Source organism: Rhinoraja longicauda, chromosome 15 (assembly GCF_053455715.1).
Source record: "Rhinoraja longicauda isolate Sanriku21f chromosome 15, sRhiLon1.1, whole genome shotgun sequence".
NCBI classification, from domain to species: Eukaryota; Metazoa; Chordata; class Chondrichthyes; order Rajiformes; family Arhynchobatidae; genus Rhinoraja; species Rhinoraja longicauda.
Window position 1 is genome coordinate 22,730,673 of NC_135967.1, and position 72,089 is coordinate 22,802,761.

Consider the following 72,089-nt stretch of genomic DNA (forward strand, 5'->3'; position numbering starts at 1 on the left):
TGTTGTTCTAAATGCAATATTGATTTCAAAATGAATCACCAAATATTAAGATAATTTTAACACAAAACCATTATCGAACTGTGTACAGTTTTGCTGTATCAATTGTGGCAACTTGAGCGAAAGGGTTAATAGATCCTGTGTGTGCACTGACAGATTTCCTTTCACACGATGCCCCAATGCACACCAAAATAGAAGATTATGTTAAACTGCATAGTTTCCAACCTTTTCAGGACTACATTTGCACTCTGATCCTCCTGGAGATTCAGACTACCCCTTTGAAACATCATGACTCCACTGCTGGGTTCAATGTTGAGTCCAGCAATGTAACTAACGGTCAGATGAGTTGGCATCTGATCTCCCATCTGTCTAGGACTTCCATATTGCACTAAAGCCTGAAATATACTGAACGCTGAACCTCAGACAGCCTGAAGATACTTACAGAACCGTTGCCTTTACACAATCTAACTAACACGAGGATAGATCTCTCCTGGTCCTTAACTTTCACCCCACCACCTCCACATCCAACAGTATTGAGGTGCACCTGTGTTGATGGTTAGTGAGAGGAAGATGTTGTTACTGATCCACACTAATTAAGGTCTGCTGAAGAGGAAGTCAAGGTTCTGTTGCAAAATGAGGTACAGAGTTGATTTATGTTATGCCCAGCCTCTCAAAGCACTTCGTTATGGTGGATGTAAATGCTACCGGGCAGTTGTCATTGAGGCAGGTCACCATGGTCTTCTTGAACCCTGATATAATAGTTGCTCCTTTGAAGCAGATGGGAAACTCAGACGGTAGAAGCGAGAGTTTGAAGATGTCTGTAAATACTCCAGCCAGTTGGTCTGCACAGATATTCGGCACTTGGCCAGGTCTGTTTTCTGGTCAAGAAAACAGACATATTTGTGTGGATTCACCCTCTTGAAAGATGCTTCAACACCGGCCTCAGAGACTGAAATCACAGAGTCACCAGGGGCTTTGGATGCTCTTATGGATGTGTCATTGTTTGCCCTTTCAAAGCATGCTTGAAAGGCATTAAACTAATCTATAAGTGATGCATCTTTGGCACTTACTCTACTCAGACAGTGATTGACTTCAGGAAGCGAAGCGGTACACATACCCCAGTTTGCATTGACGGTGCCGAAGTAGAGATGCCCAGACCATCACATAAAACAACCCCCCTTCTATTGATTCCATTTATACCTCATGCTGCCTCGGCAAGGCCAGCAGCTTAATCAAGGATGAGTCACACACTGACCACTCCCTCTTCTCCCCTCACCCATCAGGCAACAGGTGTAGAAGGGTGAAAACGCACACCACCAGATTCAGGTACAGTTTCTTCCCAGCTGTTATCAGGCAACTGAATCATCCTACCACAACCAGAGAGCAGTGCTGAACTACTAACTCCCTCTTTGGTGACCCTCGGACTATCCTTGATCAGACTTTACTGGCTTTGCCTTGCACTAAATATTATTCCATTATCATGTATCTATACACTGTAGATGGCTCGATTGTAATCATGTATTGTTTTTCTGCTGACTGGATGGCGCGCAACTAATGTTTTTCACTGTACCTGTTCAGGTGACAATAAACTATACTGAAACTGAAACTGGAACAGTTGTGAGTTGTCATGGGTGATGGTGTGCCAACTCTGCCACGGTTATTGAGCATCTGTCTGTGGCTCCAGCTTATCATAGAATTGGTTCTTTGCCTTATGGCAGCCTTCAGGAGATTGTACCTGGACTTCATGGGTGTCTCTGGATCCCCAGTCCTAAATGCCAGAGATCTAGCCCTCAGCAGATTATGAATTTTTCTTTTTCTAAAAAATGTTCCTAATCTAAGGGGCTGAGAATGCATCTGTGTGGACCACCAGTGTTGACAATTATCATGGAGAATGTTTTGTTGCCTAACCTTACTGATTGTGGTCTAAGCTTCAAAGTATATATGCCAAAGTGCGATTTGTTGGATCTCAAGAAGATATTCTCTCGCAAAGAAACCTCTCCAATGTTTCTAGTAGCTCAGATGCTTGAGGAGGTTTGACATGTCACTGAATGCTCTTTTGAAGGTCCACAAGTGTACACCAGAGATCAAACTGATTGGTTGCATCGTGGCCTTATTTAGAAATGAGAACACTCAAGAACAAAGGGGGCTGCAGAAAGTGGGGGATATTACCCATTCCATCCTAGTATAGACCTCCACACTATTGAAAAGATCAATAAGAAGCGCTGCCTCAAGAAGGCAACTAATAACATTAAAAACCCATACCACCCTGATCACGTTCTCATCCCACTGTTGCCATTGGTTAAAAAGGTACAAGAGCCTCAGAACTGTTATCTCCAGCTTCTTGAAAGCTTCTTCCCATTAACAATCATGTTCTTATACCACCATGCACAACCGTAACCATAACCCGACCTCAGCAGTGAACCACTCTGAACTTTGCACTATTGTGGTTGCTCTAAAGACTTTGGTTTGTGCACTATCATGGTCCAGTTACTTTAGAATAACTGATAATTTATTGTATATTGTATGTATTGTTGCAACCCAAGTCTCAGTAAAGCTGCAGTGAGAATGTCATTGCTTGACCCAAATCCGGTGTACATAACAAACATTCTTGACTCGAGACTCATCCACTGCAACTCTGGGAAGGCTTCTCTCTGCTGGTGAGTACGTTCTTAAATGGAAAGCGATCAGGATCCTCCTGCATGGAGATTCTTGTTGCAGTCAATCCTGCTCCCTTTCTGTATAATGGTAGACAGAGCATGCCCTGGAATCCCCAAGGACTAATTTAATTTTAATAAAGCTCTATTTTAATTTTGAACATAAATATGACTGAAAACCCAAGCCCAATTTTTACGGAGCCAGAGGTTATAATCATTATGCTACCCAAAATCACATAATAATTTATGTGCTAATTAGTCCTAATTTACATATACAAAATAGGTTAAGTAGAAAGTAATCTTGTTTCAGTGAAGCAAACCCCACAAGTCTGACTTTTGCAGCTATATTTATGATACTTTTGGGGATAAGACATAAATGACTTACACTAATTAAACATAATTTGCATGTGCAAATTAGACCGGAAAATGGGACTTTTAAATGATAAGAGACTGTTAGGCATTCTGGAATTTATCTAATGGCTTTGATATTTCAGATCTTGAAAATTTGATTATTTTCATGACAGATTTTTAATGACACAGATATTTGAAAAGACTAATAACTAGTACAACGATCAAATTGGCCTGGAATGTGACTGGTAAAGAGCATTACAAGAAAAGTAAATTTTGCTGTGCATTTAATGGAGCTGTGTAAATTCAATGTATAAATGCAATTGAGATGCTACAGCCAGCACAACACCTAATAGAACCTCAGGCCATGTGTAGGATGCTTGCACACACCAAGAGATGTGGGCAGCGGCAGTGACTTCAGTCATCATGCATTATTGATGGTAATTCTGTAAAATAGCTTCATGAATACCAATTTTAAAAAACAGCATCATCCGGAAAAGCAATCCCTAACAGGACGAAGGAGACCAGTGTTGCTTCTCAGTAATCAGGTGAGGCCTTTGGCTTTCAAAATTGATGGGTGGGGGTATACCCTGTGCACTGATTCTCTCTCTGGGTGTCTACCTCTGCCAATATAATCTTCAATCCAATGTTGAGGAGGCAGGATTATCTGTTACCATGTCTGTTGAAGTACCCCTCACAATATTCCACCGCAAACCTTCTTCCTGCTTCCAGATGAAATCAATGGAACTGATATTCAGTAGGGGATTGTTCAGAGTGAACACACTTCCACATCGCACATTTGGTGTGCATAACGGAAGATGAACTTCTACGCTAATCTATTTTCCTTGTGGTAAGTAATCTTGTTTCTAGGATAGAAAGGAAAAAAAAAACATTAGAAAGGAGAAGAGGAGGAATTTCTTTAGTCAGAGGGTGGTGAATCTGTGGAATTCATTGCCAGGACAAGTCAATGGATATTGTTAAGATGGTGATTAACAGATTCTTGATTGGTAAGAGTGTTAGGAGTTATGGGGAGAAGATAGGACAATGGGTTTGAGAGAGAAAGATAGATCTACCATGATTGAATGGCAGAGTAGACATGATGCGCTAAATGGCCTAATTCTGCTCCTAGAACATGAACATGAATTATGAAAACAGATTGCATTGATGGCTGGGCATAGGATATTAAAATATTGCCATATATTATCATCAAATTAATATGTTGCATTGCTCACAATCACATACTGGAAGGTGTGATAATGTTTTAACAACTTATAATGCACAGTACTGCATTTGTAAAATCAATTTCATAATGTATTTAGTCCCTTTAGTTGAGAACATTATCTTAATGGGGCCTTAAAGGTTGTTATTAATGCCAATGTTTTCCAATTACAGATTTGCACACGGGGAGAAAAAAATCCAAAACCGGAGCTAAACTTCCATGAAACTAATTAATTCTGTGAACATTGTTTCTAAGATCTATCCATTTAGTGGGATTATTCAATTGAGAGTTCTTTGTGCAATTAAATTGGTCAGATATTCTGAAATGTGCTCCCTTTACAATAACAATAATTTAATTCCTTCTGTGTTAACTGGAAAGGGGAAGGAGCACTAAATGAAACATGAATACAAGAAGCACAAAGAAGTGCAAGTGCCAAGACACAGTGGAATAGAGTTGTTCACAAAAATGAGGGACCAAACACTCAAAGAATTTGCGATGCATGCATGTAAATGTAAGGAGCTTGGCAAATAAGGTTGGTGAGCTGCAGGTATGAGCAGATACAAGAGTTCATATTAGTAGCAGTAATAGGCAGGGTTACGTCAATCCCAGCCACTGCACACAGTGAAGTGGACACTGGGCTACAAATGGTTGAAAGCAATGTCCTGCCCAAGAGCCAACCTGATGTTGTTGCAAACATAAATTAAGAGCAAGAGCATGAGCATGAGCCAGCCACTGGCTCCTTGAGCCTGATCTGCCAGTTTACAATATCTCAATTGATCTGAATATAATCTGAATTCTCCACACCCATTCCTTCATGGAAACCTTGATCATCAATAATCTATTTACCTCCATAAAAAATATTTTAAGATTTGTTTCCAACACCCATTGAGGAAGATAATTCCACACACTCTCAGAAACAAAATAGCTCCATCTCTGCCACATTGGCTGCCCATTATTTTTAACTAAATGAAAATAGAGGAAATATCCTTTTTACATCCTCCTTCTCAAGACACCTAGGATCTAGCGTATGCTGTCAGAATGCCTTTTCATTATTTGAAACTATCTTTCATGATCACAGACATTTGGAAGTAGAAGTCAAAATACATTAACGAAGAATTGAATTTATATAGAAAGCAGGTACATTTGTTCAGAAACACATAAAATTGATGTGAATTAATAAAAGAAACCCAACATTGAAATATAATCATTCATTGAAAGTAAGAAACATAAAAAAGTCTTCACTTACATTTTAAATGGAGGTTACTAGATTGCTGGTGTGAAGATTAGAGACCACACATGAATTGGATTCAGCCCTTTGTTCAACACTGAACAAATATCTAGGACAGAGCCAGAAATCAGGTATGTACAAAGCATGTTTCTGAATCCTGCACCACAATGTATGTATGTGGCAGTATAGATGGCACTGTTGTGTATTATGAAGCTGGCCACACTCCACATCTTCTTCTCTTCACACATCCTCTTCTCAAGAAGAAGAAAAATCAAAATGGGGTGGTTGTGACAGCATAGGAATGCAATGATATATTGGATGATTTAGAACAGGCCCTTCAGCCCAAAATGTTGGGCCCATGATGCCTAGTTAAATTGATCTCATCTGCTTGTACATGATCCATACCCTTCTATTCCCTATTTAAAAGCTTCTTAAACACCACTATTGTATCTGCCTCCAACACCAGCCCTGGCAAGGCATTCCAAGCCCCCACCACTTTCTATGTAGAAAGACTTGGCCCGCACATCCCCATTAAACTTCCCCCCTCTCACCTTAAAGCTATGCATTCTAGTGTTAAGCAATTCTACTCTGGGATCTGAGTGTTTACTCTAACTATGCCTTTTATAATTGTATATATTTCCATCACATCTCCCCTCAACCTCCGAAGTCCCAGGAAAAAAACAATCCAAATCTATCCAAACTCTCCTTGTAGCTGAAACCCACTAATCTAGGCAGCATTCTGGTAAACCTCAGCTGCACCCTCTGCAAAGCCTCCATATCTTTCCTGTAATGGGCGACCAGATGTGCACACAATATTCCAGATGTGGCGTAACCAAAGTTCTATTGAGCTGCATCGTAACATTCTGACTCTTATATTCAATGCCCCTAGCAATGAAAGAATGCATTCCATTCACCTAATTTACCAGCCTATCTACTTGTGGTGCCACCTTTAGTGATCTATGAACTGTGTCTCGAAGATTCCTCTGCACATCAATATTGTTAAGGGTCTTGTCATTAACTGTATACCCCATCCCTACATTCAACCAGCAGTGATCCCAGCATAGATGACAGCCGAAATCCACTGCTGATAGACCTCCAGCCACAATATCTACCTTCCAATAACAACCCTCTATTGTATCTCCTATGAATAAGCCAGTTCAGAATCTATTACATAATCGTACATCTTAATCTTCTGGATCAACCTTGCATAAGGGACCTTATCAAAAGCTTAACTAAAATCCATGCATACAACATTCACTGCCCTACCTTCATCAATTTCCTTAGTCACTTCAATGAGGAAACAAAAGAACAGGGACTCCCACTCGTCGATTGGCATGATAGAGCTAATAGTCTCCTGCTATGCTACATCAGTCCATGATGCCAACGTATTTTTAAAAGGTTTTGGGAGAATTCTCTTGGTATTTTTCTTTTGTTAAAAGTAAGTTGAAGAAGTGTTCAAGGGTTATGAACATGCAGAATTATGCAAAGTTGGAAAGTGCAAGAATGTTCAGTTGTTTTCTAGCAATTGGAAGATCTAATGTGTCCAGGATTTGTTCTTTGCATTGCCTGCTAGACATACAGGAGAGATATTTACATAGAACTTTGAATTATTTTCCCCCAAACTGTCAACTACATCATCAATACTATCATCGTAACTCTGCAAACAAAGGATCAAAAGAAAAACAAAAAGAATGAATCTACCGATCCCCATATGTTCATGTCGTCGTAAATCTAAAAGGAAGGTTTCCCCTGATCCCTGAGCACTAGTGAAATTCTACGTATAATTTGAAGATTTAATTTGTGGCCTCTGCAGTGATGACAGTTTAAATATACCAGGAAAATGTCCACACTGCTTTGTGCGGGTAGCACTATAAATGAAGCAGGAAGGCTTTCGGGTGTTCTTCCCTATCAGCGGTTCTGTAAACATAGGAGGAAAATTTAATTTGTATCCTGTACATGGCAAATAAAGCTGGAAGATTTTGCTAGTCCTATCTATTAGCAACACTATCAATTTAACAGGAAGGTTCCTGTTATTTGACATTTCTGGCAAAGCCAGAAGAGCTTGTTGAAAGAATGAATTAAACCCTTTTTAGATATAGTGCATAAAGGATTTTCTTCCCTCCCCCCTTATGTTGACAAGTTTTCAGCCCAGCATAAAATGTATTAAAAGTCAAAATTTGTAAAATGCTCATTGCCATTTAATATTTCTGGTGTTACTGAATCCTTAAACAACACAATGATCAGGTCTTGTTGCCAAGAATTCATCACCCTATATTTCCAGCCTCATTCATCTATGTATGAATACACTTCCAAACTGAATTATGTTAGCCTGAAGCCTCCTAAACTCTATTGAAGTGGCTTGAGTGACTGCACAGCCTTGAAAAGTGGACAGGAGAACAGGTCCTTAACCTGAAACCCAATGAAAGCTTTGATTGCCAGTGAAGTCCTATGCCCAGCTTTGCTAGTTGCCAAAACTCTTCACGTTAAATGTTTCTGAATATGTTTTAAGTCCAAAAGTATTTCCAAACTATTAAATCTGACACAAAGGATGAAAAAATAAAAGCAGCTAAAACATTCTTTAGAAGGCAAAATGATTAAATAAAAATAACTTAGCTTTCCTTTTCTTTTATTCCAGCTGTCCCATAATCCCAAACGAAACCAATGGAGTCACAAACTCAGGCTGAGGTTTAAAAAACTACAGATCTGAGAATAGATTACACAGTGTAAATAGAGGAAGGTGCTCCAAAAGATACAATACCCATCAGTGCTATGTTCAGAATCCTGTTTTTCAACACATGGTGCCGTAAATCCTGGACAGAGGGAATTTATTAGACCTTTAATGGACTGATATTTAAATATAAACGTGTGCCCGACACCTGTTTCAGTAAAGTGTAGCTTCTGTAAAAACTGCAATTTGTAGGATATATAATTTATTACTGCATAAAAGTGATATTAATTTGATTGAAGAAACTTATTAAAAACATATAGGGTTTAAATCTTGTTTATGCTGACCTATTTGTGTGTGGTTTTAGGGTTACTTCTGGCAGGTTATATATCTCAGTCAGTTTGTGACTTTATTCTTTAGGTTAGGCAATTGATTTTAACATTCTCTCACAACGTGTCTGAGCAGGTTTAGCTACAAGCTATGTGGGATCAACATATAATTGCAGTATGTAATCAGCATATGCTATCATGGAGAGTGCAAGTTGTCTTTGATCTCTCCAGGCAAGACCTAATTCTCCTTACTTCTGTATGCCCTTCCCTCTAATCAACTAACTGAGCTTCAAAGTCAAAATTACTTCATCCCTACTCCAGATAACCTCTAGTGCTTGTAAAAATGTGAGAACATGTCTGATAATCACAGTCTGATGGTTTGCTGTGATTTTGCACTTATTGGTTCTTCTAAACTCTATATTGCTTCCATGCATATTTACTTCATCCTTTGAAATAGCTGTTTTATTAAATTGTATTAACAATTCTTCTGATCAAAATTTAAAATCTCCCCATTAATAATCTACGACCAATAATGCATATATCATTTAAACCTCTTCTGGTGGTGAAAGGAGAAATAAAATCTACTGTGAAAAATTTGTTGAGCTAGGAATCTTGCCTGTCCCACTATAATCGTTGATTGGCCATGCTTTGATTTAAGGACTCCAATCTTTGAACTCAACAATTTAATGGTAAGAAGAAAGACACAAAAAGACTGAGTCTGAAGAAGGGTCTCGACCCGAAACGTCACCCATTCCTTCTTTCCAGAGATGCTGCCTGTCCCGCTGAGTTACTCGTTTTTTGTGTCTTTCTTCGGTTTAAACCAGCATCTGCAGTTCCTTCTTACAAATTTAATGGTAAGAGTCTAATGCAGAATCACACTTGTTTCTGTTGTCGAATTCAATGGTAAATCTTTTCCTATAATGTACTATGACATATCCTAAGGATGTGGAAAGTGTCATATGGATATAAGTTCTCTCTTTATTTTCTTGGAATCCTGTCGTCATGACTAGAAAATTCCCAACAATTTTCTTTGTACAGGACATAGTTTCCAATGTTCTATATGCTATCTTGTCTTTGGGGCAGTAATCCAATGGTAAAGCTTAGCAGTATTTGTCAGTAAAAAAAATGCGCCTAAGCCCAAATGTTACCAGAACAATAGCTTTCTAGAAGAAATTTCCACATAGTGAGCAGCAATGTGGAAGGTAGATCCATCATTCACAGGGTTCACGTGCATAATTTCTAATGCTGTGTTGAATTTATTCAGATCAGACCAGTGATTGAAACTTGTTTTGTCATTAATTTATAGAGCTGTTTCCTTTTGGTGGGTTCAGGGCATTGTTGGCAAAATCTATGTTTATTTATGTGCGATTGCTGTTCAAAAGGTATTGGTATTATTAATGTTGCTTGAGGCGGAATTCCAGAATTTTGGCTCAGGAACAATGGAAGAACAATGCAGAGTGACTTGAAAGGAAAAGAAAGAAGCATAATAGTGATGGATGAATGGGAAATGGTGCAAACATAGAGAATGGGTAGCAGAGTTTTGAATGATTTTAAGAATACAGATGAGACAACGAAGAAGGTTGTCCAGGAATGCATTGCAGTTGTCAAATTTGGAGATAGTATAAAAACGGTTAAATATTTCAACAGCAAATGAGCTGAGGCATTGCCAGAATTTGGTAATGTTTAAGGAAGGGAAAATCAACACTATCAATTAATAAGACACTTCTTACTTCACCATAGATTGCCACCTACAACTTTGTTTGCCATCTAATGCCACTTAAACTTTGTTTAATATATATATAAAACCCAACGCAGTCAATACTAATGAATAAGAGTGTATAAGGCTGGCACTCTTCTGCTGCAATACATTAGATGTTAAGAAATATGTTCAGTTATACCATCGGCACAAATTAACAATTAAATGTTATGTGCCATATAATGCATTATGAGGCTGTATGATGCTGCACAACATCACTACTAATGTTTTCCATCAAAATACTTGACAGAAAAGTGCAGAATTCAAAAATTCTGCATTAAAGTTGAACACATTCCACCGGAATTGAATGACAAACAGGATATTGTGAAGCAATCTAGTTGATAAAAAGTGTATGACAAAAAACTGACAACAAAAAAGTCAATTGAGAAAGAAAGGAATTACAAACAAAAACAAGAATTTCAATTTAGTGAAATCAACAGAAGTTTGACCTCCAGTGATTACAAATGGGTAACAAAGTAATTGAGGAATACAAAAATGGATTGTTGGGACTACAAAGAAAGGATATAATTTGCAGAGAGAAATACATCAGTAAGAGATTGACTATTGTGTGTGTAAAACAATGGTCTACCTTTAAGATGTGCAGCACATCAGAGCATTCACAAACCATGGAGAACTATTATGAATATTTCTATTTCTATATATTTTCAACTGAGCCAGTAAAGGTGGATTTGCTGAATCTGAAGCAATTTGCTGTAAATTGTGCCTTACATTTATTCTATCATTCCTTGAAGGTATTAATTCCTTCTTAATAAAAGGTACTACTGAATTTAGTAGTTATCAAGTACCGTATATAATTGGCTTTCCTTCAAAAATGGACATGGGTAATGAACATTAGTAGTCTTCCCAAGAACAGTCCCAACTCGTAATATCACCTATCCATGTCCTCCAGAGGTACTGCCTGACATGATGAGTTACTCCAGCATTTTGTCTGTTTTCCATGAACCAACATCTGCAGTTCCTTGTGCCGACAGTAGCCTTCCCAACTTTAGTTACAGATCCGGATGGCATATTTTCACAGTTGTGCAAGCAAGTAAATAGACACGCATGCCACATACATGTGCATGCACACAGGCGCACATACAGATACACACACATGTGCACACAAGCAGACACACGTAAACACTGACACTTGCACACACAGACGCACACAGACACACTCTTATTCATCATGTTAGAGCTCAGGTTAGATCTTTTTTGCTGAGGCACCTTTGGAATTTCACGTCGGATTCATATTCTTCCTCCACCGCATGCCTCACTCCACCTTATACGTATTTATATGAAGCAGCAGCCAATTGGCAGCCAAAATTGGGGGGTAAATCTGAAGGGGTCTGAATACTTTCTGAATGCACTGTAGGTACTGACCAGCAACTTTTGTTAATGCAGGAATATTCAGAGTTGAGGCAACCTATACTTCCGTCAATGCGATGATAATTACTTTCAGTAATAATAATAATTCAAGTGAATGAGATAGCCGCTTTATAATCTATTCCACATGTCATAATTTCAAATGCTTTAAGCATGATACAACAATTAACATTTTGCACTGGTGTCATAGTTTTCATGGTAATCATAATTCATGTGCTCATTAGGATATGCTTCTCACTGCTATGACAAGGAGGTAATGTAGCACAACGGATGGAAATGTTATGTTTATTTACCTTCCAATTGTTACAAAACTACAATATTATCTTGGGGGGAAAAAACTCGATAAGGACAAATCAAAGAGAATCTATTGTTCCAGAGTTTCACGTATAAATGGGATCATATTATCCTGATATTAATTAGATGACTACAAATGTGCCAGACATAAATTAAATAAGGCAATTAGCTATATAAACTAAATGTATTATTAAAGAGCATGCAAAATAGAAGTCTTGAGGTGGAAGTACATAAAATAGAAGTGGCAGGACAAGTTGAGTACGCTGTAAAACAAAGCATATAGGATCCAACATTTTATAATCAGGTCAATGTGTATAAGAGCAAGCATGTTGTGCTAAATACGATAAAATTCATGCAGGTTTCTTGATGGAGCATTATGCACAGTGCTGCCCACGATTCTCTCAGAAAAATATCATATTGACAACATGCAAAAGTTCAGTTTTCTGGATGTAGGTAATGACGGGAAGGCTGATGTTTGTTTTCCATCACTACCTTGAAAAGGAGCCATTGAGCCATCTTTTTGAACTGCTGCAGTCCTTCACCATGAAAGTGCCTGCATTGCATGGCTGGGCTGGAGATTTAACAATTTATGCCCAGCAATGAGGAAAACATGACAATATATTTGCCCAACACAGGCAAATGGCAAATTAAACTAGCTGAGGTAGGCAAAGGCAACTTTGTCAGCATAGATGAGTTAGGCTGAAGTGCCTGTTGCTGTGCTGCATAATGCTATGACTCTATGGATCAAGGTCAGCATGATATGAGAGATGGAGGGGAATCTGCAGGCTGTGCTGATTCCATGCACTTTCTGTCCTTGTTCCTCTTGGTGCTAGAAGTTACCCGTTTGGAATAATTGCTGTAGCAGCCAAGGCGAATAATTGCAGTATTTTTTGTAAGTAGGGGTAGTGAAGCAAATTAATTTTTAGAATGATGAATGAGACGTCAATCAAGTAAACTGTTTCTTCCAGCATGGAGGAGAGCATCTCGAGTGTTAATGGAGATTTACTACAATTTTTCTAACAATGTGCAATTATGTGGAATGACTTTAAAACATTTTTGTTTTCAAAAGCAGCACAGGTTAAGGGTGACTTGAAACAAATGTTCTAGGAGAAGGAGAATAAGGAAAATAAGAAACTGTTTCCTGCAACAGAAGGCGTGTAAAAAGAAGAGCACAGATAGACAATAGACAATAGACAATAGGTGCAGGAGTAGGCCATTCAGCCCTTCGAGCCAGCACCGCCATTCAATGCGATCATGGCTGATCACTCTCAATCAGTACCCCGTTCCTGCCTTCTCCCCATACCCCCTCACTCCGCTATCCTTAAGAGCTCTATCCAGCTCTCTCTTGAAAGCATCCAACGAACTGGCCTCCACTGCCTTCTGAGGCAGAGAATTCCACACCTTCACCACCCTCTGACTGAAAAAGTTCTTCCTCATCTCCGTTCTAAATGGCCTACCCCTTATTCTCAAACTGTGGCCCCTTGTTCTGGACTCCCCCAACATTGGGAACATGTTATCTGCCTCTAATGTGTCCAATCCCCTAATTATCTTATATGTTTCAATAAGATCCCCCCTCATCCTTCTAAATTCCAGTGTATACAAGCCCAATCGCTCCAGCCTTTCAACATACGACAGTCCCGCCATTCCGGGAATTAACCTAGTGAACCTACGCTGCACGCCCTCCATAGCAAGAATATCCTTCCTCAAATTTGGAGACCAAAACTGCACACAGTACTCCAGGTGCGGTCTCACCAGGGCCCGGTACAACTGTAGAAGGACCTCTTTGCTCCTATACTCAACTCCTCTTGTTACGAAGGCCAACATTCCATTGGCTTTCTTCACTGCCTGCTGAACCTGCATGCTTCCTTTCATTGACTGATGCACTAGGACACCCAGATCGCGTTGAACTCCCCCTCCTCCTAACTTGACACCATTCAGATAATAATCTGCCTTTCTATTCTTACTTCCAAAGTGAATAACCTCACACTTACCTACATTAAACTGCATCTGCCATGTATCCGCCCACTCACACAACCTGTCCAAGTCACCCTGCAGCCTTATTGCATCTTCCTCACAATTCACACTACCCCCCAACTTAGTATCATCTGCAAATTTGCTAATGGTACTTTTAATCCCTTCGTCTAAGTCATTAATGTATATTGTAAATAGCTGGGGTCCCAGCACCGAACCTTGCGGTACCCCACTGGTCACTGCCTGCCATTCCGAAAGGGACCCATTTATCCCCACTCTTTGCTTTCTGTCTGTCAACCAATTTTCTATCCATGTCAGTACCCTACCCCCAATACCATGTGCCCTAATTTTGCCCACTAATCTCCTATGTGGGACCTTGTCGAAGGCTTTCTGAAAGTCGAGGTACACCACATCCACTGACTCTCCCTTGTCAATTTTCCTAGTTACATCCTCAAAAAATTCCAGTAGATTTGTCAAGCATGATTTCCCCTTCGTAAATCCATGCTGACTCGGAATGATCCCGTTACTGCTATCCAAATGCTCAGCAATTTCGTCTTTTATAATTGACTCCAGCATCTTCCCCACCACTGATGTCAGACTAACTGGTCTATAATTACCCGTTTTCTCTCTCCCTCCTTTCTTAAAAAGTGGGATTAAATGTAAAATTTCAAAACACAGAAGCAACATGAAGATGAAGAAAGTTAAGTAATAAGTTGTGATGATCTGGAATACATTTCCTGAACTAGTGGAGGAAGCATATTCAGGAGTCATTATAAAAATGGAGTATATAAAAAAAGGAGGAAAATGAAGAAAAAAAAAAGCATATTAGAGGAAAAAGAAACTGGGAAGTGAAACTTGTTGGTTTACTCCTTCAGCAGATGGTCTGATTGTCTGTTCTGCTTCTGTGATATAATGGTTCTATGTAAGAACGGACAATGTTATAATGAATGAAGGTTAGTTGCACTGTTTTTTACTTCAGGCTCATGATAAGGAAACAGTTCCTTTGAATTTGTTTTATCAGCTTTTCTATTCTTCAAGAGATGTAAGCACAAGTATAATTCATAAGCCATTTACATGAAAAAAAAAATCTTAAAGGGTTGGACTTTAGAAGTGGAATTGTGGTTCAACTCATGGCCGCTCCTGCATGTTTGATCAGTTTATTCTTAATTGCTAATGAAATTCATTACAGAGTTACAAATTCACTAACACAAGATAGACAGCTCAAGGGAAGTGCGTATTGTTTATTCAAGGGCTCTTTACATTTTGCTTTTGGAACTTTCTAGACACATTGCTGTACATGGCATATGCTTATAAGGGTGACAGACTAAGTAACAAATCTTGTTCGTAATCAATATTACATATACCACAATGCTGAAGGGTCTATCTCATCAGATTTCCCTCACTTATTTTTTTAACAAGTGCACAAATACTGAAAATAGCTTCATGTGTTTCAATAGCGATGCATTTGCAGCCAGATTAAGATGAAACAATTAGCAATCCTCGTTCTTTGGAAAAAATGAAATGCGAGCAGCCATTTTGGTCAAACTAAATCTGAATTTTATCTTTGATGATAATGGTTGCCTCGCCAACTGTCTGTCTCATCCTTTTCTCTCTGTTGTTTTTTAGTATGTGTTAAATATATGATTTATGTGGGAGGTGAGGGGGGGTGGGTGTTGGGGGAAACTTTTTTAAATCTCTTATCTTGACGGAGATGCAATTTTATTCCGTATCATATCTCCGTCTGCACTGCGGCCTAACATTGAGGAGCTAACGGCCTCTTGCTGGGGTTCGACTTTGGGAACTCCAACTGTGGGAGCCTGCGGACTTACCATTGAGGAGCTGGCGGTCCCTGTCGGGGATCGACCTTGGAGTTCCAATCCTGGGAGCCTACAGACTTTAATATCGTGGAGCTCACCGTCCCTGTTTAGGGACCGACTTCAGGAGCTCCAGGCCGCAGGAGCTTCGATCGCGGGAGCTTCGACTGCCCCGACGCGGGGGCTTCGATCATTGTCTGCGGGAGCTTTGATCACCTCAACTGCAGATGGTTCAACTGCCTCGACCATGGGAAAATAAAGAGTGAAGTAGATTAGACTTTATTGCCTTCCATCACAGTGAGGAATATGGGGAATCCCCTGTGGTGGATGTTTATGTTAACTTTTATGTAGTTGTGTGTCTTGTCGGGTTTTTTTAAATGTCTGTATGGTAAATTGAGTTTCACTGTATCTTAATTGGTACACGTGACAATAAAATACCTTTGAACTTTCACAGATTCTCATTAATTTTGTTGTTAGAATTTCCATCTTTTGATTGAATTGTTACACAAAGGCCCAATCGGCTCCAACATATGAATCTAAAAGATTCCACGGCACTGCTGTGATCAGCTGATTTCTCCTGTGGTCCCACTTGACATTTCTCCCTCAATCAAATCTAAAACAGATTATCTAATCATCTATTTCATTGCAGATTCTGGTGCCTGCAGGATGAAACTAGGATGTAAGGATGTTGAGGATGTAACTAGGAAAATGGACAAGGGAGAGCCAGTGGATGTAGTGTACCTGGACTTTCAGAAGGTCCCACATAGGAGATTAGTGGGCAAGATTAGAGCACATGATATTGGGGGTAGGGTGCTGACATGGATAGAAAATTGGTTGGCAGACAGGAAACAAAGAGTAGGGATTAACAGGTCCCTTTCAGAATGGCAAGCAGTGACTAGTGGGGTACCACAAGGCTCAGTGCTGGGACCCTAGCTATTTACAATATGCATTAATGACTTAGATGACGAGATTAAAAGTAACATTAGCAAATTTGCGGATGACACAAAGCTGGGTGGCAGTGTGAACTGTGAGGAGGATGCTATGAGAATGGAGGGTGACTTGGACAGGTTGTGTGAGTGTACAGATGCATGGAAGATGCAGTTTTAATGTGGATAACTGTGAGGTTATCCACTTTGATGGAAAGAATAGGAAGGCAAATTATTATCTGAATGGTGTCAAGTTAGGAAATGGAGAAGTACAAAGGGATCTGGGTGTCCTTGTTCATCAGTCACTTAAAGTTAGTATGCAGGTACAGCAGGCAGTGAAGAAAGCTAATGGCATGTTGGTCTTTATGACACGAGGAGTTGAGTATAGGAGCAAAGAGGTAATTCTGCAGTTGTACCGGGCCCTAGTGAGACCGCACCTGGAGTACTGTGTGCAGTTTTGGTCTCCAAATTTGAGGAAGGATATTCTTGCTATTGAGGGCATGCAGCATAGGTTCACTAGGTTAATTCCCGGAATGGCGGGACTGTCGTATGTTGAAAGACTGGAGCGACTAGGCTTGTATAAGCTGGAATTTAGAAGGATGAGGGGGGATCTTATTGAAACATATAAGAGTATTAAGGGATTGGACACATTAGAGGCAGGAAACATGTTCCCAATGTTGGGGGAGTCCAGAACCAGGGGCCACAGTTTAACAAAAGGGGTAGGGCATTTAGAACGGAGATGAGGAAAACCTTTTTCAGTCAGAGAGTTATAAATCTGTGGAATTCTCTGCCTCAAAAGGTAGTGGAGGCCAATTCTCGATGTTTTCAAGAGAGAGCTAAATAGAGCTCTTAAAGATAGCGGAGTCAGGGGGTATGGGGAGAAGGCAGGAACGGGTTACTGATTGTGAACGATCAGCCATGATCACATTGAATGGCGGTGCTGGCTCAAAGGGCCGAATGGCCTGCTCCTGCACCTATTGTCTATTGAAATTGGCTATAAAGATCCCTTAAGCTTATCAAAGGTGTTATATAATACAAGCCTTCTTTGCCTAGAACTATAAAAAATTACAAAGACGTATTTCTCCAAAGCAATTAAATTTGGGAGCAATAAATCCATGCATGTTTTCAACTGGATTGCAATACTTTTAGTTTTGATGCACATATAAGTCAATTTCTGTCGGTGCCAATATTTGAATCAGAGCTGGTGCAGTGATACATACAGAATTTCTTTCCAGTTCATGCTTTCCTTTTGCAAATTGAAGGAGGATCCATATTAAAAGAGACATTTCATGTATAATTTGAGAAAGTAGCTTAAATATTTTAACTTCCAAGCCTATGAACATTAGGTTTCTCTTTCAAATCAGAGAATGGACTGTTCTTTCCTCACAGCTTTTTCTTACAACTCAACCACATCTAATAATATTTGAATGCAACCCTATTAATGCTGACAGTTGTCACGCCTGGGTTATTTCTCATGTATGGTTATCGTGGTCTCATTGAAACATTCAGTTTCATAATCTACTGTACTTGCTATTTCCAACCATGAAAAATGAGAAATGCATGATTTTAAATTAGTTCATGGCAAAGGTATGTAGAAATGATTCTTGTTTTAATACCCAATTTTTTTTCAGAACAGACTGAACAGACTTTGTTATTTTTTGAACACTTCTTCTGATGAATGAAATAGATAAGACGCCCCCCCCCCCCCCCCCCCCGCCCCTCCTCCCCACCCCCTTTCCCCCCAACCACCCTGCTGTTGAAATTCTGTTCTGTGTTCAACCATTCAAATTCAAATGGACCACTCATCCACATTTCCCATTACCCTTGCCAAAATAAACCATGCTTAGTTTTCTTTTGGAGAGTCCAAAGTTCAGTATCTTTAAATTAAAAAAATTATGCCATCATGCCTGTCGCTGATAAACAATAACAGGTAGGATTAATGTTCGTTGAATGAATCATAAGCTTCAGTTCATATGATTACATGCCAGTTGTTACATGGTTGAGGGAAAGGTGACGCACAGACCCTGTGCTAAACTTTGTTCTCCATTGTTAATGCATAACAAATAGATAATAGGAAGCAATAGGCAGATATATAATTGGAATCAGAGTTGCAAAAATAAAGCACTCTCAGTTTTACCGGTCCATCATTTATCAAATTTATTCTGTTTTGTAAACTATTTTCAGTACATTTATTATCACAGTTGACTAAACAACATACATATTGTGGAGAATGAGAAAACATTACTTGAATAATTAAATAAAATATTTATATTTCCCAATTAGCAGCACATTACAGTTCAGTTCTGCAAGCAGTGTCATATTTAAATTGCCATAAATATTCATTTGAGCTCCAAACATAAGAAAAAAGCTGGATTTTTCATCTTGGTAGGACAGGCACTATCAGTAGTTGAAGACAATGATGCCAAATTGTGAGGCAAATGGTGCAGCGATCAATTAACTATATCAACTAAGTATAGTCCCTTTTAAAATTGAGAATGATTAACAAAAACAATGTCAAAATCTGTGTTTGCTTCTTACATCAGTGAAATGTAATCAATGAATATTATACGACTAAATTCTTACCTTATCTTTGGTCAACTAGTTCATCTGTTAGTTGACAACTAACATTAGTTGACGACAACTCTCAGACACCTCTTCCTACCTATCCCTGGACCATGACCCCACCGACAAACACCAGACCTTCATCATCAGCACCATCACAGACCTCACCATCTCCGGCGATCTACCCCCCCCAATGCCTCCAAACTCATAGTTCCCCAGCCTCGCATGGCCCGATTTTACCTCCTACCCAAAATCCATAAACAGAACTGTCCCGGCAGACCCATTGACTCTGCCTGCTCATGTCCCACCGAACTTATTTCCACCTACCTCGACTCCATCCTATCTCCCCTGGTTAAATCCCTCCCTACCTACGTCCAAGACACCTCACACGCTCTCCATCTCCTCGATAACTTCCGGTTCCCAGGCCCCCACTCCCTCATCTTTACCATGGATGTCCAGTCACTCTACACTTCCATCCCCCACAAGGATGGTCTCGAAGCCCTCTGTTTCTTCCTCGACCGTAGACCCAGCCAATCCCCATCTACCAACACTCTCCTCCGCCTAGCAGAGCTGGTTCTTACCCTCAACAACTTCTCCTTTGACTCCTCCCACTTCCTCCAAACCAGAGGCGTTGCTATGGGCACTCGCATGGGCCCTAGCTACGCCTGCCTCTTTGTCGGGTACGTCGAACAATCCCTGTTCCGGATGTACACCGGCCCCATCCCCGAACTCTACCTCTGCTACATCAACGAATGCATTGGTGCTACCTCTTGTACCCATGCAGAACTCACTGACTTCATACACTTCACCTCCAATTTCCATCCTGCCCCTAAATATTCCTGGACTATCTCCGACATCTCCCTCCCATTTCTGGACCTCACCATCTCCATCACAGGAGACAGACTAGTGACGGACATTTACTATAAACCCACTGACTCACACAGCTATCTGGACTACACTTCTTCCCACCCGGTCCCCTGCAAAAAGTCTATCCCCTACTCCCAATTCCTCCGTCTACGCCGCATCTGCGCCCGGGATGAGGTGTTTCACACTAGGGCTTCGGAGATGTCCTCGTTCTTCAGGAAACGGGGCTTCCCCTCCTCCATTATAGAAGAGGCTCTCACTAGGGTCTCTTCTACATCCCGCAACTCCGCTCTTGCTCCCCCTCCCCCCACTCGCAACAAGGACAGAATCCCCCTCGTTCTCACCTTCCACCCCACCAGCCAGTGGATCCAACAAATTATCCGCCACCTTTTCCGTCACCTACAACGGGACTCCACCACTGGCCATATCTTCCCATCCCCTCCCCTCTCTGCATTCCGCAGAGACCGTTCCCTCCGCAACTCCCTGGTCCACTCGTCCCTTCCTACCCAAACCACCCCAACCCCGGGCACTTTCCCCTGCAACCGCACGAGATGCAACACCTGTCCCTTTACCTCCCCCCTCAACTCCATCCAAGGACCAAAACAGTCTTTCCAGGTGAGACAAAGGTTCACCTGCACCTCCTCCAACCTCATCTATTGCATCCGCTGCTCTAGATGCCAACTTATTTAAATTGGCGAAACCAAGCGCAGGCCTGGCGAACGCTTCGCTGAACACCTGCGCTCGGTCAGCATTAACCAAACTGATCTCCCAGTGGCCGAGCACTTCAACTACCCCTCCCATTCCCAGTCTGACCTTTCTGTCATGGGCCTCCTCCAGTGCCATAGTGAGGCCCACCGGAAATTGGAGGAACAGCACCTCATATTTCGCCTGGGCAGTTTGCAGCCCCTTGGTATGAACATTGACTTCTCCAACTTTAGATAGTTCCTCTGTCCCTCTCTTCCCCTCCTCCTTCCAAGATCTCCCTCTATCTTCCTGTCTCCACCTACATCCTTCCTTTGTCCCGCCCCCCCTGACATCAGTCTGAAGAAGGGTTTCGACCCGAAACGTCACCCATTCCTTCTCTCCCGAGATGCTGCCCGACCCGCTGAGTTACTCCAGCACTTTGTGAATAAATACCTTCCATCTGTTAGTTACGTAGTTTAATTAATTGTCATATACATCAGGATTAGTGTGTGAATGAGGTCGTTCATTAACGAGTCTTATAGTAATGGGAAGAAGCCATTGTTAACTCTCGACGTTATTCCCTTTATCATGTATCTGTACACTGTGAATGCCTTGATTGTAATCATGTCTCGTCTTTCTGCTGGTTAGCTTACAACACAAGCTTTTCACTGTACTTTGGTACACGTGACTATAAACGAGACTAAACTAAATGCGCGTTTTTGAGCTCCTGTAACTTCTCCGAGAAGGTAGAAGTGAGAAAGGGGAACGGCCAGGGTGACAGGCAACCTTGCTAATAGTTCCAAACTTCCTGATGCAACACACTGTGAAGATGGACTGGATGGGAGGATATTACAAGCCCATGATGGACTGGGCTGTGTTCACTGTTCTCTGCATGTTCAGGCGATCAAGAGTAGAGCACCTGCCATACCAGGCTGAGATGCAGCCATCAGAATACTTTTCATCGCTCTGTAGAAGATTGAGAGAATCCTCCTGAAGAACTAATCATAACCATGACACGACTGGATCATCATAAAACCCATCTGGACCCAGAAATGTATCAGTGCTCACAGAGGTGCATTCATTAGTCACTGTGTAAAACTCTATGCCAGCACTACTTGAGATTTAAGACATTGTGAATCTCATTGTGAATCACCATTATAGAGCTTGCAAAAGAAACCAAGGATCAGGATCAGAACTAAAGGTTTTCTGACAGTGGCTGAGGGTTGGGATTGGGGTAGCAGATGATCATGGACAGGCAGACACGTGTGATCGTTGACTAGGGACCTGAGAACGGCGAGTAAGGGGGAAATATGGGAGTGTGGGACATGCAATCGACAGTCATTGGAAGTGTTAATGAGTGTATATTGGGCACTCAGATGGCAGTGATTGGTGGACAGGACATTGGAGCAGTAACTACGGTTTGTACCATTTAAAAAAAAAAAAAATTTTTAATCAAAAATATTTATTCAAATATTAAAATAATATATACAATACAATAAAACCGAAACAGAACCCACCACCAGAGTATTATACAAACAAATATACCTATTGAAACTATTATACAATTATATTACAATCCCCATCCAGGATACATCCAATCCCCCGCGGTGCCCAGCGGTCCCGGAAATCCTTCAGGGTGCCCGTGGACAGCGCGTAGTCCCTCTCCAACACCACCCTGGCACGGACGTAACCCCGGAAAAGGGGCAGGCAGCTGGCTTGGGCAGAGCCCTCTTCCGCCTGGCGCCGTGAGTCGCGGATGGCCAGCTTGGCCAGGCCCAGGAGCAACCCAACAAGGACATCTTCGGCCCTACCCTCTCTCCTACGCACAGGGTGTCCAAAGATGAGGATGGTGGGTGAAAAATGCAGCCAAAAAGCAAGGAGCAGCCCCTTTAGATATTGGAACAGGGGCTGCAACCTCACACACTGCATGTACACGTGGTACACAGACTCTTCCAACCCGCAAAAGTGGCAGGCGGCTGGCGAGTCTGTGAACCGCGCGAGGAACAGGTTGCAAGGGGCCACAGTTTGAGAATAAGGGGTAGGCCATTTAGAACGGAGATGAGGAAGAACTTTTTCAGTCAGAGGGTGGTGAAGGTGTGGAATTCTCTGCCTCAGAAGGCAGTGGAGGCCAGTTCGTTGGATGCTTTCAAGAGAGAGCTGGATAGAGCTCTTAAGGATAGCGGAGTGAGGGGGTATGGGGAGAAGGCAGGAACGGGGTACTGATTGATAGTGATCAGCCATGATCGCATTGAATGGCGGTGCTGGCTCGAAGGGCTGAATGGCCTACTCCTGCACCTATTGTCTATTGTCTATTGTCTATTGACTCCTCGGTGCAATATCTTCCACCCCAGGTCCCCGATGGAGAGGGGCAGAATTCCTGCATAGAGGGACCCCCACCGCGGGGTCACCTCGCGACCGGAAGGCAACACCGACCGCCACTTAGTGTCCGGACGGTGGACCAGGGCGAGGAAGTGCAGGGTGTGGAGGAGGAGCCCGTACAGGACACGCCTCCCTGCGTCTCGGAGGGAGATGAAGGGTGTCGAGGAAATGCGACTCATGTTGTGTGGGACCGGCTCCCGGGAAGGATTACGGCGCCTCGGTCCGACGAGTACTTCCGGCTGAGCGGGGGTTTGCTCAGCCGCAGGTGCTCCACACATTTGAGCCTCTCCGACACCCAGTGGGGCAGGACAAGGGCCGGCTGCTCTCACGCCTGGGCCGCCGCCCTCCGTCAGCAGAGGGGGGGCCCGGTCGACAGCAACCAGGTTCCAGACTCTCAGCAAGTCCCGGTAGAAGCCGGGCATTCCCAGCAGGATAGCACGGCTGACGCCCACCATCGGGATCCGCGTACCTGCTTGAAGGCAGCGGCCCCGTTGGAAAAAGTGCGTCGCCAGCACGTGCCACCTGGGAGGACGCTCCAAGTACAGGTATCTCTGCAGAGTCCTGAGGCGGAGAGCCGCCAACTGGGTGCAGATGCACACCAGTGACTGCCTGCCCTCCTCAATCGGGAGACTCAGGACCGCTGCAGAGACCCAGTGCTTTCCGTTGCCCCAGAAGAAGTCCACCAACTTCTTCTGGATACGGTTTGTACCATTGTGGGCAAGAGTTAGGGTGTTGATACCATGGTAGTTGAAACCCAAGACAGCAGGGCTGTGATCTACTCAGGGAAGTCTCATTGAATCAGAGTAATCATGGCAATTATAATGTGGCCACCAACAATACATGCAGTTGTAATGACCTAATTTCTCCAAAAACGCTTTAAACAGGCATAACCTAGATATAGAGTTAATTATACATGAAAAACAGCTGACTTCTTGAGAGGGTTGGAGCCTAGATAACCATCTCAGTCACTGTTTGTGAAATTTGATTGTTACATCACGTAACAGCATGGAAGACATTTTAAAAGTTATCATTTCCTGTGCTGCACTTTGGGAATTTATACTTTTTGTTTTGCCCAATGAAATTCCTAGTTGATATAATTGTCACAGCATGAAGGAACCTTTACCTAGAAATTATTCAGCTGTTAATCATTCCACATAACTATGACATTGCATTGTCATTTGCTCCTGAAAGTCATTCCATTCATTTCAAGGGGACTGTATTTGGAAGCAGAGGACAATGCATAGCATTTTCTTGACAGGTTTAGGGTATACTTTTCGACCATTGATAATCACTTAACAACATTAATTGAAAAAAAGATAGATTAGTGAAAAATAGATTAGTGAAAAGAAGTATTGTCCTTAAAAGTTACCACTTCTTACTGCCTTCTGAAAAAATGTTGTTTTTTTTTTTAAAAGAGAAATTTCCACAAAAAAATCATTCGTTAGAACATCCATGTGATGAGAGCTTTGAAAGTTTAATTTCACTGTTTAATATTCTGAGAATTATACATATCTATATGTCTTGTCTCATAAATTTTATATTTTAACCTGACAAAGTCCCTTATATCAACAAGCCTTTTCCCTCTGACCTACATTCTAAAGTAAGGTTAAGATCAATCTAATTTACATTGAGTCTTTGCAATTGTGAATACATATAAAGCATTTTGTTTTTTCAGATGTAGATAATCAACTTAAACGTAGTTAAAAGCTTGCATACATTTTATGCAAGTCCTAGTTTGGTAACCTTTAATAAAAGAGTTCCTGCTACCTCTTGAGACATCACATTATAGTTAAGATCTGATTTATGCTATAGCATCTGTCTACTTTTTTCCTGGGTTCCAGTTCTGTGAAGATACACATGTCATCTCTTCTAATGACATACCAAAGGATAGACACAGCTGTGGCATTGTGAGTACCAATGGGGAAATAAGTGCAGCTTTCTCAGTTTCAACAAGGTAAAGAAATTTAAAATGCACGTAATCATAAATCCTTCTTTGGCTATTTCCTGTTGGTGTCTTAATATATAGCTTCAAGTAAGCTTCACTTGCACAGACAAATGACTTCATGTCAGCCCTCTGTTGCATTTTAATCAAAATTCAGCTTGACACTCAGAAATTTTATTTTTCACTTCATGTTAAACGTCAGATTACATTTCTATTTCATCCTGTTATAATTCCTTGTGTTAACTGTGTCTTTTTGGTATTCAGAGTTGAATCTTCGAACCAAACACTGCAAATAGTTGATGTTTTTCTTTTTTTTTGTAAAATGACACCAACTACAGAGGCCAATAATAATAGAGGAAATGTCTCTTTATGCGTCCTCAGATTTTCCCCAATGAATGATTACTAGCTCAATTCAGCAAAATGTCAACTGAGAACTCAAAGCAAGCACTCGCGATTTCCCCATGACAATTACGTGTAATGAAGTCTAATATAAATTTTCAATTCAGTGGTGTCCCATTGTGGGTGATTTGCCACATAGTTTAACAAGTCAAGAACAAAACCTTTCTGTCACCATCTGGACATCTCAGAATGGCAGCAATTACCCATAAATTTGCCTGAAGCCTCAGATTTTTAATGATTTGGATCCACAATGTGGTACCAAGACAGAAAGGAAGCCTCAGTGTTCAAACACTATATTTTATAGGGATTATTAACTGATCACCAAACACATTAGCATGACAGCACATTAAGAAGTGCAGCAAAATCACAACTCACATAATGGACCAGCGGGCAAATTATTGCAAATTAAATTATTAAGGAAACAGAATGAGACCTTGCAAATATGTAAAATAAGTAGAGAAGTAACTGGAAACACAAGTCCTTGTAACATGTTCCAGAAAATGACTAGGACCTAAAAGGACTACTAGGTTACTTAATTCTACAAATGATGGTAAACCCTAATTTCCCAAATGATTTTCCTAACTTGACAAAATGCATCTCATGTCACTATCCATCTTATTCTGTAATGCTGCTTTCCCCTTTCTTTTCCAAAGCAATCCAACTTGCAAACTGAAGAAGGGTCTGAAGAAGGGTCTCGACCCAAAACATCACCCATTTCTTCTCTCCTGAGATGCTGCCTGACCTGCTGAGTTACTCCAGCATTTTATGAATAAATACCTTTGATTTGTACCAGCATCTGCAGTTATTTTCCTACACAACTTGCAAACTGGATGTGGATAACATTTCAAACATCCTGCTCTGTAGATTTTACACCTTGGTTAATGTACCTTTGCATGGAAACAATGTTACTTCAGTATATTCAGTATATTCAGATACTTACGCATGCCTTAATATGAGGGCCAAGAATCATACATTGTTTGTTTATAGGATGTCGTTCTGTTAGGAACCTCAAGATGTAAATAAAAACAAATGTTGGTGTAACAGTAGAAGGTTTGAATAGTATTAAAAAGTCATTACTGTTAACAGATTACTCTGTCTATTCAGAAATCAAGTTTCAATTTGTCATTCCTTGTGTTCTGGCTGTTTTATGACTCACCAGTGATGGACCTTGGAACAACATCAGAAACTTTGCCAGACAAAAGCAAACCGGACCATGTTGTTCTGAGGAGGATTAGTTGTTGGTCATTTGCCCTGCTTCCATTGGCTCCATCAGGAACCGAGACTTCAGCAAAGATAATTGAGACTTTACCCTGCTTCAACCGACTCCAAAAGCATACAGGTTTTGTAGGTTAATTGGCTTTGGTAAAATTGTAAATTGTCCCTAGTGTTTGCAGGATAGTGCTAATGTGCGGAGATCACTGGTCAGCACAGTGGGACAGATTTTGCGCTGCATCTCTAAATTAAAAACTAAACTAAACTAAATTTGGGACCCTTCCTCCTGCTACTGAGCACCACATCTATGAATTATTTGACTCACTGAATTCCCCCATCAACACCAGAGAGTTATAGAGTCATAAAATCATACAATGTGGAAACAGGCTCTTCAGCCCAACATGCTCACACTGACCAATATGTCCCATCTACACAAGTCCCACCTGCTTGCGTTTGGCCCGTTATCCCTCTAAACCTGTCCTACCCATGTACCTATCTAAATGTTTCTCAAACATTGTGATAGTCCCTGCCTCAACTACCTCCTCCAGCAGCTCATTCCATAGACCCACCATCCTTTGTGTGAAAAAGTTACCCCTCAGATTATTTTTAAATCTTACCCCTTCATCTTAAACAAATGTCCTCTAGTTCATTATTCCCCTACTCTGGGCAAGAGACTGTGCTCTACCCAATCTGTCCTCTCATGATTTTGTATACCTCTGTGGAATCATGACTCATCTTCATGCGCTCCAAGGAATAGAGTCCCAGCCTGCTTAACCTCTCCCTATAGCTCAGGCCTTCAAGTCCTGGTAACTTCCTCGTAAATCTTCTCTGCATACTTTCCAGCTTGACAACACATTTCATATAACATGGTGCTTAGAACTGAACACAATACTCTAAATGCGGCCTCACCAACACCTTATATAATTGCAACATGACATCCAACTTCTATAGTCAATGCTCTAAATGATGAAGGGAAATGTGCCAAAAGTCTTTTTGAGCAACCTACATACCTGCAACTCCACCTTCAAGGAACCATGCACCTACACTCCTAGATCCCTCTACTCTACAACACTCCCCAGAGCCCGACCATTCACTGTCTAGGTCCTGCCCATGTTAGTCTTCCCAAACTGCAACACCTCAAATCTTTCAGTATTAAATTCAAATTGACCATTCCTCAGCCCACCTGCCCAACCGATCAACATCCTGCTGGGATTTTTGACAAACCATCTTCACTATCTGCAAAACCACTCACTATTGTGTCATGTGCAAACTTGCTAATCATGCCATGTACATTCTCATCCAAATAGATGACAAACAGCAATGGGCCCAGCACCAAACCTTAAGGCATGCCACTAGCTACAGGCCTCCAGTCTGAAAAGCAACCTTCCACCATCATCTTCTGCTTCCTTCCATAAAGCCAATTTTCCCTCCATACAGCTATCTCTCCTTGGATCCTATGGGATCTAACTTTCCAGAGCAGCCAACCATGCGGAACCTTGACGAATGTCTTGCTGAAATCCATATACACAACGTCTGCAGCTCTGCCTTCATCGCCCTTTTTGGTCACATCATCAAAAAACTCAATCAGATTCATGAGACATGACCTCCCACGTAAAAAACAATGTTGATTAGCCCGAATCTGTCCTTGTCCATCTAAATGCATGTATATCCTATCCCTCAGAATACTCTCTAGCAACTTTCCAACCACATATGTTAAGCTAAATGGCCTGTAGTTCATAGCCTTTTCCCTGCAGCCCTTCTTGAATAAAGGCACAACATTTTCCACCCTCCAGTCTTATAGCACCTTGCCTGTATATAATCACGACTCGTAAATCTCAGCCAGGGCTCCTGCAATTTCCTCTCTAGCTTCCCACTGTGTCCTCAGATATATCTGATCAGGCCTGGAAGATTTGTCTACCTTCATTCACATCAGGACCTTCAACACCTCCTCAACCGTAATACTGACTACTCTCAAGACACTTCCAATGACTGCCCCCAAGTTCCTCAGTCCTCCTGTTTTACTCCATGGTAAAAAAAGAGGAAACATACTTGTTGAGGACCTTGCCTATCTCCTGAGGCTCCATGCAGAGTTGGCCACTCTGATTCATGAGGGATCCAACTCTCTCTCTGGTTACAATTTTTCCCTTATATACTTAAAAAATCTCTTGGAATTATCCTTCATGCTATCTGCCAGAGCTATCCCCTGTCCCCTTTTTCCCTTCAAATGTTCTTCTCATCTCATACTCCTGGCACCAACTATATTTCTCCAATGGCTCTGATTGGTAATGTGGGCAGATGCTACTAGAGTAGATGGGGCATCTTGGTCAGTACAGGCATGTTGGGCTAAGAGGCATGCTTCCATGCTGTATGACTCTATGACTTAAACATGTCTTATTTTATTGCTAATTAAAACTCATGCTTCCAGAATTTTAACTGAAAATAACACTATGTGCTGACCAAAGATAATAGAGCAGAGCAAGATAGACCACTCGACCCTAAAAACCATAGTATGTCATGGCGCCATTTTAGAAGGCAGAAACTTGCAGAAACATTTTAAAAGAAAAATAACAAAAATCTGTGAATTAATAGATGAGATATATTCTGCATTTTTAGGGTATCATCACACATATGGTTCTCCCAAAACACTGATTACACTGCGAGCGCCATAACAGACGGCGAGTTTTGTTTACTAAAATGGCTCCTTTGCGTACTCCACTTCAGTATAGGTGATTTCGATGGAGTGGTCCTTCTTGCTCTGCTCTATTATCTTTGGTGCTGACTACATTTCATGGAACAATTCTTAGTTCCATTATTTCAAATATTGGGGTTCTCCTATATTAGCCGATCTTCCCCAAACATCTTGTTTAGGTTTATAAAGACACATAAGATGCAGAAATAGGAATGAACCATTTGGCACCTCATACCTTCTCCATCTTTCAATAAGATCATAGCTGAATTTCAACCTCGACGTTCTCCACTTTCCACTATCCACTTGATTCTCACAGCTCCACTTTCCAGCACAGACCACACAGCTGTTACTTCTCTTAATATCTGAACTATGTATTGATCTCTGTCCAGAATATGGGCAAAGCTATGATATCACTCTTGGGCGGGGAATTCCAAAGATTCAGTACTCTCCAGGTGAATAATCTTCCCATTACTGTCCTGAATGACTGTCTCATTTTAAACCCTTTTCAGAAGAAGTGCTTGTGTCTTACATGGATAGGTATTATTTCTAATTTGGTTTGTCCAAACTAAATGTGGATTAAAGACCCCGTGCTTAATTTATTACCCTTGGTGTATTTTCCTCTAGTTTCCTGCTATAGATTATGCCCTGCACTATTGCCATTATTTGGGTGTCTGTACATAACTCCCAGCAATGTTTCTGCTTCTGTTTCTTAGCTGCACCCAAGTTAATTCTACTTCTTGATATCCACCCTCTCTACTACCTTTATGGATGGAATTCTTTATTAATAGACCTTTTTTCATTGTGCCTGTTACTTCTAAACATACAAGGAAGATATCTGGGAGGTAAGGCGAGACCTGATTAGTTTCTTCTAACATAAGTCTATAGAAACCTATGAAGCATCCATCTGTCTATAGAATTGCTTTTGAGTTCTATGTAATAAACACTTTAATCTGAACAATAGGTTTCAGCAACATGCTCAGAAATAAATAAATGTTAACCCATGCTAATAAGTGACCTTTCTATATCCCATGACCTTTATCGCCTCCTGGGCAGTGTTCTCCTTTTAGCACAATTTCTGGTTTTGATCCTTGTCACAGAGAGGAGATCATGATTAATTAAACAGCCTCATTCAGTCAGCACTGTGGAGACACATCTGCCGTAATCCAAAAGATAAAGTAGAGCCTGTGTCGATTACACTGCATAAATATTATAGGGCTAATGCACATTGACTTGGTTAGTATTTACGGATTCTACAGCAATGATTGCTGACAGCTGACATTTAAGCAACATCATTTTGAGGTTTAATGCTGCAGCACAAATAGAGGTTAGTCGCTGCGTAAGTATAAACTGGAGGATTCATTGCATTTGTTTTACATACTGTTCTGATAGCCTGCTGTTCCAGGTTACTTGTTCAATCTGACCCTCTGCAATAATCTTAACCAAGTACTCAGAGGTGAGTTCTCTTGAACTTGTTAACACAAAGTCGGTAGGATGCTGTAATTGGTCAAGTTGATGCCCTGAAGATTCTATTACATGTTACATACCGTCGCACTGTAAAAGAATAATGTTAAAAACCTAAATGATAAATGTGGCAGGGTGCGGCTTAATCCACAAACAAAGCCAAATTACTTTGTGCTGGAGCTAATTAAACATGTGCAGTGGTTTCAATAGGCAAGATTTGGACATAATACATGCAAACGTTCAGTTGAACATTAATAAATCAGGAATTGCCGATCATGTCTCAGGTCCTCTCCCCAGTAGTGCACTGAGGTCCACGTTGAAAGTATGTCCCTTCTTTCTCCCCTAGTCCTTTCTCCACCAATACATCATTTGCCAGTGACCAAAACCTATGATTGGGCATGAAGGAGATTTCCTCTGCTAATGTAAACTAAAGAAAAAATTACCTTTGCATGCAAAAAAAATTGTTACAAAGTAACAATGCACAAACCATGTGCATCTCAAGATTAATTTCTATTTTATGGGAAGGCACAGATTCTAGGCTGATGTATTCTGGTCCAACAGCCCTCATAACCAAGGCTGGAAACACCATGTTACCATATTAATCTATGATGACCCAGATTGGTGTGTGATTCTTTAAAGGTTGAAATGGTTATCCTGCAATTAGCATAATCGTCTTTATTTTGTGGCCAATACATAATTCTCAGTGACATTAGTTTTACCAGGGATAGACTTTATCAAACGATATTTTATATCAAGAATGATCACTCCCATTTCACCTCTGCAATACATTTCTTTTTGTCCCTGTCTGCACCAAGATCATATTGAAGTCTGTATCTTAGTTCTTGCAAAAATCCCCTGTGAGAATCCATGGGCAGATTATTGGTGAGCTAAATGCTGCCTGGTCACTATCTCTGTCTCATCTCCCACTGGTGTGTGGGTGGTTCAGACCATTCACAAGAGCTGGTAATTAATTTCATTGAATTTGCCTTGTTCTTTGAAGATGAGCCATCTTGTTCCAACTTGTTGGACAGGTACAGGTGCAAAAATACTGGAGCAGCTTGACTAGGATCATAGCTCATGCTAGATCAGAGGTGTTTGGTACGATGGACAGGATATTCACTGGTCCCATTACCCTGACTGCATCAAATGTTGTCACCTGCTTTATCGCATCATGCAGCGTAAGTTGACTTAACTGAAGAGTGGCTTTTATTAGAGTTAAAGAGTCATACAGCATGGAAACCAACCCTTTTGGCCCAACTTGTCCATGATGACCAAGAAGCCCATCTACGCTGGTCCCATTTGCCTGCATTTGACCCATATACCTCTGAACCTTTGCAATCTATGTTGCTGTAAACATACCTTAAATCCTATTATTGTACCTACTTCAACCATTTCCTCTGGCAGCTCATTCCATGTATGTACTACCCAAGTTTCCTCTCTGGTTCCTATTCCTATTAAACCCTCTCACCAGGGATTATGGGGTAAATATCAGGAAGACGTCAAGGTTCATTTATTTAGCATAAAGGTGTTGAACTGCTTCTGCTTCATTCTTGCACACACATTGGCCTTCACCTTCAGTGAAGATAAGAACAATCATGACTACATCACAGAGTCATAGAATGTGTCATTGTCACAGTCATTTACAGTAGCCCATTAAAAGATTAACCAGCATGGCTTTGGCATCTGGGAAGAGAATGGAGCCCCTGGGGAAACCCATAAAAGGGGAGAATATTCAAACTAAATATGGACGAGATCAAGATTAAACCCATGTCTCTGGAGCTGTGAGGCAACATCACTAACTACTGTGTAACTGTGCTGACCTCATTAGCTTTTTAATTATTCATCATCATTCACAAAGGTCTACTATAAAAACATGAATTTGTATCAAAAGATCTTTACATCTCGAATAAAGTTGAAAGGAAATAGTCAGGACTGGAGGCCCGGGATGTGATTTGATGAACTGAGTTTGTCTTGTTTTTCCTACAGAATTCTGCTTCTGCTATTGAATACATTTGTTCATATATTGTAACTTCACCAGATTAGCACCTCATTTTTAGACATGCCTAATGTGAACCTATCATACTCTCCCATATGTCTCTTTGTAATAAGAATATTTTCCTAGTTTCATGAAAGAATGAGAGATGTTCTAGACCATGATGTTACACACACTGGTGGAATAATGATCTGTTGCCACACTCCATCCAAAGTCTTGTGGACTGGATGCGGTAGCACTTACCGAATACTAAAATGGTTCTGTATCTATGCACAATGACAGTGCCACGGAAGTCAATGGAATCCCATGTGCAGTGGTGAACACAGCATGTAGCCAGTACTTCTACAACCATCTACTATTTGTGTTCCCTTTGAATGTCATTCAAGGAGACAACTAAGACTTTAAAAATATATAAATTAATGATTCTGTATGATGTTAGGGACTGATCTGTTTCAATGGTGACATATTTTTGAGGATTTTGATTGCCTTGTTCCATGTAAAGAGATGGGGTAATATCAAATCATTTTGACACATTGGAGCCATCCCATTAGCATTACAAATAAAAACTTGATCATACAGTATCTGGTGATGAAGATATGACTAATGCACTGATTACGGCTTTCAATACCAGATCAAACACCCCAAGGTAAGAATCTTCCAGTTGTTTGCTCTTTATTAAATACGTTGCACCAAAATAATTAATAGCGTAACCTGCTATCCAAAGCATGATGGACTTAATTAGAAATGGTAAGCATGTCCAAACTTGCAGCATTACCTTTAGTGGTCTGCAGGATGTCAGAAATATAGTAAGTAAGAGCAGCTGTCATTTCCACAGCTACTGGCAAGGTTACATTATTTCTAAATTAATCCTCATCTCCTGACAAAGTCTTAAAACTGTTAGCTTTGACAGCCATATCCTCTAGAGTCATTAGCCTAGAAATTGGTCAGGTGCACAGTCACAGAGGCACAGATGGCGGCATTGTCTCCCCCCCCTATTTCCCTGACCCAAATTCCCTCTCCCCACCCCACTCCACTCCCCCACCACCCTCCTACTCTCCAGGGCACTTCTAGGACTGTCAACTCTTTTTTTTACCCCTGTCTTCGTTCTTTCAGAATTCAGTTGACTTGAAAATGGTGCATTTGCTGGATCTGCTATTTCATTAATTCACAGACTAAATTAATAATATTGCCTCAGTGACATTGGCTGCAGTGCATTTCAGATTAATCGGGACAAAATCAAATATACATCTAGTATGTATGCAATGCTGTATTGAAGATTATACAGTGAGCTCAATTCATTTACCTGTGAGCAAGCAGCAATTGCAAATTTAAAGCCCTCAGTCTTACTTTTCCATAAGAAAGAAGCTATTAACTGGCTCTTCCACTGCAGTGGTAGTAAGAGGTTATGTTGAAAATTTGTTGGGCAGCCGAAAATTCAGCCTTGTCTAAAAACTGCTGTTGCTTGACTACTCATGAAGTTTAACCTTGGCAGTTAATTTACCCTGCTTTAGTGAGACTTATTAAAATTAAATTATACAGTGTTAGTAATGAGGTTGTCAGGTTCTTTTAGAGAACATTCCAATATATATTTGATGCACAGACTGCTCTGTACCAGAGTGAAACAAATGGTTGCTTAAAGACATAACAGGAGCAATTTTTTTTTCAGTGTGATGGAGGAGTATTGCATCAACAGCCCCCACCAACATCTACCCCCGCACCCCTCCCTACCCCCCACCCCCCTCCCACCCCCACAATATTCATCCCTTACTATCTTTCAGTTGACACAAAATGAAAATGGAAAGAAATATACAATGGGTGACTGATTAATGAAGTTCATTTTACAACAATGTCCTAACTTAAAACTAACTCTGACTTTTTAAAATGCAAGGGAAGGCAGTGTTTAAACTTAAACAAATGCCATTTCAACAGTTTATAAAAGGTTCACACTTGAAACAATATTTGAATATCCATACAAATGTTAATAGATCATCAGTTCTTATAACAACGTTGTAAAAGGTTCCTTTCTTTGCTTGATACCAATTTGTTTTAACTGAGATATTGGTTAGAAAACTCATTTAAATGCAGCACATACATCACACTATTATAATCGCAGACCCTCAGAGGCAATGGCAGGATCATCTTGTTAGGATCTTTATTCAACTGCTGTAAACCTGGTCATATTAGAAATCTCAGACCTCACACACGATGTTCCACAAATCATATTTAAGATAATTGTCAAAATATCCAAGGGGGAATTAGATTACATTTTGTTCTGATCACGTTGCTCTGATTCAGAATGCATTGCTAGAAAGGGCAGATTCAATAATACTTTCAAAAAGTGACAGGATATTTACTTGAGTGGGGAAATTTTGCAGGTCAAAATTGTCAAGTATGATTATATTAACAGTCCTATCAAAGAGCTGGCACAGATAGGAAAGGTTGAATGAATTATCTGTGATATATAATTCCCCAATCTGGCAGTGTTTCCCCCATATGCTGTTCCCTTTAATTCTCTTCAGCAAGAAAATGGCAATGGACAGTTCTTGAACATCCCCTTGAAGTCAATAACCTTCCCCTGAGCAGTAACAGTCCCAGTGGGACCAGACTGAAATATTGTCCCAAAAGGGCCTGTAAAAGAGTTACACAGGAAAAAATTATGTTTTCTGATTAGCTTCTGTTTTAAAGAACAAGACTGCCTAACAATGACATTTCACTGCTCAAAGAGATTCATAAACAAGTCTGCAGTTTGTGCAGTTGCCATGAGTGAGAAATCTCAAATTTGTAAAGCTATATTTGCAGCCCATTGCACAAAAGCATCCATGCTCCAACAGCTTTACTGTCTAATAGCTGGAATTCTTTTACCAACTTAGCTATAAAGTAATCGATGTAAGAGAAACACTGCTTCTGGGACCTTTGAATGGGCTAACGACAGTTTCTCCTGAAAAGCATTCATCGATCTAATGTGAGTTTCATGTATTTTTCTGGCACATATTCCTCGGAGCAGTAAGTCACAGTCAGCAACCAAATGGAATAATAAAAGGCCTTCTAATTTTATCATACAAAATCAGCAACTATAAATGTCCATAAACATTACAGTCTTGAAGCTACAACATCTATATTGTGGGGGAAAGTTCAAACATCACTATATTATAGCAATTAAAATAAAAAGGGAAAACAATAGACACATTCAACATGTCTGGCAGTGTGCATGGGAAGAGAAACAAAGTTGGCATTTAACACCATTTGCAGGGTCTTTGATACCAAACATTTATTCTTTGTCTCTTTTCATGGTATTGCCTGGCCTGTAGAGAATTTCTAACATTTTCTGTTTAAATTCAAATTTCCAGCATCTGCATTTGTTTTGAAATTCAATAGACAATAGACAATAGACAATAGGTGCAGGAGTAGGCCATTCGGCCCTTCGAATTAATTTCCTTATTAGCAATTAAATTAGTTTCTAATCTGACATCACCTTTGGCATTAAGTAAATGCATTGAGGATGATATTGGTCACCATAAATGTTTACTAATTTTCCGCTTTTTCCCGTGGGAGAAAGATTTTGATTGTCTACTCTATCTATTCCTCTCTTCATTTTATATTCTCCTATCAGGTCTCCCATCAACCTTTGACCCTCCAGAGAAAATAATCCAAGTTTGTCCAACCTCTGTTTTGAGCTAATATAGACAATAGACAATAGATGCAGGAGTAGGTCATTTGGCCCTTCGAGCCAGCACCACCATTCAATGTGATCATGGTTGATTATTCTCAATCAGTACCCCGTTCCTGCCTTCTCCCCATACCCCCTGACTCCGCTATCCTTAAGAGCTTTATCTAGCTCTCTCTTGAATACATTCAGAGAATTGACCTCCACTGCCTTCTGAGGCAGAGAATTCCACAGATTCACAACTCTCTGACTGAAAAGGTTTCTCTTCATCTCCATTCTAAATGGCCTACCCCTTATTCTTAAACTGTGGCCCCTGGTTCTGGACTCCCCCAACATTGGGAACATGTTTCCTGCCTCTAACGTGTCCAACCCCTTAATAATCTTATATGTTTCCTCCAATATCCTCCAATCCAGGCAGGAGAGATTTAATAGAGGACAGTTTTATACTTGCCCACTGGATAGTCATCAACAGCCTCCAGCCCATTATCTCTCATTCGCTTTCCACAGTTGCTGGCTGAACATTTCATGCATTTTATGATTTTAGGTTTAAACTATGATATTGCTGCATGCAATGATCCTCAGTGAATAAAAGTCTAGCTTTTAATGTTATTATTGTCTGTAAATTCCTTGTAAGTATTCCTTCCTCATGTATTTAGAAATTATTTCAAATATCAGCATCTCAATGAAACACTGATCCTGCTATCACTTGCTAATATATAGCTGCCTGTCAATTTAAATCACTGCTTTTGTAACTATTTGAGAAGGATTTTAAACTAAATGTGTTATTCGCTTGCATGCTTCATTGTTCCTCTGCTCACATTTAAACTATGAATGAGTGGGAGAGTAGGGCTGAATAACGAACTAGCTTCAGCCATGGAGATTGCACATATACAAGGACAAATTCAAATTCAGCCTTGGAGTACAACATCAGAGAAATCCTTGCCCTGTTGACATGCAAGGTTACACAACATGTGCTCTGTGTATCTTCAAGCCAAATTGAACAGACGACAGATTGCACTTTACCAGTGCTATTGTGTTGAAAAATTGCAACCTTGAACCAGAGGTCTTTTCTGGATGTCTGCACAAATGGAGATGCCTTTTGGTGTAATGAAGGATGTTCTTGTAAGTTTGTAACTCAGATATTTTTTCCTGAGGTAGTTGTTCCAGTGTGTGGCTTCATGAAATGGAGCCTCAGGAAATGAATCAGTGAGCCATCATCTATATGCAAAGCGCCGAAGACACGGTAAATGCAAAAGTATGGAATTTTAAATAGAGTTGAGCTGGTTATATCCCCATAATCAGTCTGGATTTAGATCATGTCAGTATTTTAATGTTGAGTAAATATTGCTAGTAAGATAAATAGAAAGCAAAGGAATTGTGATTTAAGGAATGAGAGCTCCTCTAATTGCTGAAATATCCCCAAGGCATAATTGTATTGCTTTAATTATTGTAATTTATCCTTCAGTAGTAATAACAGCCAGTAGTTTGGGGGGATTTATATTTACCTTAGGTGATGAATAAGTATAAGAATATTGGTTGCCGTTTGCTCTTCTCTTTTGTCCTTAAGAAGCTTCTGTGTAACACTGCCTGTGGATCAGCAGAGAGGAATATTTCCTATCATCTCCTTCTCCGACTCTTCCCTATTCAATCTCCCAATCCCTCCACCATGCTGGTATCAACCCTACATCCATGCCCTTGGACATTGTTTATAAATAAGGGGGTCACCCATTTAAGATAGATTTGAAACAAACTTTTCTCACTCAGAGGGTTTGAAGTCTTACTTTCTTCCTCAAAAGGAATTAGAAGATATCCTTAAATGAAACGAAATAGGAAATGCATCTCCCAGTTCTCTGTGGTACTCTGATGTATATGTGCTTCTCCTTAACAAAAGAAGCTCAGCCTAAACATACAAAGTGTATAAAGTGACATAAGAGAGGAGAGGAGGGGTAAGAGGTAAAGCCAGAGGAAGGAATGTGGTGGAAGAAGAGAGAAGGAGGGGAAAGAGGACGATGGTAGCACACTCTAGTGGGGGTCGGGGGGGGGGTGGCGGTCTGGGAAAAGAGAGTCAGCTTTCATGATTAAAACCAAAAGATGCTTATTTAATACCGTGCTTTGTCCTGCCTCCACCTCTCTTTTCCAGCTCCCCCTCTCCCCCCCCCCCCCCCCCCCCAATCATACTCCACAGTCTGAAGAAGGGTTCCGACCTGAAATGTTGCCTGTCCACTCCTCACCCTGATGCTGCCTGACCCATTGAGTTCCTCTAATACTTTGTATTTTGCTCAAGATCCCAGCATCTGCAGTCTCTTGTGCCCCCCCCCCCCCCCCCTATTGTTAGAGGGATTAAATACAAAAATAGGGAATACATGCTTTGGTTACGGTGCATTTGTGATGCCACAGCGGAAGTATTGTGTACAGCTTGGGTGTTTTTATTTAAGAAAGCATGTCAATTCAATAGAACCAATCCATAGTTTTACTGGAACATTACCTGTATGTATGTGTCAATAGGAATGTATTACTTTTTAAAAGCAAGTTGAAGTAAAGATTCGGCCACTAATGATCAACTTTCATGATATTGTAACATATTTTACAGTATTTGCAAAGTTTAAAGATTGAAAGCATATCCTTAGCTAACTGTAATGTGCACCACGAGGTCGTGAGCAAACTTTTCCCTTCATTATTATTCGTCAGACAAGTGATATGTATACACTTCTTCATTTAAATCTATTTTTGTTGCAATAGTTATCATTTTATGCTCCTTCAATGATTCTGACCCAGAAACGATGGCAGAGCAGGCACCATCACTGGAAACAAAAAATAATCCTGAAAACTTGAAAAAGCTTATACATTTTAAATGATATAAGAAAATATCTTGACAAAAAGGCAGATAAAGAGAGATTAGATGTTTTCTGTTAAAAAAAATTGAAATAATTGGAATGAATTTAACTGTCAGATCAGAGTAGTCAATAAAATTAATGAATGTAGAAACAAAATGCTGGAGTATCTTTGCGAGTCAGGCTGCATCTCTGGAGAGAAGGAATGTGTGACGTTTCGGGTCGAGACCCTTCTTCAGGCTGATGTCGGGGGAGGGGGCGGGACAAAGATAGAATGCAGTCGGAGACAGGAAGACTATTGGGAGAACTGGAAAGGGGAGGGCATAGAGAGGGAAAGCAGGGACTATCTGAAGATAGAGAAGTCAATGTTCATACCGCTGGGGTGTAAACTACCCAAGCAAAATATGAGGTGTTGTTCCTCCAATTTGCGCTGGGCCTCTCTCTGACAATGGAGGAGGCACAGGACAGAAAGGTCAGATTGAGAATGGGAGGGGGTGTAGAAGTGCTGACCACCGGGAGATCAGGTAGTTTATGACCGACTGAGCGGAGGTGATCAGTGAAATGATCGCCGAGCCTGTGCTTGGTCTCGCCGATGTAGAGAAGTTGACACCTGGAACAGCAGATACATTAGATGAGGTTGGAGGAGGTGCAGGTGAACCTCTGGCTCACCTGGAAAGACTGTTTGGGTCGTTGGATGGAGTCGAGGGGGGAGGTAAAGCGACAGGTGTTGTATTTCCTGTGGTTGCAGGGGAAAGTACCTGGGGAGGGGATGGTTTGGGCAGGAAGGGACGAGTTGACCAGGGAGTTTCGGAGGGAATGGTCTCTTCGGACAGCAGAAAGGGGTGGAGATGGGAAGATGTGGCCAGTAGTGGTATCCCGTTGGAGGAGGCGAGAATGTTGGAGGATAATATGTTAATACACTGAAATACCAATGCAAATGTAATTGCCAATCATCGTAGGGTTATTTTTAACCCACAAACAACAATTTTGCAACATTGATAGGTTCCAGAATCATAGATCATAAGTGAATTTCTTTGCAGTGTCTGGAAGGATCTAACTGTGAAATTATCGGTGCTGTGTTACATGGGCTTCAAATATTTCAGGTTAGTTAGCTCTTCTAAGCTGCTTTGAACAAATAAAAAATAGTGTTTTAGTAATGGAATGAAACTCTAAAGACAGTAAATAAATGAAAAATACAAAATGGCAGAGTAAAGCAGGGCAACTGCAATGACATCTACAAATTAAAAAAAAATTAAAAACTGCTGGAACAAAAGCTAACTGAATTTCATTTTGGTTACAAATGTTCAGCTGGTACTTTAAAAGCCAACTCTGAATGGATGTCAGGTTGCTGGAAAGGGGCAATTGGGCCATTCTTAGTCACGTGCGTGACCAAAAATATGAAAAATTGTGGAATACGTCTCTTCTAATTCTGAAAGCATTACAGGTATGTTCTCATTCTGAAAGCATTACAGGTATGTTCTAATTCTGAAAGCATCACAAGTATGTTCTAATTCTGAAAGCATTACAGGTATGTTCTAATTCTGAAAGCATTACAGGTATGTTTTCACTGACCAAACCCACACACAGATGTAAACTGGAATGCCTGGAGCAAGCCCATTCAATGGCAGGGAGTACATGTAAATTCCAGATGTTAGGATTGAACCGGGATGCTGGAGCTTGATGCAGCATGTAGCTCGACTGGCTGTGCCACTGTGCTACCCTCATTATGCTTATGATGCACCGCTGATATGGGCTTTCAGTCCATCTCCCATCACTCATTGAGTTGTAAATGAAGATATTTGGGAAAGGACAGTTAGAAGCAAGAGAGAGGGAAGGGTCCTTTCACTAGGAACACATAGGAAGTCAATTACTGTGAATTTGGAGATTCTTCTGATAATAGAGTGGCACCACGATGCAACTGGTAGAGCTGCTGCCTTACAGTGCTAGAGTCCATGGTTTGATCCTGACCTCAGTTGTTGTCTCTGCAGATTTTTCACATTCTATGTGTAACCGTGTGGTTTCCTCCGGGTGTTCCGGTCTCCTCCCATGTCCCAAAGATGTGTGGGTTTGTAGGTTAATTAGCCTCAGTAAATGACCCCTGTGTAGGGAGTGATGAGAAAGTGGGATAGCATAGAATTAGTGTGAATGGCTGATCATTGTTGGCGTGGACTCAGTGGACCGAAGAGACTGTTTCCATGCTGTATCTCTAAACTTAATATAATGCTAATCTAATTCACACCAAAGTAATGAATATTTTCCCCTGCTCAAAAATAGGTATATGTCAATGACTCTGTGGATGTAACATGGTGGACAAGAGGAGGGAAGTCAGAAGATTGGCAGATGTCATAGAGGGGAAAAGAGGAGTTAATATTGAATTAATATTCATAGATTAGGATGAGAAATGTGTCTCCCTCTCAGAAGTCATACATAAATATGACAAAATAAGTAATTTACATTTACTACCGGCATTGAATATTTGTTGAATCACCGTTTTTCCTGATTAAAAACAAAAAAACATCTGCAGATGATGGAAAGTTGATTTAAAACTAGACAATGCTGGAAACAGAAAAAGCTCAGTAGGTCAGGTAGCATCTGTAAAGAGGAAAACAGACTTAATGTTACAGAAATGGTTCTGATGAAAGGCTATTGACCCGAGACAATAACTACAACTTCTCTCTCCACAGATGCTGCCTGACTAGCATGTTTTGCTTTTTTTTTTGTATGTAATATTTTTCTTGTACCCCTATCTAGTTCTCCACAGATATTCTACATTGGTACATTAAGAATAGCTCCTGCGATCTATCTCCCATTCTATTTATCTTCACCCTATCCCTAATCGAGTGGCTGCAAACTGTCGGTTTTAAATAATATTACATTTTACAACTCAATTTTACTTTCAAGGCAAGGTGTTAAGTGCTAAACCAATGTAATCCAATAGCTTCCCACCAGCATATTTAATTAAAAATACTCCTGCTGTTTTTCAAATGAAACAACCTCCTTCTACGTCACAAGAAAATAGGAGACATGAAATGTGAGATGTTACACTAAGTTCAGTTTAAAGAAAAGCAAAAGATTAAAGGCTAGCATTTATCCCTCAATCAACATCTATAAAACATTTCAATTTGTCTTTTTTTTGCATTTATGTTTGCAGGACCTTGTTCTTTGTAAATGTCTACCGCATATGTCTAATTAGCATCAACATCCTTTGAGAGAAAGCAGGGGAATGCTTCAGGCTGGTGTTATCTCATTAAAACTAATTCATTGACTTGATACAGCCTCAGATGCTGTCTGACCTGCTGACAATTTTCAACATTTTGCACTTTTATTTTGGATTTCCAGAAGCAAGAGCACTTTGCTTTGATAAAAATGATTTATTTAGTGCAGAATGCCTTGTATGACTTCAAGGTCCTGAAGGACAGTATAACATTCTTGTTATGTTTTACAGAAATAGAAAACTTGCTTTGAATTGTTTTTGTAAAGCAAAGCGCTGCAGACACTGGAAATCAGAAATGAGGAGAAATGTTGGATATACTCAGCAGGTCAGGCGACATCGGTGGACAAAGAAATTGAGTTTAACATTATAACATTTTAGGTCAATGGCCTTTCAATCATTAGTTAGAAGTTAGAAATCAAATCAAATGTTAGAAACTAAACATATTTTTGGAGAAGAAAATGGGGCAGAAGAAATAGGGAATTTTCAGTGATAGGATGGAGAAAGATTGAAAAGACCAGGTGTGGGTGGCATAGTGTGCAATAATGAAGACTTGTTAATCACAGCTGATCTATCTGGAGGAGATGTAAATGGAAGGAGCTTTGTGTTTCCATTGCAGCTGCTTGAAATCAGAAATAAAAAAGAATGCTGGGAATACTTCCCTCCGGGGGGGGGGGGGGGGCGGGGGGCTAGCATCTTCGATCAGGGGCATCTGGCCGAATTGGGTGTTGCAAGCATCAGAAATTCCATCAAAAGAGGAGAAGACAACAATCACCAGTAGATATCAGAAGTTATGGAGTTGTAAATGTCATATCAAGGATGGGGAATGTTGGGGTCTTAGATACATTTGGGAAGGTAGTTATAGTCAATGAGGGTCAGCGGTCAGGGAAGGATTCATGTTTTGTGAAGCAGGTGGATGTTGGCTCAAATTGCAAGCATGATGCGTGAATTTGTTACCCTGAATGGGATGGGGATCCAAAAGATTTCTATATGAAAGCTGGATACATAAAAAGTACAATTTTAACCATTAGACACAATCAAATAAAGAATAGTACCACTAAGACTTTTTTTAAGGTAGAGATATGACTATGCTGTCTTCACATTTGATTCTCTTTACATCATATTTGGAAATTGAAGGTTTTAGACCCATTGTTTCTTTCATATTTAGCATTGATTTATGAAATGAAGGAAATTCTGTACCTATATATATATCATGATTATATGCTGTGTGATAAATAGAGTGGAAGGTTTGCATTTCATTAAAAGCATGGGATACTGAAAGTTTTTCATTCTGCTACTGTACTATCCTTTTCCTAGAAGTTCCAAGCTAAGTTGTTACCTGTAGAAACAAGGAACTACAGATGCTGGAGTAACTCAGCCGGTCAGGCAAAATCCCTGGAGAATATTTGATAGATGACGTTTTGGGTCGGGACCTTTCTTCAGAAACAGAATTGTTTCCTGCGTGACGTTATAAACAAGAGATGTCAATCTGTACAGTTTTTTTGTTTTCCAGCAAACAAATGTATCATTATGTTAACTAATGGCAGACTTTGGCACAGCAAATTCTAAACAGATTGTGAATGCTCAACTTTTAATCCTTTCAGTGAGTGAAAAGGAAATCAATTGAAAATTGAAAATCCTATCCAGCATATACAAATACAGATAAATCAGCTATAGAGCTATAACACTACAATTGTGTTCCTAAGAAACCTTGTATTTTGGAAAATCATGTTAGAAAAACAATGGGAAAAGGAGGGATTAGGGACAAGAAAATTTCAGACTTACAATGACAAAGTGAGGTTTCCTGCAGGAGTTTCAAAGATAAAGGCGTTTTAATGGCAATATATTTATGTTTGTTAATGCAATCTAAAAATACTAAAGGCTGGATGCTGCATTGTTTAATAGAGAATCATTGCACAAGTGCCAATTGAAGCAATTGGTTGTCAATTTCAATGGAAACCCTCAGTGAAATTAGCACCTGTGTTCTTAATAGACAATGATGTCTGATTACTGCACAGAGGCGAGAGGTTTTTCTTCCCACAACAAATTTTGTTTCACACAATTTTTCTCAGCTAGTCAATTTCCTAAGTAATTTTTAAGTGGCTCTTTAGTTTCTGATCAAAACCGTGTTGTACCCAATTCGGCCACAGGTGATCAATGAATGGAATCTGGAGCAAATTAAATAATCCCTGATAATATTGCATCAACAAACATAAAGTCAGATGACAAATACAACAATTAATCCATGTTTGTGTTAAGTTCCTGTGTTTTGATAGACAGTGCAATGGAAATTTATTATCAAAATGTGGGTCATGATGTAGAAACTCACAGCGAGCAATTTGGACTGAAGACGTGTAAAAACAATTTGAAGAAAGTATTCACTTTACAGTAATAACTGTCTATTGATACACTCTGATTAAAAAGTGAAAAGCAATAGAGGTAAGCAGAAAACATGTTTTATTCCACTATGTCTATTTACATAAATTAAAACTTCAGCAAATTGCAAAATTGGTGTTTAATGAATCCTGAATTAACATCTAAGTGTTATTCTTTTTAATGTGCTCTAGAATAAAATGGTGCAAGACTGGCCTTTATTTTTAGTGATAGTTGTTATTTTTTAAAAATCAGTAAAAGTAAGAACGAGGTCTTGTAAAATGGCAGAGATGAGAATGAAAAAAGTTGCATGGTCCCCTGTGACTTTCTGTTTTAGTTCAACAAATTAGACATTCCAATACCTGTGACATTGTAAGCAGAAGCAGCTAATCACATCACTTTACTACTATGCTAAAGGAGAGTCCAGAATACCAATATAAAAAATACCCATTTTTTTATGCATGCACATGATATTGTCAATCATGACACTGACATTGTGCTGCATCATGACTACTTGATGAATACTAGCAATGGGTTTTTGGTGGGTTCCGAATGCAAGGGAGGAGAGGGTGCTGCACCAATGCAGGAGAGGTTTGGGCCAATACTTGGTCTAGTTATTAATAAATCCAACTGATAAACAGGGAGCCAATGGACACAGCAGTTGGTGGTGCGAACGTGACCGCAAACATAGTCCTTTGCACAGCACTTTGTGCAGTCCTTTCCTGTCTCCACACCATTTCTGTTAATTGATGGGAGTTAACAACAAGAGCTTGATTATAGGAGTTGGTAACATCTGCTAATTCACAAGAAGAGAAGTAAACACATTACTGAGAAAGGATTAATAACAAAGACTTTTAATATCCTCGAGAGGGAGTCCACTAAACTTCGTCATGTGACAAAATGTCAGTGAAAAATGTGCCCGTAGTTGAATGCTTTGCAGTTGAAGGAATGCATCCAGTTCCAAGTAATTCTAAAACTAATATTCATATCAAAACTTGGATTACTTTATCTCAAGTGCTCGAATGTTTTAAATAGTTAAACATGTATTCACTGGCTCATAGCAAGGACTTGTGGTTTATCTGCTAAAGGGATAGTCAATTTTCTATTTGATTGAATTTACAGGAGTAAATTAGTTCTAATTAGTGCACTTCATTATTATAGTGTCCACTGTAGAACAATGCATGCTTCAAGATTCACGTTAATAGAATATGGCTTTTGAGTCAGAATAGAAAAGATTATTCTAATTAACCTCATTTGTACATGCAGATTGTATGATTATTATAATTTATTCACCTTTTAATCTCAAACAGCATTATGAGTAATATGCTCTGCATTCCATTAAGCTTGAACTCTGCAATTGCATTGACACTTTGAATTTGAATGCATTTGCATATTTAAATCACATCTCATTTGTGGAATAAGTCAATATTGTAAATCTACCAACACTATGCTTTTGTTTATGCAATGAATTCATCAATACATGTTATGGCTAAATGAAAATCATGTTTGACAAATTTGTTAAAGGATGAAACAAGCAGGATAAATAGAAAAGAACATGTAAATGTAGCGTATCTTGGTTTCCAGAAGGCATTTGATAAAGTGCCACATAAAAGGCCTGTGCATAACATAAGAGTTCACAATACTGGGAGAGTGTTGACAAGCACTGGAATGGATATATCATAGAACGCTGGAAGGATGCCTGAAGGACCGCACAGTGGCCCAGCGGTAGAGTAGGTGTCATACAATGCTAGGGTTCAATCCTGACTACAGGTGCTGTCTGTGCAGAGTTTGTACGTTCTCCCTGTGACCCACATGGATTTTCTCTGAGATCTTCGATTTCCTCCCACACTCCGAAAACCTAAAGGTTTTTCGGCTAATTGGCTTGGTATAAGTGTAAATTGTCCCTGGTGTGTTCAGGATAGTGTTAGTGTGCGGGGATCGCAGGTCGGCGCAGACTCAGTGGGCTGAAGGGCCTGTTTCCATGCTGTATCTCTAAAGTTAAAACTAAAACTAAACTAGTGAAGTACCCAAGGGTCAGTTCTTGACCATTAATAATTTCTATCTGCATCAAAGACTTGGAGGAGTAAGCAGAGTGTATGAATCCACGTTTGCTGATGACATAGAAATAGGTGGAACGTATGCTGCTGCAAAGAGACTTGAACTCTGCAGCAGGGGATAGATTATTGAGTGAACGAGATGTAACATCTCTCATTTCACTTCTTCCTTTTGCACCAATCGGGGAACCAAGCCACATTAACAGGTGAAGCATAGATTCACCTGCATTTCTATTGATTTAGTGTATTGCATTTGATATTCACAATGTGGTCTCCTCCACAGTGGATAAACCAAATGCAGAATTTGGTGACTACTTTGTGGAGCACTATAATCAATCCACAAAAACACCCCTGAGCTGCCTAGGGCCTACCACTTTAATTCCCCATCCCATTTGTACTTTGACATATCTGTTTGTAACCTCCTGCACTCCTAAAATGAGACCCGGTACAACCTTGAAGACCAGCACCTCATCATCCATCTGTTGCATACTTCCAGACTTAACTTAGAATTCTACGGAATCATATAACTTTCACTGTCTGTGTCCAAACTGGCCATTTCTGTAAGTTATCCATCTGTGATATTGCTTCTGTTTTTCACTCTCCATTAGCACAGCTTGAGCATGTTCTGAAGACCAGCATTTCACATTTTTTATGCTCCTTCATTTGCATTCTCCCTCACTGTAAAAATCATGCATCTGGACAATCTATTCATCTGGCAAACCTGGCCTCACCCAATTACTGTTATTCACTTTGCCTTATCTATTCCTCTTCCATCTTCTCTGCAACTTAAAACTAGTCATTGAAACATTCTGATAATTCTTGTCCTGAAACATTAACTGTGTTCTTTTTACATAGATGTCTCATAACATGCTGAGTGTTTCCAGCATGTTCTGCTTTTATCTAAAACTATTTAGCCAGATTCTCACAGTAATCATCCCTACCAATGGTCCCCATTAAATGCTACCTATACTTAAGTTTATTATTGGCTGTAAAATACTTGAGGATGTTCAAATCTTGTGACAAATGCATTTTTTGCTTAAATATCACTTGCCTTTGTTAGTTTGACGATATTTTAAATCAGGCATGAATGATTTTTCAATAACCAAATTCTGAACGTTATTCTTATTCACTTGGCACAATTATGATGTTTTGTACATAATATTGGCATGTGCTTCCATAATCTTAATTGGTATTAGATGAACATAGATATCCACAGACTCCATTTGCACAATGCCTTAAAAGTGTTGGACGAACAAACAAAAACCACGTTAAGTGGTGAGAACCAATTTCTGTGTAATAGGTTAATAATTATATGTGAAAGGCATTTTATGAGGAGGTGTGGGGAGGATGAGGGGGTGGAGGGTGGAATTTGAATTCACTTGGGCTTTTTTTCAAATGTCCAACTCATCCAAAGTAGTAGAAGACCCACAATTCGTTTCTGGCATGACTGGCAACCTAATTGTGCTGAATTGTGAAGGTTCAAACTTCACATTGTTGAAACGGTCAGGCACATGCCTGCCACAGTCAAAGACACAATGGAGAACAAGTCTCTGCCAAAGAAGCATTGAGTGGACTGAATGGTCTTGGATCCCAGTCAATACCCTCCTTGACTTTTTTGCAACCTGCCCCTTATAATTAAGTGGATAGAAATGTCAGAAGAACTCCCGCAAAAAAAGTGGTTCAGCCTTTATGTCAAGAGTCAAGAGTGTTTAATTATCAGATGGACTGAAACGGAACAATACAACATTTGTTCTTGCAGTAGCAAAACAGGTCTGTAAACAAAGTACTCAATAGATAACATAATAAAACAAACAAAAAAAATTGATAAATAAAAAAATATATATATCCAAAATCATTGAGATAAAGGGAGAAACCTGACAAATGCTTTGGGACCTAGGGGCAGGTCGTTGCCAGAAAAATGTTTGTACAGGTATACAAATTTATTATGAATCCCTACAACATGTAGGGCCTCTTCCATCTGTGCATGTAAAGTCAGGTTCAACAAAAATGGAAGTTTCCCTACTTTTCCCGAGGAATCGTGCCATCTGCAACAATGTAATGAGAAGCAAAGCATCACACATGGCACATCTCAGCAGATACAGCTTGCTAGCAATCAAGGCACGAGCATTTTCACTGCTGTCAAAAAACACCTTAGAAATCTTTTGAACACAGCTTTTGCCTCCTCGCACGAGGTTCAATTCTTTACTATCTTGGCCACTTCCTCTAACAATAAACTGAATGAGCATTGATGCTGAAGGCCCCTGTTTGCTATTTTGAAACTATTTAATGCCTCAAGGATAATGGGACCATTTCTCTCACTGTTTTTTCTCAGCTGTGGGCTTGATGAACATTGTGGGACCTTGGTAAGTTTGTTGTCAATTGTGTGAAATCCTCACGATGGCAATCACTTTAGCTCCTCACACTGTGAAACCATGTCACACTGTAAAACCATGTCACACAATTTGATCAAGATCTGACCCACTTACATTTTTACTGAAACTACAATCAGACCTTTTCTTACTTTAGCTAAAAGCGCAAAATTACTTTCGTTCGAAACATTAAAATTTTCAGCACCAGCTATCTACTTTATTTAAAACCAAAAACATCTATTAACCTTCAAGCATCTTTGGTCTAGAGCAACTGAACTGTGTGTGGGTGTGCTCTGTTCAATGACTAAAACATTCTGACAATTGACAATAATGGGATATGGGATGTATTAGCATTCTGCCCTCAGTGTAACTATCAAACACTTCCAGGAAAAGATTACTTATACTTATACAGGGTGTAGGAAGAAACATGTAACACCTTTGAAAATGTAGATCTTTTTCAATTCATCCATATGACATTGGTCAGAGCTTTATTGCTGTTTAAAATATTGCAGTGCGCCTTTCTCACTCACTTCTGTCCACACAGTACTGCGGACCCGGTAAGGATGAAAACAATGTTAACACATGGTTAAGTCCACAAGTCATGTGGCATGGATAGAGCATGCCCACCTTATGCAGACTTTGTAACATGACATTTTTCTGCACCAGCTACCGACTTTATTCATAATCAATCACATCCATTAACTTTCAAGCGACTGCTCTAGAGTAAATGAACTGCATGCGGGTGGGGTTTTGCAGTGTGAGCCCTTTAAATGATTTCCATTGTGAGGAAAAAAACTGCAGATGCTCGTTTAAATCGAAGGTAGACACAAAATGCTGGAGTAACTCAGCGGGTCAGGCAGCATCTAGGGAGAGAAAGAATGGGTGACATTTTGAGTCGAGACCCTTCTTCAGACTGATGTCAGGGTAGGGGCCGGGACAAAGATAGGATGTAGTAGGAAGACTAGTGGGAGAACTGGGAAGGGGGAGGGGAAAGAGAGGAACAAAGAAACACTGGGAACTTCAGATAGTTCCTCTGCCCCTCTCTTTCCCCTCCCCCTTGCCAGTTCTCCCACTAGTCTTCCTACTACATCCTATCTTTGTCCCGTCCCCTACACTGATATCAGTCTGAAGAAGGGTCTTGACCCGAAACATCACACATTCTTTCTCCACCGAGATGCTGCCTAACCCGTTGAGTTATAGACAATAGACAATAGGTGCAGGAGGAGGCCATTCGGCCCTTCGAACCAGCACCGCCATTCAATGTGATTATGGCTGATCATTCTCAATCAGTACCCAGTTCCTGTCTTCTCCCCATACCCCCTGACTCCACTATCCTTAAGAGCTCTATCTAGCTCTCTCTTGAATGCATTCAGAGAATTGGCCTCCTCTGCCTTCTGAGGCAGAGAATTCCAAAGATTCACAACTGACTGAAAAAGTTTTTCCTCATCTATGTTCTAAATGGCCTACCCCTTATTCTTAAACTGTGGCCCCTTGTTCTGGAGTCCCCCAACATTGGGAATATGTTTCCTGCCTCTAACGTGTCCAACCCCTTAATAATCTTATACGTTTCGATAAGATCCCCTCTCATCCTTCTAAATTCCAGTGGATACAAGCCTAATTGCTCCAGTCTTTCAACATATGACAGTCCCGCCATTCCGGGAATTAACCTAGTAAACCTACGCTGCACGCCCTCAATAGCAAGAACTCAAGAGTTACTCCAGCATTTTATGTCTACCTTCCATTGTGAGGATTTCACACAACTGAAAGACCTGGACGTCTGCCAAACAACCCATGTAGCAAGTGCAGCAATATATCTTGTATTGGGTTCTAACTGCGTGTTTGTGCAGGGGATGTTCAGACTTGACACTCCAGCCACTAACAATGAACATCCATGAACATCCTCTACAATTTTGCATGACGCTGATTGAAAACACAGTGCAAGAGCATTGGCAATTACGATGCATGTAGCTCCTCAGCAATTTCCAAAAGAATACAAGCACGCTTGGGAGATATTGAACACATTAAGCTTCTCAATATCATTCAATAATGTAGCACATAATAATACTGCACTGGAGGATAGAATTCCTATGCAGCTACTACTCATTGTGTCTTGCTCAGTTTTCATGCCAGTTTCCCCATCTTCAGTGTTCAGTAACTCTGAATATGAGTTGTGCTTCAGTGCTTCACAGAGCATGGCAATGATCCACAAGGCTAAAAGGTCATAATTACCAGCAACACACAATGTCCTAGGAACTACCAATCAAGTGAGGTCATCAAGAAGTATAGAAGTTGGGAGGTCATGTTGCAGTTGCATAAGACGTTGGTGAGGCCACATTTAGAGTATTGTGTTCAGTTCTGGGCACCATGTTATAGTAAATATGTTGTCAAGCTGGAAAGGGTACAGAGAAGATTTACAAGGAAGTTGCTAGGACGAGAGGGTCTGAGCTTTAGGGAGAGATTGTAGGCAGCGCAATCGGCAGCTGTGCATTGGTTTTCCAGTTGAGGGCATCTCAGCAGGTGTTCCATTGTTTGTGGTTCAATGCCACATTCGCAGGTGACATCGTTGGAGTTATATCCCCACTTGTTTAGAGAAACCTTGGTTCGGCCAACATCAGTTCTCCATCAATTGAGGCATTTCCATCTGGCCCAACTTGCATCTGCACCAGGAGAGAGTTGCTCACTTGCTGTTAGTCCCATGGTAGTTGAGGGAGTTAGAGTGGATATTCTATCACCCCATATGGAGGCTCGTGCTTCACTTGTTTTAATGCCAGCCTCAAGAGGAGTTACAGTTAAGAAAACTTTTCCTCAACTTTAGGCGGCTCGGAAATGGTGTCTGGCCAAATATTGGATGTTGTTCATCTGTTATCTGCTGTTGGCGCTCCTTCATGCTGGCTCCTGCTCTTCTGTTGCCTGGCAGGGCTATGCCAACATAAGCTATGCCACATCCATTTAAGATGGAAGTTGAAATATCATAACTAACGGTTGGCACGGTGGGTAGCGGAAGATTCAGCGCCGGAGACACAGGTTCAATCCTGACTATGGGTGCTGTCTGTACGGAGCTTGTACTTTCTGCCCTGGACCTACATGGGTTTTGTCCGAGAGCTCTAGTTTCCTCCCACATTCCAAAGATGTTCAGGTTTGTAAGCTAATTGGCTCTGGTAAAATTGCCCTAATGTGTGTAGGATTGTGTTAATGTACAGGATTGCAGGTCAGCGTGGACTCAGTGGGACAAAGGGCCTGTTTCCGCACTGTATCTCTAAACTAAATTAAACTAAACTAAACTAAACTAAACTAAACTAAACTAAACTAACTAAATAAGAATTAACTTTGGACAAGATTGTGGTCCTTCTTGCTCACTGCCTATATATATATATATATATATATATTTATATATATTTATATATATATAAATCATGAGAGGTATGGATAGAGAAAACAGCAGGAAGCTATTATTTGGAGAAAAGTTTCCTGCAATCTTCTCTATTCGTAAATGAAAATAGAGGACATACTTTGAGGAAATGAGGAAATAAATTTAGAGTTGATATGAGAGAGTTTCTTCCTGTGATCGTGTGGGATTTCTCAGGATGATCCATTTTTCTCCCACATTCCAAAGGTGTGAAGGCTTGTAGTTAATTGGCTTCTGTAAAATTGTCTCGATGTGTGTAGGATAGAACTAATGGGTGATCGCTGACGATGTGGACTCTGTGGGCTGAAGTGTCTGTTTCCACGTTGTAACTCTCTCATCTATACAGTATTCCTTGTTGAAATTGATCAGTGACAAACAAGGAAGTCATGTTCATCCTGTGCAGATTCTTCAAACAACATAAGCCAATGGAAGTAGGTTCTGCTTAATTTTATGAGCCAATGTAACAGATGTGCTCTTTCCTGCTTTACAGCACTTCTTCAGTTTCATCAACACCCTGATGACATCCCAACATAGTGTCATTTTCATTTTTTTAATGTTGTTACATTTGCTTTCACAAGATGCCATGCACAATTTGTTTTGCTTGTGTAAAAGATTGCATCTAATTTGGTTGACTGTCAATATTAAGGCAGCACAAAGGGAAATCTAATGTGGGCTTTTCAATACCTTCAATCCAAGTGACTTATCATTTAGAGACAGTTTGCTTCCTATCTCAGCGTTGTGACATTTCCCATTGCTTTCCTTACACTCTTGAAGAATTATGTGTGAAATGCAGCCATCAGTCACCGAGTATGACCTTTCTCAAAGACATTATTTTGTTACCAGGTCCTGTCAAAGGCGAATAAATGCTGAGGGTGAGAGGACACCAATTAAATAGCCAGGGACAGACAGAGAAGTGAGAGGCAGCTTGAAGAATTAGGTTGCGGGTTCGACCAGTTGCGTCTGTCTATTAACGGACTAATATTTCACATGAATAAGTGCTCTTTGTCTCTATTATTAATAAATATATAAGCAATTAGCATCTAATGCAGAGACATTGCAGCTACGGATATGCTGGCAGCATTATGTCATCAGAAGACTCATTACCTCCTCTGTAGCATCATAGTTCTGTGACAACCAAGCTCATGCATGCTTACATGATGTTCACGTTGACGGACAGGTGAAACCATTTCACACCGAAAAAAGGGGTGCTTAATAGCTACACCCTTAACACCAAAGTTGGCAAACATCAAGGAATTACAGCACAGTATATCTGATTCATATCTATATGTATATAGATAGAACTATGATGCTATGATGCCCTTATTCTATTTTTTATATGCCTTGAGTTAAGCACATAATTTAAATATCAATACAGAATATCATAAAATAATTATAGTCTGGATTTAAAGGAAATTGTTGGCATTTACGCATGCAACATTTGCCCTTTCATCCTGTAACTGCCAACAAAGTTGGGATTTTCCTCACAAATGTATAAGTCACAAAATAGTTCACTACTGTTCTAGAATACCTGGACAGAATTAAGACTTGTGTGCTGCATGGCAAATACAAAGTAACACGTGGTTCAATAAAGTGTCAATAAAGTGCCAGGCAATGCATATCACTAGCATGTACCATTTTGATATTCAAAATCCTCATTATCAATTGTATCCTCACCATCAATATCTCAGAATTCCTCACTGATCAGGTTTATCTGGACTAACAACATATATATTGTGACTGGATACCCTGCTGTAGATGGTTCATATCCATTCTCCCAAATCATTTCCATCATCTATTCTACAATGGCTTACCAAATTGGTACTTAATCCATCATCCCTAATATTCAGCCCTTCAGTTGACGATACATCATGGTTGCAGGATGAAGCATCTACAAATAGCCTGCAGCAATGGACCACCACCTCCTAAACCTATAAACCCAACCACACAGAAGCAATGGTGGAGGACACTCAGTCAGACCACAACCTGCAAGCTTTTCTTCAAGTCAGAAACCATCCTGACTTGGAATTACATCACTGTTCTCACATTTTTGCTGTGTCAAACTAGTGAAATACCTCACTTTTAGCATTTTATTAAAAGGATTCTACGGGTCAAGAAGGCGACCTCATTCATTCCCTTGCATTCTTCTGAACATTGCTTAAAGCTCTTGTACTAATACAGTCTTCCTCTTGTTCTACTAGAATAAATGCAGGCAAACTAAATTATGAATGGCCATTACCATTCATTTCAAAAACTAAAACAATGTTGCATCGATATCCTGCTCTTTACATTTGAAAGTGCCTCTCAATTAATTAATTAACGTATTATAACCTTTGGCATATTGACAAAAAGAACAGCCAATTAAAAAAGGATGATGCCACAAATATTAATGAGGTTATTAACAAGCTACATTTTTTTTCTAGGGTTGTCAATTCAGAAATAAATGTTAGTTAGGATAACTTTTGAACTCGCCAACTGCTTGTACATGCAAGCTGCCTGTAGATGATTTTCACCACCTGCACTTACCTGGGCTGATATCACTGATTCCTTTGTCAGAGTGAGGCTCAGCGCAAATTGGAGGAATGGCACCTCATATTTCACTTGGGTAGTTTACACCCCAGCGGGATGAACATTGACTTTTCTAACTTCAGATAGTCCCTGCTTTCCCTTTCTGTCCCATCCCCCTTCCCAGTTCTCCCACTAGTCTTCCTGTCTCTGACTACATTCTATCTTTGTCCCACCCCCTCCCCTGACATCATTCTGAAGAAGGGTCTCGACCCGAAACATCACCCATTCCTTCTCTCCCGAGATGCTGCCTGACCTGCTGAGTTACTCCAGCATTTTGTATCTACCTTCGATTTAAACCAGCATCGGCAGTTTTTTTTATCCTATCACTGATTCTCCACAGCTTTTAGTCAGGAGGTGAGTCCAGCAAAGCAAAGGCATTGAGGTGGCCTCAAGCTGCAGAGTGCGAAGGTCTCACTGCCCTGACACCCTTTGAATGAGGTCAAAACATCTGGCAGAGTTTTGTCTTGCGTTAAAACCTGGCAAGGGTTTGTTTGCTATATGACTCTGATATTCATAGATACTCAATAAACACCAAAAGTGCTGTGAATTGTTCGACTTACTAAAAGTATAATTCTGTTAATTAAAAATGAATACACTTAATAGACACAAATTAAATTAAAATGATACAAAATTAACATTTACCTTTCACGTACTTTCCGTGAAGATTTCTATTGAAATGATTGAGGTTCTAATTCCACAGCATAAGGTTATGGGATTCCAGTAAAACTGGCCTCTTCCATTAACATTCAAGTGGAGTCTCTGGAAAGAAAGATGTGACAGATCTGACAACATTTGTCACTCTGTAAAGCCCAAGCATATGATGTGTCTGAGGAACTCAGGGATGTACTTGTGCAGGAGCACCTGAATGCCAATGGTGTATACCTTTCGGTTTAATTTCTAGTCCTGTGCTCGGCCGTTGGACTTAACAGTGCCCGGTGCGGCTCGGCCGCGGGGCCTAACATTGCTGGTGCGGCTCGGCCGCTGGACTTAACAGTGCCCGGGCCGCGGGGCCTAACATCGCCCGGCGCGGCTCGGCCGCGGGACTTTTCATCGCTGGTGCGGCTCGGCCGATGGACTTAACATCGCCCGGTGCGGCTTGGCCGCAGGGCCTTCCATCGCCCGGTGCGGCTCGGCCGCGGGACTTAGCTGCGCACGGCTCGGTCGCGGGGCCTTCCATCGCCCGGTTCGGCCGCGAGACGTTTCAGCGCCCGGTGCGACTCGGCCGCGGGGACTGTGCGGGTCGGTCGGGGACGAGCTGTCTGTCCGTGGGCGTGGGGAAGAGAGTGGAAGTTTTGTTGCCTCCATCACAGTGAGGGGGTGTTTGGAGTCACTGTGATGGACGTTTGTGTTGGGGTTATGTGTCTTGTGTTCTTTTTTGTGTGTGACTGCTATGTAGTTTTGTTTGGTACCTTGGTACCGAATGACAAATAAAGCTCTGTTGAATGTTGTTGAATCCAGTGACATCCATCCAGTGCAAATCAAGCATTTATCTACAATAATAATAATAATAATAATAATAATAATAATAATAAGTACTTTATTCGTCCCACAACGGGAACATTTGCAGGTTTACAGCAGGAAAGTGGATAGCAAAAATAAATAAGCATTCATTAAAAAATCAAAATAGCGGTAATTATCTTTATTTACTGGTCTGCTGGGAGCAGTGCTGATTGTGCAGTCTGACGGCAGCAGGAAGGAAGGACCGATATTTCTCCTTCACACACTTGGGGTGAAGAAGTCTGAAGAAGTCTGCTGACATTACACTAACTATAGACATTGCACCTCTATAGTTATTTGTTTTCTTTTGGCATCGGACTTTAATTACATTTATTACCCAGGCATCAGCCATTTGGAACAATTTTTACATCAGGGGATCAATTTTTAATTTTTTGCTGGGTTAATATGTGTACTATATAGTTACGACAATTAAAGCAACAGAAATTGTATTTCTGTGCTTCCTGCTGTTCACATATTTTTTCAAAATATGGAAGGAGGAGTAACAGTTTGCCTGTGTATATTTCAGTAGAACAAGATAGAAAGAATGAAAGAGTGGGCATCAAGCAATGTCAGGAAGTATACATAAGACAGAATGAGTGTATCATAAACTGGTGTGGAGCATCAGTAATTGACATCATTTTAATCATTCTGTTTTAGCGTATATATTCCATTGTGTTAATTAGATTTTCATTAAAACCTGAACCAAATTTAGTTAGTAGGCTGGTGCATTTATTTTTATAAATTAAATTTCTCAAGTAATTTGTGTAGCATTACCTTATCCTTTTTGGATTCAATCCAGCAGCTTATTTACGATTCAAAAATGAACACAGCATAAGTGATGAATGTTTAAGGTCACACATCAGGTGTCCATTCGAACAACAGGTTCTGTTTATCCTATTTATTTATTTCTAAATCTGCACATAATCTGAATTAAAGATTCATTATGTAAAACCGTTCAAAATGTTTGTTGTTCAAATATAGAAACATAGAAAATAGGTGCAGGAGGAGGCCATTTGAGCCAGCACCACCATTCATTGTGATCATGGCTGATCATCCATAATCAGTAATCTGTGCCTGCCTTCTTCCCATATCCCTTGATTCCGCTAGCCCCTAGAGCTCTAAAAACCATAAAATGGGAACAAAGAAATCCCACCTTTATAACATTTTCACCTGATTCCCGAATCATTTCTCCTCATGGTCACAAAAGAATGTAGCCCTGGTTAGTATTTTAACTATTAAAAATAATGATCAAATGATATAAATCATTCTACCTCAAGGAATATTCTATTGATTTTGTTTTAATTTTCACCACAAAAATAAGATGGTCATTTTTAATAATAACTCAAATTCACTCTGTTCGGGTACAAGTGATTTTTTTTATTCTTAGCAAGTTCTAACGTGCAAGTGGTTTTTATTGCTTAATGGGTCTATTTTTTAGGAAGAGTAATATGATTACCACATTTTCTTTGATTTCTAACCAATGGCCAAAGCAGCCTCTGGCAATTTTACTCTTCGTACCAGGATCAATGGAATGGAAATTAGGATCTGAAGATATTTTTTAATCAATCTAACAATTTTACTCATTCATTGAGATAATTTCAACGTGTTTCAATTTGAGATCGTTGATTCGCAAGTGTGACAAATAATGGTGTCTTTCAAAATGGCAGACAGACGTCCATGCTTCTTTGCAACAATGGCAGCACATCAAGATGGTTACCATCATCTTTCTTTCAGCAGCATTGCAAGTAAGTCACAAGATTTGCTGTGGTCTGCTGAATGGTATGTGACCCTGTAATAATGTCAGCTCACTTCTTCCTCTTAACTATGGATTCGGAGAAAAAAGGAAGCAGATGAGAAGAAGCAATGGACAAGTCACTTAGGCAATCACAGAACAGAGTTCATTAGAAAACCCAATCAATAATCACAATACCTGTCTCCCGATCTACCTTTCCTCCATTGATCATTAGGATTTTAATTTTTATTTAAAGTGCTAACCTGATTGAATACAATCAACTAATCATTCACTGTCATTCCTTAGTGTCTATCAATGAATGTTTATCAGTTTTGGTGTTCCTTCAGAGTGTTTAGTTTAGTTTAGCTTAAAGATGATGCTAAATCTTTGTGGAAACAGGCCCTTCGGCCCACCAGGTCCACGCTGACCAACTGTACACTAGTTCTATCCTACTCACTAGAGGCAATTTTCAGGTCAATTAACCTACAAATTTGCACATCTTTGGAATGTAGGAGGAAAAGGGAGCAACCAGAGAAAGCCCAGACCATCACAGGGAGAATGTACAAACTCCACACAGACGGCACCCATAATCAGGATTAAACGCAGGTCTCTGATGCTGTAAGGCAGCAACTCCACTATTGCACCACTGTGCCTTGCAGATCAACATGGCTTGTGGAAGTTGGCTAAGTGAGAGTGAAAGAAGCTGCAGATGGCCTTGCAGGAGGAGTTCGAATTGCTTTGGGACTTGCACCTCAGGCGTTGGATTGTACCGCCTTGCTACAAACAGCATGAGCCTGGGTTGGATGGATGACAGCCAAAAGCACGGCAATTGTGTGATTGCAAATGTGTCATCTTGTGAGAGTGCGTCAGATTTGTGCTCCACAGATGGCAACAGTCTGAGCTTCCTCGACTTCACTCAGATATTGGTTTTGTGCTGAAGTGAAAGGTGAGCTGTTGGGCATTGGACGCCACATAGTGGCTAGGACCTAAAAGTCATTTTCTGTAGTTTACCCTCTCATTCCTTATCTGTTCCCTTTGCAGCAGAGCACATGCCAAGAGTGTTAATAGTGTTTAATTGCCAGATGCTCCGGGACTGGAACAATGAAATCCACCGTAGGCAGATCTCACCTTGAAGCTAATGTACAAAATACTTGACAGAGCAGAACCGTTGATACTTCTCCAGACTTGGGAGTCTAGAACCAGGGGTCAGTCTCAAAGTAAGGGGTCACCCAGTCAGAACAGAGGTGAGTAAAGATGTCTTCACCCAAAGGATGATGAATGTTTAGCATTCTCTACTGGAGCAAGGTAAGGGCACTGCCACTGAGTCTGCTCAAAGCAGAAATCAGTATATCTTTATATATCAAGGGATAAGAGTCAGTTTTGAAATGTTATAAAACATCAACCATGACCCTAATGAAGAGGAGGACACGTCTGGTGTAACAAAAAGCCCACTCCTGCTTCTATACTTCTGAAAGAAGGAAGGCACTGGGAGTAGGTTATGTGGTGGGGAAATGGGAAAACTAGCTATCCATCCTCTCACCATTGTAGTTTTTAAATTATAACTGGATCTGGCCCTTCAGCTCCTGGCTTTCGAGAATACCTTCTGGATTCAGTAGTAATCCTCCACAGACCCACTGACTAGATGTTAGTACAATCTCATCGAATGAAATGTTTGTGGCACCAGCAGAGTCATATGGTGATAGACATTGGTGGAACAAACTATGTATTTCTGTGTTGTAAATTCCAATGTTAGGTTTGCAAAGAAGAAAGAACAGATAAATAGAAAAGGCAGGTAACAAGAATTATGAGGTATTTTTAAGCTTTGGGATTACTAAAAAGTTAAAATGCATCGGGTCTACACTTCATATAGAAAATGGCACTGATATTTAAGTAGTTCTTTAAGTACAAGCCTGGTTGCTTTCCCACCATCGCAACATCACAAAGTGAAGACTGTGCCTAAGATGCCCAGACAGTCTGATTAATTTCCTTTATACAATCAGTGGTCCAAGGGTGAATCTAGCTTTCACAGTCCATTTAATTAAATCGGGCAGCCACATTAACACATGCATTTTTACAAGATTTCACTTGACGGAACAAATGACATAAAATGTATTCCTTAGTGCCAAGTAACACATGGCAGGGGCATTCTAGACTTTAAGACATCCTGTTGAGGTTTAAGGAGAAATTGAAAGAATATTGCAGTAAAATCTTAATATTTCAAATTCAGAAATCATAGTAGACAACTCTTAATCATGATCAAGTAAGCATGTTTGTTAAATAAAAATAACATCAATATTGTTAAATTATTAACTAGGTTACACAAAATCCGATAATTTATTGTTCGCTTATCATTTTATCACAGTTAAAATATTTTCCCGGAGCAATGGAGGTTCAGGGATGACCCTATAGTGGTACATAGAATCATAAAGGGCACAGAGAAGGTGGATGGTCACAGTCTTTTTGCCAAGGTAGGGGAGTCTAATACTAGTGAGCATTTATTTAAGGTTGAAGGGGAAAGAAACTGATCTGAGGAGCAATGTTTTCACATCAAGGATGTTGGGTTCACGGAACGATTTGCAGAGGAAGCTGTACAGGCATCTACAATGGCACAATTTAAAAGGCAGTTACACAAGTACTTGGATAGGAAAGGTTGAGTGGGATATGGACGAAATGTAGGCAAAAGGAACTATCTGAATTAGAAAACCTGGTGAGTAAGAGCGAGTTGGGTGAAAAGGCCTGCTTATGCACAGCACGGTGGCCCAGCAATAGAGTTGCTGCCTTACAGCCCTTGCAGGTCCAGAGACCCGGGTTTGATCCAGACTACAGATGCTGTATGTATAGAGTTTGTACATTCTCCCCGTGACCACATGGGTTTTCTCCGAGATCTTCGGTTTCATCCCACATTCCAAAGATGTACAAGATTGTAGGTTAAATGGCTTGGTATAAGTGTAAATTGTCCCTAGTGAGTGTAGGATAGTGTTAATGTGTGGGGATCACTGGTCAGGGCAGAGCCAGTGGGTCGAAGGGCCTGTTTCCATGCTGTATCTCTAAACTAAAACTAAACTAAACTTTGTGCCATAAGAGAGCTGTACAGGTAGATATAATTACAAAATTTAAAAGACTTCAGGATAAGTACACGGATAGAAAAGGTTTTAAGGCATATGTGCCAAATGTGGGCAAATGGGACCATAGACTTCTTAGACTGCATGAACGAGTTGGGCTGAAGGGACTGTTTCCGTATTGTATACCTCAATGACTATTTATAATATGAACAAATCACTTCAGGTAGCATTTTGGAAAAATTATTAGATTTTTTGGGATGCAAAAACAAAAATTGCTGAAACCATCATCATATTTCCGATGGCGTATGATAGCGGTTTAGGCAATTCTTCATTTTGCATCACAAAGTAGATATAATTTTAGTTTTTTAATTAATTGTCTCAACACTTCATTAAAGAGATAAAGTGAAATGGAATCAATAAATTCAAGTTTATATTATTAAATAGTAGACCTGTTAAGAGAGTTGGAGCTGCAACTTATGTGAGCAAGCACATAGACCTGTACATACATGGATGGTAAATGCATTCAACATATCTTTTTTCACCAGGTTCACAGCAATAAAGATCCCTGAAGAGCAGGGATAGAGAAGATTGTGGAATTGCACATTTTATACCAAAAATAAAAAGGACATGCAAGTTGGGAAGTGGTGTCTTCAGGTGGGTTGAATGAAGCAAAATAGACTGCAGACTGCTTCAAGTCTATGACTCTATCTTCAGCAATATCTCCCCTTTGAAGTATTCCTTCCTAAAACAGCACACTATTTTTCTTTCCGAAACTTAAGAGCAACAGTCAAAATATGAGCTATTTTCATTACCAGATCCTTGACAACAATGATATGAAATACAGCAGAAGAAAATGAATTCAACAAATCATTACAAATTATTAAGGATTAAATATCCTTTGCATATCACAATTAATTTAAAATCAACCATTATTATAGGTACCAGCATTGTAATGATTTTTCCTTTACATGCAAGTCACTCTCGATGCAACCTGTTCAAGTACTGCACAATTTTATGACTTTATATTTGTAGGTCAAGCTTCTCAAGTTTTGCTTACTAAAGTATATATCTATGATCCTCCACAATGAGGCTCAAAGCATGGGATTATGAGCTTATTGAGGTGATGTCTGTTAAGCAAAGATAATATATTGTAGGTAGTATATCTGATTGGGACGCACATACTGACCTTCAATTAAACCTCAGCTTAAGACAATACTGAAAAAAAATCAATATTTCATCCGTGACTGGCGATTAGGAGAAGGTTATAGGGGGGAAAAGTGAAACCATTCAACGTCAAAGCATCACTTAGAAAAAACTGTGAAGAAAAGGTAATATTGGAATAGATTTTAGGTTTTGTTTAAATATTTATATATCTTTGTCCTTTGCTTCAAAATCAGTTTTGTGTATGCATGTAAGCAAATGCATAATATATTCAAGTATGTTAATGCCTGATCATATTTTACGCAAGTTTCAAGTTTATTAACTTGCCCTTACATTAGCAAAATTGCTTCTTTTGTGAATATAATTTCAGGAAGCATGTTGAAATATGCGCAGATAAAACATAGTGAACAAAAGTGATTAAACTGCAACTTTCTCAGATTATGGACTGGACTTTGTTTATGCTGTGCTTCAGGTTGCTGTGTCCCAGTGTCACACATATCGTGGTTTCATAATCCATCATTTTTTTCTGCTGGATAGATGATTGGAAGACTAGCCTTACTGTACTTCACTTTCAAGTTATGAGCTGATCAATGACATGAGTAGCATTGAGAAAATGGACAAGTACATGCCAGCACCAGACAAGAGGCAAAAGGGGCATTTAACCAATGAAGAAATAGCTATTAGCTCTTCATATCGCCCAATATCACCATCAGCATGTTGGACGTGATTCTCCATGTTGTATTATATTATAGCTCCAAATTACAGATTAAATTCAATACATATCTATATATATTTAAAGTCGGGCAGATTTTTTCTATTACTTCAGTTGTTTATGAATTATTACTCATATGCATTTTGCCTCTAAATTAGTTTAAATAGGTTGAAGCTTTTCTGTTCAAAACTAAATATGGTATGTGTCAGAGATTATGAACAAAGAGAGAAAGTGCAAATACTTGAAAATAAGAGGAAATGGCAACACTATTCCTGAGGCCTGTCAACCCATAAGCAATGGTACAGTCAATAAATTGCCTGTTTTTAGCCTCAACAATTTCTGTTCTTAAAATATTGGGTCATATTTCAACAGATTCCTTTTGTCTCACCCATGAGTTTCAGCGCCTTCAGCCATTCAAACTAGGGAATTTCTTACTGAAGAAAGCCCTGGATAGAGTGGATGTGGAGAGCGTTTCCACTAGTGGGAGAGTCTAGGACCAGAGGTCATAGCCTCAGAATTAAAGGACGTTCCTTTAGGAAGGAGATGAAGTGGAATTTCTTTAGTCAGCGGGTAGTGAATCTGTGGACTTCATTGCCAGAGAAGGCTATGGAGGCCATCAATGGAGATTTTTAAGGCAGAGATAAATAGATTTTTGAGAAGTACGGGTGTCAGGGGTTATGGGGAGAAGGCAGGAGAATGGGGTTAGAAGGGAGAAATAGATCAGCCATGATTGATGGGCTGAATGGCCTAATTCTGCTCCTATCACTAATGAACTTATGGACCTGGGTCATATACCTCTTGAGCTACTATGAGCCACAACTGCTGCTGTTTCTTATGCAGATAGCAGATAACTCCCAGTATTAATACACAAATGTTTTGTATTATTTATTCAGACTATAACTTTTCCAGGTTTCACACTAATTAATTAATTACTTTAATTTAATTACAATCGTTGAAAACATTAGCGACGCAGTGAGGCTGGTTTCTGACGGGCACGATGACGGAAGCACCACATATCTCTGTCCTCCGTACAGCTGGAAAGCTTCTTTTTTGTCTCTACATATGTGTCTTCCATCAACGTCTTCAGCATCGCCTTGTTTGGTCGTCCCGGGTCCAGTCTTCCATTGGTGGGTTCCCACAGCACAACCATGTGTGCTGGTATTTCTGGATGGCAGTGGCAATGACTAGCGAGCCTCATCCTTCTCGACCTGATCTTCTCGGTCAGAGGTGGAATCTCCCCATAGAGCCTGGCTTTGGTGATGTGGTCCCTCCAACTGACATTTTGAACTTTTAGAAACATAGAAACATAGAAACATAGAAACATAGAAAATAGGTGCAGGAGTAGGCCATTCGGCCCTTCGAGCCTGCACCGCCATTCAATATGATCATGGCTGATCATTCAGCTCAGTAGCCTGTACCTGCCTTCTCTCCATACCCCCTGATCCCTTTAGCAAAAAGGGCCACATCTAACTCCCTCTTAAATATAGCCAATGAACTGGCCTCAACTACCTTCTGTGGCAGAGAATTCCACAGACTCACCACTCTCTGTGTGAAGAAATGTTTTCTCATCTCGGTCCTAAAAGACTTCCCCCTTATCCTTAAGCTGTGACCCCTGGTTCTGGACTCCCCCAACATCGGGAACAATCTTCCCGCATCTAGCCTCTCCAACCCCTTAAGAATTTTATATGTTTCTATAAGATCCCCCCTCAGTCTTCTAAATTCCAGCGAGTACAAGCCCAGTCTATCTAGTCTTTCCTCATATGTAAGTCCCGCCATCCCAGGGATCAATCTGGTGAACCTTCTCTGTACTCCCTCTAAGGCAAGAACGTCTTTCCTCAGGTTAGGAGACCAAAACTGCACACAATACTCCAGGTGCGGTCTCACCAAGGCCCTGTACAACTGCAGCAGAACCTCCCTGCCCCTAAACTCAAATCCTCTTGCTATGAATGCCAACATACCATTCCCTTTCTTCACTGCCTGCTGCACCTGCAAGCTTGCTTTCAATGACTGGTGCACCATGACACCCAGGTCACGTTGCATCTCCCCTTCTCCCAATCGGTCACCATTCAGGTAATACTCTGCTTTCCTGTTCTTGCCGCCAAAGTGGATAACCTCACATTTATCCACATTATATTGCATCTGCCATGCATTTGCCCACTCGCCTAATCTATCCAAGTCACTCTGCAGCCTCCTAGCATCCTCCTCACAGCTAACATGGCCACCCAGCTTCGTGTCATCCGCAAACTTAGAGATGTTGCATTCAATTCCCTCGTCCAAATCATTAATATACACTGTAAATAACTGGGGTCCCAGCACTGAGCCTTGCGGTACCCCACTAGTCACTGCCTGCCATTCCGAAACATTCTGAACATTCGGGTGTAGATACCATCGAGAGACTTGGACAACGCTCAAGTGAGTGTCCATGCCTCACACCCGTACAATAATATTGTCTCAACAGTTGCATGGAAGAATCTCAGTTTGAGACCATTAGACATCCGAGACGTCCAGATTATCCCCATGTTATTGAGGGCTTTCCATGCGACCGCTTTCCGGACCCTGATGTCATTCTCCGAGCTCTGCATCTTCGCTCCCAGGTACTTGAAGTCCTCCACCTTTTTGAGAGATGCACCGCCACTGGTCTTAAGAGGCTCACAGTCACCACCGTTGAACGCCATGTACTCCGTCTTCTTGGCATCGAAGTGGAGGCCCATTTTCTCCCACTCTGTCTCGACCCTGCTAAGCAGCTCCTGTGCCTCCCCAATTTGGTCTGACAGCAGGATGATAAACCAGCATCTGCAGTCCCTTCTTATATCTGCAACCCCTTCCCCAAGCTGAGCCCCCCACGTCTGAAATCCCCGACTCTGAGGTCAGGATTAGGAGTCAGCCACAGACTCTCCCGACCAGTGGGAGGGAATCACGTCTAATCGAGTTCATTGTCACAGACACAAGTACAGGGAGGTACAGGTACAATGAGAATCTTGCTTGCTGCAGCATCACAGGGTTAGAGACTCAGAATCAGGGGTGGGACATTGAGGACTGAGATCAAGAAAAACCTTTTCACCCAGAGTTGTGAATCTGTGGAATTCTCTGCCACAGAAGGCCGTGTAGGCCAATTCACCGGATGTTTTCAAGAGTTAGATTTAGTTCTTAGGGCTAAAGGAATCAAGGGAGATGGGGATAAAGCAGGTACGGGGTACGGATGTTGGATGATCAGCCATGATCATATTAAATGGTGGTGCTGGCTCGAAGGGCCGAACGGCCTACTCCTGCACCTATTTTTCTATGGTTCTATGGTTCTATCAGCAAAGTCGAGGTCTGACAAGTTGACTGACCCAATTCTTCTCAAACGCCTTGGGGTGATTGTGAAGCTGAGGTCCTCGCATAATCATGGACAATGACAAAGAGAAAGAGTGCCAGCTCACAGCCTCCTCCCTGTAAGATGAGGAGATTGAGACTGTCCTCGTGAATGTACAGATTCACGACGGCCCCTTTACCTTGGAGGAGCTGTGAAAAGTGAAGACCTCGCTGAAGCAAGGGAAGAGTTCAGGCCCTGATGACATCCCTCCAGAGGAGTTGAAAAATTGTGAGCTAGACGACATCATGCTCAAGTTCTGCAGCACAGAGCTAATGGCGAATGACAAGCCAACTCAATGGTCATAATCCAACATCATCCCCGTCCCCAAATCTGGGAGCCTGAACAAGACTGACAACTATTGTGGCATCAGCCTGACATGTGTCTTGGCCAAGGTCTACAACCGCTTGGGATTAGAGCTGCTATTGACCCGAAGCTACATTACAATCAGAACGGCTTCAGAGAGAAGAGGAACACGGTCACACAGATCCTTGCCCTCCGAAGAATCATTGATGAGGTGAAAAATAATAACCTGTCAGCCGTCCTAACCTTCATTGACTTCAAGAAGGCGTTTGACTCGATTCATCGATGCAAAATGATGAGGATTTTGAAGGCTTATGGTATCCCTCCTCATCTCAGAGCCATTGAGGATATGCACTTGGGCACCACGGCCAAGGTTGTTACCATGATGGCGAGAATATGTTTATTTTACTATTGTATTTACATCTGGAGAGGTATTTGCATATTTTTTCCTCCAAGACTAAAAAGTATGTTTTGTGATTTGTTTTGTCCCAGCTTAATATCTCTTCCTTGCTATTTACAGACCTTCAGTTATTCCTGAGTAATCATCACAGAACACAGTAAGGAAGAAACCATAATCCAAACTATAAATTCAAACAAACCAATTTGCACTCAATTATTCAAGCCACTATCGTCCAAGAGCTCAATCTGGAATAATTATTTCTGGATTGTTTCCAAAAAGAGTAACATCGTCAATTTTTGAACTCATGAACAATGATGTGAATGGAACGGGGAAGGTGTCAAAAAAAGATATTAGTGCAAATACATTTGGTAAAAAAAACAAGTCCACGGTATCAATTTGGAACATCTTATCAAACTTAGCACATCTTGTCAAAGTTGTGTTTTTTTCCCCACCCAACTCTATGCAATGGGACCTTGAGATAGTCCCATTGAGTTTCTATTCCAAGGTTTAGCATGCATTCTTCCTCAAGGCATTTTGAAGGCCAGAAATCATCTAGCTGAAGTTTTGCTCATGACTATATGTATACCATGTTTTTTTAACCTCTTACCTCAACGGAGATGCAATTTTTCCGTATCGTATCTCCATCCGCACTGCTGCCTAACATCGTGGAGTTGGTGGCCTCTTGCTGGAGATCGACTTTGGGAGCTCCAACTGTGGGAGCTTGCAGGGCTTAACATCACGGAACTGGTGGTCCCTTTGTCAGGGATTGACCTCGGAGCTCCAACCGCAGGAGCCTGTGGACTTAACATTGTGGAGCTCGCGGTCCCTGGTTAGAGACCAACGCGGGGCTATGATCGCCAGCTGTGGGAGCTTCGATCGCAGATGGTTCAACTGCCCCGACTGCGGGAGAATAAAGAGGAAGAGGTTTAGACTTTATTGCCTTCCATCGCAGTGAGGAATATGGAATACGCAGTGTTGGATGTTTATGTTAACTTTAATGTGTCTTGGTGCTTTTTTTTAGCATGGCTGTATGGTAATTCGAGTTTCACTGTATCTTAATTAGTACAAGTGACAATAAACAGACATTTGAACTTTTGAAACCGTGCAAAAAAAAACTATATATATATATATATATATATATATATATATATATATGTGTATGTATATATATATATAACCCCATTCTCCTGCATTCTACCTATAACCTTTGAAACCCTTACTAATTATCAAGGACCTGTTAATCTTCACTTTAAAAATACCCAATGACTTGGCCTCCAATGAATTCCAGAGATTCCCCACCCTTTCACTAAATAAATTCCTTCTTACCTCCTTTCTAAAGGTACATCTTTTTATTCTGAGGCTGTGCCCTCTGGTCCTAGACTCTCTCACTAGTGGAAATATCCTCAAAGAAGTCCCCAATAATAATAGTTTTGGATCATTGCATTTATATATCCATTAACTATTATGAATTGAATTGCCAAATATTTATTCCAATCTTCTGGTGGAAGGAGAATTCTTTCAGGTTTCACAAAAAAATGTTATGTATCTATCAAGTATTTTGATGGGTTGATCAACTAATATTATGATCAGTCTTGAGAATATTAATTCATTAGCTCCCTTTGGCAGTGAGATTTGTAACTAGTTGAAAAGTGAACAATCAAATGTTACAGAGATTACATTTATGGAAGTGACAATATAAAAAAAATTAAGAAAAGAGGGACTAGTTTCCTTGATGGCTATAATTGGCAATTAGGTTATTTTGACCTGTGAAAATTAAGAATAGTAATTCATACAGTCAACAGCAATATGCCTTGATTGCAATCGCATTGCAACATGCATTAAAGATTCTGCCTCAAAGCAAAAATATTCATAGAATAAATGAAATATTTTAGTTTTATTTTTAGTTTTAGAGGTACAGTATGGAAACAGGCACTTCAGCTCACCGAGTCTGCGCCGACCACTGATCGCCCATCCATTAGATCTATCCCACACAGAAGCCAATTAACCTACAAACCTGCACATCTGGAATGTGGGACAAAACCAGAGCATCTAGAGAAAACCCATCTGGTCACAAGAAGAATGTACAAACTCCATACAGACAGCACCCATAGCCAGGATTAAACCCGAGTCTCTGGTGCTATAATGCAGCAACTCTACGGCTGTGCCACTGTGACGTTCTCATTTGAATACATCACCCTCCACTGTAAATCTTAAACAATCTTTTACATATAAATGTATCACTGTCCACTGTAAATCTTGAGCAATCTTTTACTTTTATGGAAAGAAATTCAATTCACTCATGCAAAAATTGCTCTAACAAATTCTGTGCTTGACTGACAGGCAGCACCATTGTATTAGTAGGAGGAATAACTGCATATATTATAGTGGGCAATGGGTATATCTGTAAATGAACAATACAAACATGTTTTATGCCACAAACCATATTTTTCATTGATTTTGGTGCAGAAAGTTTTCACTTTAATCATTCAGCTTCACCACTCCAATCTGAATATACGTAGACTGTTTAAATGGGTCGAATATAATATACGTACTCTGTCCATTCATCCTCAAATAATTGCACTGAAATCTGCGTTTTGTTTAAATTTTTTAACATTTCCTGCTTTCTACAACACTACAATATTTTTTCAACTTCAGAAGCATGAAAGTTGTGCGAAAATCCTCATTAAAATTCACATTTCATTAATATGGCCTTGAGCTGCCTTCCCTGTCATGTATCTTGCAACCTCATACACTTGTACTAATTACTAACAGATTCTTTCGCCCCCTTCAATTCTTTAGTCTCAGCTTATTCTTGGAGAGAAAAGAATATCGGAATCACCTTGCTTACAAAGGTCACTGGGATTTAATTATGGAATAAAAAACCTGAATCAAGATCACCATTATGAGTCAGGTTACTCCTAAACAGGTTACCACTAATCAGGGGGAAATCATGCTATCATTTGACCAGTTTTTTTTAATGTCAGTTTAATGAGTAAGGATACAGTTGATATTTTATTTGTGTGGTTCTTTATCCTTCAGTTTCTTCTTCCTGTTCATGTTGTGATATTATCTTGTGTTCTATTGCTTATTTGTCTGTATCAGAACTTAGGCCTTTATTAAGCTGAATTTTCTCTGTGTACTAACCCAACAGACGTATTGGTATACAAGGAATTAACTAAATTTATTTTAAGTCTCATTTTAGGAACCAAACAGTGTTCCGACCAACTGACAGTTGAGAGTTGTTATTTAAGCAGCTATATAAAAACGTTAATTAGAGATGATTTACAAAAAAAGTGAAAGTTTACACCATGCATGTGTTAATGAAACTGTCATCATAAATAATATTTACTGTAAGTGTGCAATACATCGACTTTGAAAGCTTGAGTAGAAAAAAAGATTATTAAGCCTGCTATTCCTCTCATGGGATATATTCTCACAAGTTCTGTTATACCATCTCCCAAAAGTGCTGCATTTCATCTTTTTGAGCTTCTATTAGACAAGATTTGTGACAAAGTGGAATAAAATGATTTTCACCTTTTCCAAAATAATGACTAGTAGATCAGATGGATAATAAATAAAGCATTTGTAAAGAATTAAAAAAATAAAAATTCTGGAGAAACACAGGCTAAATACATGTTACATAAGAAACTGAACATATTTAATGTAGTGAAATCCAGACATCCTTCAAATCCAAATGCCCTTACACTACAAAAAAATCTTGCTGATATTTATAATCTATTTAGTTTAGTTATTTAGATAGTATGACTTTGAATGTTGGTAGTTGAAATATTATTGATTTATCTGTGTGTTATATACCAAGACTGTATGCAAACTGATTACATACCTGTCAAGCATTTTGTGACATTTTCCTGTATTAAAGGCGATAAATTGTTACTGTTATAGGCAAGGGAACCCCAGCAAAATCTCTCGAGTTCAAATGACAACCTAATATGTATGCAGTGAAAATAATTTTCATGCAAAAATGTTCCCCAGTGTAATCTAATGGAGGTAAGACTCACATTGAACCATGCAGAGCAGAAAGAACCGGCATTATGCAGCCCAATTTCTATAGTAATCAATGACTCTGGCATTCAGAGACCTTCAAAAGTATACCAAGAGTTGTAGAAATTAATCCAAATATTTAAAAATATAATTATAAAAATAATACACAAACATATTTTTTAAAATTTCAATGAATTCCAAACCTCAACCAGACCACAAAAAAAAAATCATTTTCAGTTCCCTTGCAAATGTTCTCCATCAAAATTTCAAGCAGATTCCTTAGTGTAAGTGAGGAATTTGTAGAAATTTATGCATGGCTGCCAGAAATCTGATGTCCCAGTGCTGAAGCATAGTTGGGAAATTAGGGGAAAACATCTGGCAATATCCCTGTGGGTTGTACCATTGCACATGCATGTGTGGAAATTTGGTATTGACTGTCACTGACAAGCATATAACTGCTGGCACTTCCCTGAAAAATTCCGCAACTTTGACAACACTTTCTAGACGTCAAGAATAATCCTTACTCCCTAGGAAAAAGATTTTAGTGTTTGCAATCACAACTGAGTACTTGGCATTTGTTGAAAATATGTTTTGATCGCAGGAATGAAAACCTGCAACCAATC